At 44.8% G+C, this 72,089-nt stretch overlaps 1 long non-coding RNA gene across 1 annotated transcript; it reads left to right on the top strand.

Annotated features, from left to right (window-relative positions):
* The first annotated feature begins 34,739 nt into the window (after positions 1-34,739).
* LOC110285145 (uncharacterized) lies at positions 34,740-43,081 on the top strand. The gene is made up of 4 exons (XR_002377024.2): positions 34,740-34,800; positions 37,190-37,296; positions 41,839-42,192; positions 42,841-43,081. It is a non-coding gene; the product is annotated as an uncharacterized LOC110285145 (long non-coding RNA).
* Positions 43,082-72,089: the final 29,008 nt, after the last annotated feature.

Here is a 72,089-nt window from a genome sequence, read left to right as displayed (position 1 = left end):
AACAGCCAGGGATTATCTTTCAGGGTTTCAGTTGCCTAAGAGGTAAAATACGCTTGTTGATCTTGCAGAGGATCTTAGTTCAGTCCCTAGCACCCACATGAGGGCTCGCAATCATCGGCAGTTCCAGATTCGTGGGTTCTGGTGCCTTCTGGCACCCCTGGGATGCACCAAGCACTCATGTGCTGCACATACAAATAGTCATATGATAAAAATAAATACATCTCTGAAAAATTTTCACTGAAATAGATCACTGGAAATTTGCGGCTTATGAGTTGATATTTCTGTCTATTTGAAGGTAATTTAAAGTATTTGATAGCGATATAGAGGTAGAATCTATATTGTGGTTTGATTAACCAACTTCACCAAGCCAACTCCATGAATCAAACATGGGGTTTTTCTTTCAGTGCTGGGTCAGAAAAGAAATTTTCGTTGGCCAACCTGTATTCAGAAGAGATGCTTGGTCTGCGGGCATCATCAATCCATCCATTTTAAGATTGTTTTTAAATTTAATGTCATGTATCTTCTACTGCATGTATGTATGTATGCATGTATGTATGTATGCATGTATGTATATGCACCACTTAGAAACATTGGTCACAAGATCAGAAGAGAACGTCAGATCCTCTGGAACTGAACTTAGAGGTGGATGCTTGCCGTGAGGGTGGGACACACTAAATCCAGGTCTTCTTCAAGATACTCAAGCGCTGTTAGCCACTGGGCCAGCTCTACCAACGCAGTCTCACTGAAAGTATCCAGGAAATTTTGTTTCTGTCAAGTCCAAAGGAAATTCCGTTTCCCCAAATTCCAAATGGCAGAAGGGAGACATGGCTCTCTGTGGTGCCTCATAGCTCACAAAACTCGTGCTGACCTTCAGGTTCCCTCTGTGTCACATGGACCTGTTACACCTTTCAAAGTCCATGCTCACATCCTGGATCCTCTCACCTCCTTCCTTATCCTAAACTCCCTCCAGCTCCTGGGTTCCCCTCCCTGCAGCTACTCATTTTCCTTATAACCTTGCTATTCCAGCTACATTCATACTTCTTGTCTCTCCCTCTCCAGCTCTGCCTCCTCTCTGTCTTCCTCTCTCTGTCTCAGACAATGCCTGTTCTTCCATGCTTGCTCTCCTTCACTCTCCTGCCTCCCTCTCCTCCTCCTCCTCCTCTTCCTCTTCATCATCCTCATCCTTTTCCTCCTTGTCCTCTCCCTCCTCCCTCTCTGCCTCCAGCTCCCCCTCTCCCTCCTCCTCCTGCTCCTCTTCCTATTTCTCTCAAGGCTCAGTCCAGTCTGCTAGCCAGGCATATTGAGTCTTCTTTCTTCATGTTTTGCTCTGGACTCTTCCAGATGCCCCCGGCTTTTCTCTCTCATAACCACAGCAAAAATCTGATCCTTCACCAATACCATGAAATGGTCATATTGTTGGTTTGTACAGTTTCCAAGAATCCTGTTGTGTGCATTTGCCTTGCATAATCTGGAGAGCCAACTCTCTCAGTGTCTCTGTCTGTGATTCAGAGAGTATGAACACAGTAGGCATTCACAGATCTTATCTCCCTCCTTAGCCAAGATACTTAAAAGTAAACGTTTACACATGGGGAACCAGAGAAGAAGTACAAACATAATTGCATGGCTATATAAAATTGGATTAATTTCTAATCTATGATAAACAGCAAACATGCAGCGTTTCCATGTGTATTTGATAGCTTATACCATGCAGTCATTTAATATAAAGTATTCTCCATCAGTTTGATGTGTTTTAAAACATTATCATGCTGTGGCATAACTAGGTGAACTATAATCTCAGGGATAGATTGGAGCACTAGATGAGAAACCCAGATTTATATATAGTGTCTTAGCACAGACTGGTGAGACCTATGCTACCACACCCATGTGTAACATGAAACAGACATCTTACATCTGCACGGTGTGCTGGAGAGCCAGAGGTGGGTTTCATGGGGCCTCAGATTTTGCAGCACCTAGGAGCACACCATGAGCTGCCCTAGCCCTTTCTGTGCTGCAGGTGGTTGGCTCCTGGGGCTTGCCTGAAGGAGATCCTAGGAAGTGGATGCAAAGGAGAGAGCCACTTTCTCTGGAGCAGAAAGGAAACCAGGCAGGCTGAGCTCTTCTGAGGGTGAGCCTTAGCGGACCAGCACCTTTAGTCACTTACTGGGAACTGTGGTTTCTCTTCTCAACTGTGTGCCACAGTGAGAGAGAAACAGAACAACCCCTGCACATGTGTTGGCTACAAACAGTTTTCAAACTCTAGTTTTTAGATTTGAATTCTCTAAGTAAAGGACTAGTTTGGTAATCGGTAATAGACTACTTGGTATTTGTTCTTAAGTTTAGTTTTACAGAATAAGATTTCTCATTTCTCTCTGTCTCTGTCTCTGTCTCTCTGTCTCTCTGTCTGTCTGTCTGTCTGTCTGTCTCTCTTTCTCTCTCTCTCTCTCTCTCTCTCTCTCTGTCTCTCTCTCTCTCTGTATGTGTGTGTGTGCGATGTGTGTGTGGTATGTATGTATGTGTGTGTGGTGTGTATGTATGGGTGTGTGTATGTGTGTGTGTGTATTTGTGTGCAATGTGTGTGTGGTGTGTATGTATGTGTGTGTACGTGTGTATGTGTGTGTATGAGTGTGTGTTTGTATGTGTGTGTATGTGTGTGTGTATGTATTTGTATATATGTGTGTGTGATGTGTGTGTGGTGTCTATGTATGTGTGTGTGTATGTGTGTGTATGTATTTGTGTGCAATGTGTGTGTGATGTGTATGTATGTGTGTGTATGTGTATGTGTGTGTATGTATTTGTGTGCAACGTGTGTGTGGTGTGTATGTATATGTGTGTATGAGTGTGTATGAGTGTGTGTGTGTATGTGTGTATATGTGTGTGTGTATGCGTTTTGTTCCATGTCCTATCAAATGTCAAATCATGCAGATATCCACAACCAAACTAAAACCCTGGCAAGCAGGATGTGGTTACATATATCAGTCATATCAGCATCCAGGAGGCAGGAGGATATTGAAGCCCTCTCGGGTTACAGAGTGAACTTGAGGCCAGCCTAAGTGCAACAGCAGGACTATCTTCAGACCAGAATAAAGACAAGCAAACAAAAAGAGAGATGTTATAGGACATTTCTGTGCACTGCCCCCACCTGGTGAGTGATGGCTCCTTCCACCCGGGCCACACAACCACTAAGTGGATATGAGTCTTTGTAGAGTATCCCACACACAGGATCACACAGTGTGCGTGGCTGAGTTTTTCTCTCACTTAGCGTGGGAGCCACTTGAGGTCCCTCCCTGTTCCTTCCTGCATTCTTACCTCCCTTTTCTCTCTGAGTAGCATTCCTTTGTCTGACTATGCCCTGGTTTGTTCTGCATGCAGTCATTTACAGGCATCCGGATGTCTCTAGTTTGGTATGAAGATGAATATGGCAGCTATAAACATCTGAGTGCGCTTGTTTTGTGAGGACATAAATTTTCAGTTCTCTTGGGTAAACACTCAGAGGAAGCTGTCATATCCTATGGTAAATGTATGTTTAATACTTTGAAAAAACACAGCTTATTGTCCCATTGACGAGGACTAAGGATATATCACCTTCCGTGTAAATGCAAAGAACAGGATGCTTTTCCTCAGAGGGAGCCCCTCTTCATGGAAAGAACACATGAAACACTAGCTCGGAACTGAACGATTAATTCGGTCCAGACTCTGAATTTTTCAGAATAAAGAAGCCGAGGCTCTGAGATTGGGTAGGACATAGAAGTACGCGTAAAGAGCAATCGGTAAGGCTGGCGGGGGTCCTCAGCTCTATTGTGCTGGGCCTCCTCCCTGCTGCTGCTACATGTGGAGTCTCCTATGAATTGAGGAGCTAGGAGGAAAATCTATTTAAGGAAAGCATGCCCTATATTTTAAGGAATAAGTATGGTGTGGGAAGAGTAGTATGCAGATAAATTATTTACATTAATCAAATTCATTGAGAAATGACTCAATTCTCCATTTCCTTTGGCCCAATTACATATATATATCGAGACTTCTGTGGCTGAGTCCATCACTCCTTCTAAGGAATAGCTACTGCACTAATATAATCATTATTAAACTCCTACTAATAGAATAAGAAGCACATGACTAACTAAGTTCTCTCTAGGAGACTCTATGTCGAGCCATCACATCTTCTGAATACATGCCATTGACTTTGTTCTGGGTCCGTCTGCTGGATTCAAGTTCCTCGCACAAAGTCACAGCGAGCACAGAAATCCTCCAGTATGGAGACTGAAATGCTCTTGCTGACAGCAAAGTGATATTGTCATTCTGGGATGTGTTCAGTGTTGATTCTTCAGTGAAAGGAGAAATTGGGGTTGGGGGGTACCCAACAGGAGGTAGTCACCAAAGAAGAGTGAGGTCTTCTTCCAAAGTAATTCAAGTATTAATCCGATAATCCATTTCTAATTACCTTCATTATGATGATTTACAGGGCGATCATTCCAACCACAGATATCCAATCTTTTGGCCCAAAGTCATGGGGGCAATTGCTTTATAACTGGTTAAGAATATATCATATTTTGTCCCGCCTAGGCTCAGGGTGAGTATTTGTAAGTGGTACTTAGACCTGCATGTCTAGATGGGCTCAGTCAGCATGAGTGACTGCTACAAATTGTGCTTATTCTGTTTCCCTCTGAGACACACAGACACAAAATCACAAAGTGTTCGATCATGCCAGTGGCTGGTCTTTTCTTTCCTAGCCTTTTCCACTGGGTGTGTGGTTTGGAGGCAGTGCCCTGGCTGCAGTGGTCTCCTGTTTCTTCCAAGGTCCAAACATCAAATGGTATGGGTATCTTCTCTGCTACCCAGACCCACTCTTCACATGAGAGTGAGCCCAGGTCTCTCTGTTCCACCATCGACTTTCTTTCACCTTCATACATATGCCCTGCTGCCATCACTCTGTTCACCTCAGATGCTTTCCTGGTATTCTGGACTATTCCTGATATTTTAGAAGTCAGAAGCTCGGGTCTGAGTTCTTGCTTTCCCCCTGGCCCAGGTGAGATAGACTGGGCCTCCACGAGAGCCTCTTGATGTAGAATGGATGAGAGCAAAGAAGCAAGCTCAGCATGGCTGGAGACAGAAATGATTGACTGCTAATCCATTCCAGGCTTACTTCCTGGTCGGACTGGACATTTTGTGTCAGGAGTTTTTTAAAAGGGTAAAGGGTCCCACCTACCTCCTTGTCCTCCATGGGTCCTGGGAACTTCATATCCACAGAAACGGGTTATGAGGACAGCAGCTTGATCACAACCGGGGGATTACAAGACTCAGAATAACACCCTGTCCCTTCTAGGGGTGGAGCTGTGGATCAAGTCAGACCGTGCCCTTTCTTGTGACCTTTGGAGCTTTAAGTCCTCCCTTGCAGGACCAGCACACAGCCGAGAGGAACAAGCACCAGGCACTCTGCCAACAGATATTCCGCCTTTCGTAGCTGAAGGCTTTGGAAGTCGCTAGTGCACATGGCAGGCAACTTTGTCAGCTTTTGTTTGTTGTGCAGCCCATGCCAGCTGGTGTGCTGCTGCTGCCTTGCCTCCTGTCCTTCTGGGCCTGGATTCTCGGCTGGCTCACGTGTTTACACAAACAGAACACACCACCCCCAAGGAATGCCCTCTGTAGTCTCAGAATTTCCTCTTCTAAGGCTACACACAGAGGTCTTTGACAGACAACAGAGGATATAGCTCGCCCTGGTGCTTGGGCACTGGGCCTGCACTCCCGAGGAGGGGACACTGGAGCTGAAATTTTCCAGGGTTAGGCAGCCCCAATACATGAGTTGAAAGCTCGTTTCTCTGCCCCAACTTTGGCCTCTGTGTATTTCTGATTTACAAAGACATTGAAAGGTAAACAGAAAGTCACAGGCTCATTCTCTTAAGTCTCATTCATGGTGACAGCGGTAGACAGACAGAACCTGGTGCCAGAAAGTCAAGGGCACTGTTCCCCCTGACACCAAGTTCAATGTCCCATCACAAAGCCAGATCCGATCCAGGAGCCTGCAAGACTCAGATGCCAAGCCACACCCCAGTGTACTTGGGATGATCTTGACTTCTGGAACAATGCAGGGCACTGATCCTCGTTGCAGTCACATGGCAGTACTCTTGGAAGCATCCTGGTGGCATGTCTCAGAATATACTATGGTTGTAGCCATGTGTCCTTTGTGATTACGCTAAGAATGAGCGTTTCCCAACTCTGGCGAGTATACCGTTCCGATACCCATTGGCTCACACATGATAATTCAAGCCTGATCACAATGAGCTACTTCCAAAGCGAAATAATGGAGCGGAACTCTCAGCCGGGGAACCTTCCCCTCCATATGGTTCACAAGTTCCCTGGGATGTGTAATCCTACTGGGAGCACCATCTGGGTAGACTAAACACAGGCTCCTTGATACTCACTCCGTCTTAGACTGCATTCTCCAGAAAACATGCTCAGACGGAGGACGACAGTCCACCTGTCTCCTCTGCCACTTGCTCTTTCAAGGTGTGGCTTTGACCTCTACAGAACATCTTTGTCATGGCAGATTCCCCAAGCTGGCAAATCCTTTGCCTCATCAAGGGCCCACTGCAAGCTTCCTTTCTGGGTCTGAGTAAGTTTTACAAATAACAAAATACACTTGAATGGCAGTCACCTTACTGTCCCCACTGAAGCAAAGACCTTTGGAACTGAAGCAGGTCCTCTCATCACGGGCCTCTGTAGTGATCATTACCATACACAGACAATTGGCAAACCAGAGGACGCCAGAGAAGGAATATTGAGATGATGTTTCAAGTAACATTTCCCAAGTGAGCTGCCTGCTTGCATTGAAACTGGACTCTAAGACTTGGCTGTAATAGCACAAGAGGCCAATGCATGTCAGAAACCAGCTGCCTTGTGCCTGGAGGGCTTTATGCAGACACCACCACCTTGCTTCCTTCTGTTGGACACTACTGAACCCTTGGCAGCTAGATCAAAGCTTATGAAGTGAAATTTGGATATTAGAAGGACACCGTTTCTGCCACACACATTATGCCTTATGTGTTGTCATCTACCTGTGTAAAATAGTGAGGAACATGTGTTTGAGGGTGATTAGAACAAGCCTGTGTGAATGAAGATAAACTCTGCTGAGCAACGTAGCTACCCAGCCTTGCTCCAGAGAACCTCTCAGGGATATCAGAGGCAAAGTGGCAGCAATTTCACAAGCGATCCAAGCAAATGCCTTTGGAAAGGATGCTAAGACACAAAACTGGTTGAGCAACAAACACAATGAAACAAAGCAGCAGACTGTCAGTAGCTTGTCAAGGAACTACCAAGCAGCCTGACAATATCTGGGAAGCAGGAGCAAAGGGCCCTCCCCCGGGCAACTTCCTCCATAGCTCTGGCTTCCCAGTCAAGAATCCATCGAAGATTCCATTTGATCTGAGACGTTCAGAACGGTGGGACATCAACTTCAACTGTCAAAGCATCCTCTGAGTTGGAAGCTATCCGCAGTCCCATCAGTCCCTCAATCCACCATTTCCACATGCTAAACCGAATGCAAGAACTCTTGTCCCTGTTTCCAGAAAAGGTCTTTGCAACCCTGGGACTGAATCACACCGGATCGCATGTGTGGAAGCCACAGGAAGACGAAAGCCATGCACACCAGCTAACTCTCCATTCTGACATTTTTGATACCTGAGGACAGGATTTTTGTTTTTTCAAGAAGGGAACAGGGGTTGCAGAGGTGGGGGACGGAGTGTGGGGAGAAAGTAATGATGGGGAAAAGAACAAAGCAAAATAAAGCAACAATGGGGAAACAAACCTCAGGTTCCCAGGGAGAGCCTAAAGGCCTCAGAGCTCTAGAGGAGTTCAGGTGATGCTCTCTGTGGGGTCCACCTCCTGTGCAGCAGGACTGAGTTTCCAGGCTCTTCCCTGAACGTCTCCTAATGATTGTGAGGAAGAAAAAGGAGAGGAGTCACGGCAGTCACAGGCAGAAGTCCCAGGGCCTATGCAGGAAGTTGAGAGCCAAAAGAGTCACTGAACAGTCAAGGTGGGCATCTACCTTCCAAGAAAGGACACGTGCCCACTTCCCTATTCCAGTGCCATTTGATGTCACCTTCCAACTTCCTAATGCCTATGCATTCCTCGAAACACAGGATGTGTAACTCTTTACAGGCAGTCTTTCTAGGCCACATGGCCTAGGAGGACTGCCTCTGCCTAGGCACCTGCCTGGTTTCCTGCAATGGAGGCCCCAGGTGCCTGTTCTATGGAATGACCAATGAACTTAAGTACAGAAATGAAGGTCACAGAGCCAACGTGCTGCCCTTCTGCCAAGGACACACAGTCCTTCAGTAACATACAGTTCTGCAAAGGAAAACCGAAGACCGAAGAAAAACAGTCCTACCAGGTCAAGCTCTGATGCAGAGCTCTGCTCTAAGGAACACCACAGCCCAAAAGTATGAAATGGAAGATTCCAGAAATCACAATGTCTTTTTAAATAACGTTTATTATACTAGATTATTTAAGTTACTCTATTTTATTAAGCTATGATCGCTAACTTTTTACCGTGCCCGATTTGCATCGCATCGATAGGTAGGCATATGTAGTAGCTACTATTGTTGCAGCAACCACGTGTTTGCAAGGAACAATTTAAGGAAAGAAGAACTTTATGATATCATTTGGTTAACAGTTGGAGAGGATATAGTTTGCTGAGGGCAACCCACGCACAAGTACTCCTACATACGTGCAAATACACATGTACAAACATATGCATACCATATATGCACACATACACACACATACATAGAGAATTGGAAAAAATAAAAATAGCAAATAGATATGATATAGATACACATGTGAATGATATACATAGAGATATAGTTGTAGATGCAGATTTTATACAATGTATTCATATGTGTTATATATGCATACATAATACATATACACGTAGAGCAAGGCCTTGAGCCTCTGTATCACCATAGGGGCTGCAGTGTGCTCTGGGGTCTTGGACTATATCCCATGAATAATGGTAAAATGTTGTGTGCATCTCATTTACCTCCATGAAATAGACACCCTGGAGTCACTGGCATGGCAGCCCCTCCCAAGACGAGGAAGCCAGCAAGGACAAGGTTCACCAGCGTGCAGAGTCCCAGAGTTTTCCAGGGTAGCAACACACATGCACATGGCCTGCAGAAACAATAATTTGAAGATGAGGTGCTGGGTAAGGTTAAATACGATCCCTGCTTTTGGAAAGCACTCTTGGAGGTTAGCATTGTGGCATGTTTAGGTGAAGCCTGTCGAAACGCAGCTTAGGAGTTGAAACAAACGGAATGCAACCTTCGCGTGGCCACAGACCCAGAGAGCTTTGCGTGCACTGGATTGGTTTGCCCCAGTATCAGAAAGGAACACGATGAATTTCTCACAATATTGTTTCATCCATATGTCTGGATTTAAAAGAATAATCCCGGGAGATTTTCCCGGGGTACAATTTTTACAACTGAATCAACAATAGAAAACATCAACGAGTCTATGTCCTGCTCTCTCTCGTAGGGAAACGTTTCCTCAAAGAATCTCTCCCACCCACTCCTGCTCCAGCAGCTGTTGTGACTTTGTGGCTTAGAACCACCATGTCACTTGTGTAAAGGAGGACAGACTGAAGTGCGCTCCGATTGCTGCCCCACTCCCTTTGTGTTGTGTGCCCAGGCAAGGACCCCTCTAAGCAGCAGTGTGCTTGAACTGCCCTTGATGGTAAAGTGGAGGTGTGACACGCTTACCATTTGCAGGGAGGCTGGAGTGCAATACACAGCATAGTTTTGTACTTATCCCAGGCCCTGGCGCCTGAGAGGGCTCAGTGATACTGAGCATGAATTCAGTCTACTTCCGTTCAAACACTCTGTGCGTGAGTGACTGCCATCTCATGCGTCCTGCTACGTAGAACCCCTTGCTACAGCTTCACTCAGAAACGTTGTTGGTTTTATACTGATTAGGTTTAGAAGTCTCAGCCTACGGTCTGCAAGCTATCAGGGAACTTCAGTTCCCCAGACCCCACATGATCAAAGGAAAGAACTGACCCACACACAGACTCTTCGAGCCACACTTGGGCTATGGTGTGCATGTGCACATACCTGCACACACGCAATAAGTAAAACGGAATTAAAAGTTAAAGTAAATACATATAAATAAAGCTTAATGAAAGAAATCCGTCTAAAACTTAAGACCTGGTTTCTTTGGCTTTCATGCACACTACAGTCCAGTGAAAGGAGCAAGCTGCACTCTTCCAATCCTGGTTTGGGCCTTGCCTCTGCCCCCCTTTGATCTCACATATTTGCTGCTCGAAATGCTCAGCTTTGCATCTTTCAAGCTGCAGCTTAGACACAATTCTATACCATTTTTTGTGTGAATTCACATCTTGTTTCTCCATTTCTCTGGGAGAGAATAGCCACCTTCTTAAGAGCCCCTGGCACAGGTAAGGCTGATGAGTGCTTGAAGCCTCGTAGGAGTTGATGTCTCCTTTCTAGTGTGATCAAAGAATAGTGCATGCACATATGATCACCATTAAATAGACTCCAAAGTGTGTGTGTGTATGTGAGAGGGGGGGAGGGAGATGGAGAGGGAGAGAGGGGGAGGGAGAGGGAAGAGGAGAGAGAGAAGGAAAAGGAGGGAGAGAAAGAAAATGTGAGAAGAGAATATACAAGAGAGTGTACACTTGAGGAATGTGGGAACATTGGAGTTGGAGCAGGAGAGGGGAGATTGAACATAGTGTAAATACAAGTGTATAAAAGTCTCAAAAAATTAAATTAAGTAAAGATTTCAAGGGTCACTTCCTAGATCAGCTGGCATTATTGATTTGCTTGGTTCTAGACAAGAGCCTATTAGCATGAAGCTCTCGGGACCTACCCACACAGGGCTAACCAGTTGCTTGTCAATTTAACACAATAACAGTTATCTGAGGAGAACAACTCAGCTGGGAAATGCCTTAACCTATCAGAACGGCCTATAGGCAAGTTTGGGGGGGGGGGCATTTTCTTGATTAGTGATGAACAGGGGAGGGCCCAGCCCATCGTGAGTGGTGCCATCCCTGGGTGGGTGTGTGGGTGGGTGCAGAGTAATACAAACCGAGGAAGCCATGGGGGGGGCATGTCAGAGCAGCATTCCTCTGTGGCCTCTGCCTGGGTGCCTGCCTGGGTTCCTGCCCTGGTCTCCTTTAGTGATGGAGCATAACAAGAGCGGAAGCTGAAATCAACCCTTTCCTCCAAAAGCTGTTTCTGGTCATGATATTCATCACAACAATAAAAAACAAAATCCAATTAAGATACACATCTGTGTGAAAGGGAGTATAGTCTATTCTTAATCCAGATCCCTTCATTGCAGATACATTCAGATCGCTGGAGAAGTTTTCATCGTGAACGTCCGTGGTCCCTGGCGAGAAGCGTGGAGTCTGTTTACTGGGCTGAGGTGTTAGTGTGAGCAGCTGCAGAATCCCTGATCACTGGTCCTTCGGATCGGGACTGCTCGATCTCACGTTTATACCTGAGTATGTAGTAGGCATCCCATCTAATGCCTTTTCCAGTTGGGTTTGTACTGCTGTGATGAAGCACCGTGTCCCAAAGTGCGTTGGCAGGAATAAGTTTATTCCACTTTAAAACTCTAAGGACACATTCGGTCGTGGAGGGAGGCCGGAGCTCGTGCAGGAACAGGAACGTGGAGGCGGGAACTGAAGCGGAGATCATGGAGGAATTCTGTTTACTACCTTGTTCCCCGCTTCTTTCTCAGTTCAATTTTTTGTACAGCCCAGGATCACCCGCCCTGGGGTGGCACTTCCCACAGTGGGTTGGGCACTCCCACATCAGGTATTAATTTAGAAAAGTACCTCTCAGGCTTGCTCACAGACCAGTCTGATGGAGCACGGGCCCATCAGACTGCTGGGCTAGGTGCTGGGCTAGATGAATATGGACTCTTCGCAGAGGTGGTAGAGTATAGACCCAGTAAAACATACTGCTTAATTTCACGACACTTTCACGACACTTCCCCTGGTCTTCTCCGAGGGTTAATTTCTACTTCAGCTAAACTTTACAAATCTTTGGAATCACTGCAGTTTCCCAGCATGACAGAACATTGACAATTTGTATGAAGGGTTCTGCACCTAAATCCACGGGAACATTTTTACATGGAGACTGCTGAACGAAGTGGATGAATTTAGATTTGGCATGTTGGCAACCTTGCAGAGCCCCCCACCCCCACTCCTCCCCCTGTTTCCCTCTTCCCACAATGCTTCCTGTATTTTCCTCCTGGTCCCATGAATTATTCAAAAGAATAACATCCAGCATTCATATAGAATGCATATGTTGCCATGATTTTTGTTTGTTTGCCTGTGCAAAGGCTGATGGAGGGCAAGGAGGCGCACGTTCCAGAGAGTAGGTGAGGCCTCTTGTCGTCCCTTCCTTAATCTTCCTTCTACCTCACTGCAGTGGCCCAGAGAGTATGCACGGAGGCACTTTGAGACATTTTGTGCCACCTGGTGGAATTTCATTGAAAGAAAATTGTCTGGGGTCTGAATTAACAGGCAGCAGGGTACACACCTAAGGTATTTTCTCTCGGTGCTTAATATTACCAGCATAAGTGCAGGGTTCCCCACTGTGCCCAGCAATTTAACAGCACCAGGCCCATAATATAGGGTTTTTTTTTTTAATGTGAAAATTAGTCTTTAGTGAAAGAGACCTATTTTGTTAGCTGCTGAGTAAATTCAGGTAAAGCAATGACATCCACAGGTTAGGTCAGTCCCTCTCCTCTCGTTAATACCTGGAGATTATAGCCCAACCCTTCAGGAAGGCAGCACAGGGGCATGTTAATGTTCTTTTCCATTAGTGAGAGACGAAGGGAGTTGTAATTAAGTCCTTTCCTGTCCCCTCACCCCCAGGAAGTACAGTCTGATAATGTCATATTTAGCAATTAGTGATGCAACTGTTTGCTCAAGCAGAGACTTTCAGCAAAAATAAAAGCACACGACTAAAGCTCTCACAATCCTCGGGGCTGGTCCCGGCTGAGCCACCCCCAGCAGAACCAGCTGTGCCAAAGCTGCACCATAGCCTCACGTCTGCACAGCTTGTCCAATGTGTTAGCTAGGCTCCTTCCCACAGAAACTGTTAGGCACCCGCTCTGTCCCAGTGTGCCAGTAGCTTCACACAACACCCTGGCTCTCACAAGTTCATAATCTCCTCTGTGTCACGAGACGTCCCACAGAGAAATGAAAGGTTCTCTTCAGGCCCAGATTGGGCTGAGCAGAGGAGGATTGATCATGCGGTATGGAGCAACTCAGGCAACAAAGCAATGTACGAGTCCAGGAAGCCCCGGTCCTCCAGTCCAGGTGCTCTTTGGAGCAATGTGTGGACAGTTCTGAGACATTGAGCTGTGTGTTCTGTGCATCAGCTAAACAGTGAGTCTCTAAAGAGGCAGGTGTCCAGGCCAGTGGTAACTCCTAGGGTGAGAGTCCTTACCCCGCATGCCCACTGCAGTGCTTCTCAGGGTATGTTGCTGCCGTTGCACCTCAAAGTTGATCTTCTTTGTTGCAGTGTGCACACACACACACACACACACACACTTGCACTCGCGCACACACACACATGCATGCATGTGCCCCACATGCACTAGTGAGCATGCGCGCGTGTGTGTGTGTGTGTGTGTGTGTGTGTGTGTGTGTGTGTGTGTGTATGTATGTTATTGTATGTGTAGAAGTGTTTTGCCTTCATGTATGAATGTGTACTATGTCAATGCCTGGTGTCTGCACTGTTCCGAAGGGGGCACCTGATCCTCTGGAACTGGAGTTACAGATGGTTGTGAGCCACATGGTGAATGCTGGAAGCTGAACTTAGATGCTCTGTGAGTCCTCTTAACCACTGAGCCATCTCTCCAGCCCGTAGCTGCTGGTGACTTTTGATGTTTCTATCTCTTAGATTCCTGTTTGTCAGCATCCTCTCTACTGAAGAACCACCCGCTTCTGATTGTTCTGTGCCAGGCTGATCACAGCAATGCTCCCCGACAGGAGAAACTGCTCTCAGCAGTCCCAAAGAATGCTTCCACCCCTCCCTGTCTGTGGCTGTCCCCTTAAGCCTCATCACGCAGAGCTGCTTAGGTGTCCTATTGCAATCTAATATCTACTTTCCATAAATATCCATGGCAACCGTATCACTTCACTGTTTGTGGATGGGCTGTATTCCCTGGCTGAGGTTTCTAGATGTAGAAAGGTAGGAATAAGAACCTAGGAGCTGAGCTCAGGGCCACCACTCTGCCTTCCTCAGTAGCTGCTACAGCTGATCCACCCGAGGAGTCGGGTCTGATGAGGGACAGAAGTGTGTGGAGTTCCCAACTTAAAGGGATATTATGTAATCTCAGTCAGAAAGGAAGTTCTCTGAAGAACAAAAAGAGGAAGAGAGGAGGAGGGACAAATGAGGAAGGAGAAGGAAGATGAGAAAGAAAGAAAGGGATGGAGGGAGAGGGGAGAGGAGGAAATTGCTGAACTTCAGTATTCCGATGGGGGACAAGAATAAGCTAACTGAACCTACCTTGCAGGATGACTGCAAGAAGTGGCGACAGCTGTGCAGAGGAAGTGGACCAAAGCCCAACACAGCACAAAGGTTCAAAGCAAATGCCACAGATATACTACAGTTAAATAATTACTATATGTTATAAAACAAAGGAACCCATAACAGTCTTCCCAAACTGGAAGTTACACAAAGGGTTACAGATGAAGGGATGAGAGAACGAGTAGAAGATATGAAGACATCGTAATGAAGCAAACGGTCCTTTGTTCTTCCTTAGATGCTTTCAGAAAGGGCATGAGGCAGGCTGAGAGCATGGGTGTAGTGGCTCTCCCCAGGCCCCCGCCATCTTGGCTGAGCTCATGGGTATTAGGGCTCTCCCCAGGCCCCCTGCCATCTTGCTTTTCCATTCTATCACTATGGACAAAGGAGAGCTCCTCTTGTGCTCAGCTGACTTTTCAATTGATAGGACTTGAAATTTCTTGAAGCTTTATGTATCTAGAAAGTGAGTGGTATCAGGGAAAGTCTACTCCTTTTTCTGGGTATTTGAAAGAACATCTATTGATTTGAACTATTGAAGACTTTAAGAGCTGTGTCAGAGCCATAGAATCCACAGCCTAGAATTTGTCCGATCCGATCCTTCACGGGAAGGGTTTGCTGGCCCCTTGGCTGAAGCAATAATGAAATGGATTAATTCACAGCCTGCCCCATCTTCAACCCTGTGTAGAACTGTTTCTTACTGCACTCGGTCATTCTTGTTCATTCCTCTGCAAAGAGTTGCTTGCCAGGATGCAGACGGTCAAGAGTGATCGTGAGAAATTTAATTCAGAACGTAAAAGGGATATTAGTAGAGAATAGGAGAATATATTCCAAAGGAGGACATTTCAATGGGTTTAAAGAGTAGCTGAGAGTATTTGATTGGAACCAAGCCTTAGATACTTGTATGTATTAGCAACGGCACTCTTTAGCAGTTCTCAACCTGTCATTTACCACATTGTTGTGGGGGGTGAACAACCCTTTCCCAAGGGTCATCTAAGACCATAAGAAAACACAGATATTTACATTATGATTCATCGCACTTATGAATACTGAAGTTCAGCAAAATTACAGTTATGAAGTAGCAACAAATGCAATTCTATGGTTGGGGGTCACCACAACACAAGGAACTGTACTAAAGTTGGTAGTGTTAAGAAACCTTTAGGTAGGAGAGCGAACATGGAAAGGTGGGTAAAAGTCCTGGGCATGCAAGGCGGATGATCTAAATGCAATCCCTGTGATCAACATGAAGCCAAGAGGAGAGAACAGCTACTAAAAGCTGTCCCTCTTGCATGTCTCTGCATGCAAGCTCGTGTGTCTTCCAAATGTTGAGGCTTTGGGAAAAATGGGTTTGTAGGGGTTTTCCCAGAAGTGAACTTCAGCTGAGAGTAAAGACCCCCCAAAGACAGAATTGTACAGGAGCAAATCAAAGAGGACCTTTTCATTAAAAGAGAAAACCATTTTCATGGCCATGGAATATACCAGAACTAAAGCACATCTACTAAAGGGGACTAGCTGTCCAGAGAAGGCAGGAGGAAGCACATTATGTTTTTTATAGAGAAATATTCAAAGGTGACATCATAGGACTGTACCACAGGGGCTGTGGCAGCATGCACAAGTACATGTGCACACATCCAAGCTGGATGAGGTCCCTGTGCTAAGTGGACACAGGTTCCCATCCCTAACCAAGACACTATCTCTAATTGGCAGCCACTCACAGAGGAAAAAAATAGTTTTTCCAATGGAGTCAAACTGGTATATAAATCACACTTAAGGCAGGCCCCAGGCCCAGCAGTGAATGGCCAGCACAAAGCAAACTCAATGGTATTCTGCAGGGTTTGGGTTGTTTTTTTTTGAGGTTCATTTGTTTTTGTTTTGTTTTGCTTTGTTTTGTTTTGTTTTGTTTTGTTTTTTGTCTCATAATGCTTTGTTTGGATAATCTTCTTAACCTTTCTTCTCTTTTGTTTGTATATAATTTTGTGCTTTTATGGGTTTTTCTTATGTGTATGTGTTTCTCCTACTTTTTCATGGTTGAGGATTTATGTGTTTATCTATTGCCATTTTCTGAAGAGAGAGAGAGAATGGAAGGACTTGGAGAGGTGGGGAGGACATGAGGGACCAGGGCTGTGATCAAAATACATTGCATGAAAAGTATTTATTTTCAATTAAAAAAAAACCACACCCTGTCAATCATGCCCTTTGCACCCTTCCCTCAATCCTTGAAGAGTTCTGCTTCTCTGCACTGTGAACCCTGCTGTCCCTTACACAAATGGGCCATGTCTTACTTCAGTCCAGAATGATACAAAGAGGATGTATGGCCACAGGGGTGATTGGGAAAGGGGGTGGAGCCGAGTTTGAAGGGTAAGAAATACAAGGAGCCTGAAGAAAGTCTGCCCAAGCAAACTACATATTCACTCTTTATGGATGGATGATGTCTTGACCACTCTTATCCTGGTCACTTTCCTTTCTGATCTTCCTTAGAAGTTAAACAAATACAAAAATGAACAGTAATAAGAGAAAAAGGAGGCAATATATTTTGTTCGTATTCAACATTGCTTACGAAAATTAACCGTGTGACTTGCCACTCTCCGGGTCTCTCCTGATGACGCTGCCCATGCTTGTCTGCTTAGAGCTCAGTGGCACAGGAGAGATAAAGGTGTCCAGCATCCTGGCACCCCAGAGCACACGCATTTAAGCTGAATTTCCTTTCTTCAAATTCCCATTCTGAGTCCCAACCCAGGTCTCAGAGCACCAGGATGTGGCACATTGATGTGGTGAGGGCCCCGGGGATGAAGTTCCCACAACTATGATTGTAAAGGGGGCCCAAGAAAGGTCTAACTCTTTTTAAAAAATAAATGCACTTATTTATTTATGGGATGAGTGCGTGTGTGCTCAAGAGCATTCATGTATGCTACAGCATGCCCGTGACAGCCAAAAGGCAGCTTTGAGGAAAAGGTTCTCGCCTTCTACCCTGTGGACCCACGATGGGACACAGGCCATCACACTTGGTGGACAATTCCCTCTTCTGCTGAGACATCTTGCTAGCCCTCGTTTATGACTATTTCTGCATATGCACATGTGTGCACATATGCAAGTTCACATGTGCAGGTGTGAGTGCGTGTGCAAATATCTGCATGTGGAGGCCAGAGGTTGGTATCTGCTGTGGTTACATATGACTCTCTCACCTGCCCAGCGTTTTTTGTGGGTTCTAAGGATCTGAGCGCTTGCCTTCAAGCTTGCACAGATAGACAGTCTCTACACGTCGAACCATCTCCCCATATTCTTCAGACTTTAATTTTTCTCTTTGATTCTATCTGCCAGGAAGGTGTCAGCAGCCTGAGGCTCAGAAAAGGACCTCAACAGAGCCAACCCTGCCAGCACAGCGATTTGGCACTTCTAGCCTAGGACTCGGGGAAGTTAAGTTTCTAAAGCAGAACAACAAGCCCATGTATACTTTGGAATCCCATATTTATTAATAATTCCTTGCCATAGGCTTATAGGCTGAAATTCGGAAAAGATGGAGAAGAAATATAAACACTTGGAATTAATAGAAGCAGAAAACTTTCCAAGGCAGAAAAAGGAATTCATTGAGTGAAGAAAGACTGAAGAGAGACGAGTGAGTTCTAGGGGGTGTGCTTGTTGCTTCTGTTCAGTGCGTTGCCATGGCATGGCAGACGCTTTGTGGAACCTGCATCTGAGCATCCTGTTTTCACAGTTTGGAGACTTCTCCACACTCAGGCTGGAATCTGGGCTCATTATATGTTTGAAGGCTAAAGGCCTGCTCCCTTCATTTGCATAGACCTGAGTGGAGAGCCAGCCTCAAGAACAGAACAAGGGGATCCAGGTTCACACATTGGGCTCTGTGCATACTCAGTGAGAGACCCCCTACTGTTCAGCTACCTGGGCTTCTGGGCCAAAGTGACCTGACATGTAAAACTCCACTATGACTGTCACTACTGTATACACTACAGCAGTCAATAATGTATCCATACTCCATGAATATCTAATTCTCTAGTTGTAAATGTATTGACTTCACCAATAACATTCGAGGCTCCCAGTAGGTTGGAAAAAAATCTTACATTTTACATTTGATTGAACTAACATATCTGAAATCTTGTTTTTTCCATTCTTTGCCTTAATAATAGCATTCTTTGATATATAAATTCGGCTGCTATGTATCTGAAAATAATCTTTCAGTTTTGTCAGTTATGATAATTTATTTTGCAATTCATCCTGTCTTTTAAAAAAATCCACTTGTGTACTTTAAAAATACAATAAAATGAAATAGAAGACAGCGAAGAAAACAAGCTGGGAGAGGGGTCTACAGGGCTCCCAGCTGCCCCCAGGAAGGCCCATGCCTGTCTTCTCCTGCCTCTCCAGGAGGCACCTTACATATTGCCTCTGGTGATGGTGTTTCCCATCTTTTCCTGTTACTGTGACCCGGTAGATAAAACCAAGAAGCACTTCTTCAATGGAGATCCTTTAGGGGGTCCCTGACAGTCTGGACATGTAGAAATAAGACTTAACATTCACAAGGTATTCCCTGTGGTACCAGAGGGAAGCTAGACCCACTGACATCAGCAAGAGGAACAGACCTGCAGGGGTTTAAACACCTGCTCTTCAGTGATGGTCAGAGGGGTGGCAAGTATCCCAGGGTCCCCATAAGAAGCCACAGAGACAAGAAAGGGGCATTGCAAACCAGAGTAGGAGAGAGAATATGGATTTATACATGCACATATCTACTGTCCATATTTGGCAATGCAGTGTGCAGGGTCAAGGGGTCAGGACAGAATCCAGGTCAATACACAGCATGCAGGATCTGAATGGAGCTGGAGGAGAAATGATGGAAGTAGCACTGTCAGCTTTGGGGCATCATCCTTGAGATGGTGGTCCCAGGACCAAGAGACATGCACACTGAGACACTTTGCAAACTGGAGCTGGCTTTACCCTGCCTTTAAGCCACTTCCCCTCCCATCAAAAAAAAAAAAAAAAGAAAAGAAAAGAAGTAGGAAGAAAGGAAGGGAGGGAGGGAGGGAGGGAGGGAGGGAGGGAGGGAGGGAGGGAGGGAGGGAGGGAGGGAGGGAGGGACAAAGAGAGGGGAAAGAGAGAGGAGAAGGGAAGGGGACGGGAAGAAAGAGGAGGGAAGAGGAGAAGAGAGGAGAGGAGAGGAGAGGAGAGGAGAGGAGAGGAGAGGAGAGGAGAGGAGAGGAGAGGAGAGGAGAGGAGAGGAGAGGAGAGGAGAGGAGAGGAGAGGAGAGGAGAGGAGAATGGGCACTGCAGGGGAGGGGAAGAAAAGAGAGGAAAGAGGAGGGGAGAGGAGAAGTGAAGAATGTTATGCCAATGAGGAACGAGCACTGCAAAGCCTGGTCACTATGGCAAGATCTCATCCTTGAGGAACCTTCTAGACATGGAAGGTCCCTCTGTCTCTTTTCTGAGGTTTGTGCAGAAGAGAACCAGCCAGTGAGGTGCTGGTCCTCCTGCACAAGCTGCAGATGTGCAAAGTTGCATTGCTTTCATGCAGAGCATGGCAGCGCCTGTGTCTACACTACTGCTCTGATTCCAGGAGAAAGTGAGTCCCAGGCATGTCACACCGAGGGCCTCAAGATGGAGGACATGAGAGCCACACCTGTACGGGGCTATGGTAGAAGGCAGGACAGATTTTGATATTAGATTCTAGAGCTGAGGCAGAGTGGGGACTTTACGGGGCCAGGGCTGGGTGTCCAGCATGATCCTGGGGGTGAGGGGGCCAGTGAGGCTCACACCTCATAGCTGGATATGTGTGGAAGTGTTTCCTGCTCACAGCTTCCCTCTGTGCAGCACAACCTTCCTCCTCCAGCTGATAAGTCAGGGTGGTACTTGTGACATCCACCTGTCAGTCACTGAGCAGAGAGGTCCAGTTGATAATTAACTGGACAGTGCATTAGGTGAGGATTCACAGAGGAAGTGTGTGTGTGTGTGTGTGCGCGTGTGTGTGTGTGTGTGTGTGTGTGTGTTTGAGAGAGAGAGAGAGAAAGAGAGGGAGAGAGAGAGAGGGGGAGAGGGAGAGGGAGAGGGGGGAGGGGGAGGGGGAGAGAGAGAGAGAGAGAGAGAGAGAGAGAGAGAGAGAGAGAGAGAGAGAGAGAGAGAGAGAGAGAGAGGAGAGAGAGAGAAACTTCTTAAACGGCCTTACATGATAGGTGATTGGTCCATTTCATGCTTTTCTCATTGCCATAACCAAATGCCTATCAAAAACAACATAAGCAAATAAGATTCTGGTTTTATCTCACACTTAAGACTACAGTTCCCTCCCAGGGAAGCCATGGGGTTGGTATGTGAGGCAGTTGGCCACACTGTATCCACAGTCTAGAAGAAGATAGACATGATGGATGCTGGCGCTCAGCAGGCTTTCTTTGGATGCAGTCTAGAAATTTGACACCATAGAAGAGTCTGTCAGAGTGCCTCTTTCCTCTTTGGTTAAACAATTCTGGAAACACAGCCAGAGGTGTGCTTCCACAGTGATTATGAACTCAGTCTAGTTGACAATGAGCACAGACCATCAAACTGACAACAGTCCTCGGCACACTAGTAAGACAGAGAGCTAGGTACCTACCCAGCCCAGGAAGCTCAAGAGTCCTGATCTGAGACTAAAGCTAGGTCTTCCCTGGAAGTCACTGTGATGGGTCCAGTTTGAAAAGCCAAAGAAGCTAAAGTGATATGGCAGCAAATAACCAAATTAACATAGATGTGCTCATTCAGGGGGATGTGGAGGTAGGCCAGTGAGAGCTGCCTTTTCTTTGGGCTTTTCTTTTTCATCCATCTGGTCCTCCAGGTGCTGGAGGCAATGTTAACATCAAAGGCAGATTTCCCCCCCACACACCAATGCTCACTTTCCCACTATCTATCCTGTCTAGAAATGCCCCCATGGACACACAAAGATGCCTTTCACCAGACTCAGATAATCCCTTCGTCAAGTCAAGTTGACACCAGGACTAACTTTCATCAGGTCATCTGGGTTCTTTCCAGCTTCTGGCTATTATAAATAAGGCTGCTATGAACATAGTGGAGTGTGTGTCCTTCTTACAAGTTGGAACATCTTCTGGGTATATGCCCAGGAGAAGTATTGCTGGATCCTCTGGTAGTACTATGTCCACTTTTCTGAGTAACCATCAAACTGATTTCTGGAATGGTTGTACCAGCTTGCAATCCCACCAACAATGGAGGAGTGTTCCTCTTTCTCTACATCCTTGCCAGCATCTGCTGTCACCTGAGTTTTTGATCTTAGCCATTCTGACTGGTGTGAGGTAGAGACTCAGGGTTGTTTTGATTTGCATTTCCCTGATGATTAAGGATGTTGAACATTTTTAGGTGCTTTTCAGCCATTTAGTATTCCTCAGTTGAGAATTCTTTGTTTAGCTCTGTACCCCATTTTTTAATAGGGTTATTTGGTTTTCTGGAGTCCAACTTCTTGGGTTCTTTATATATATTGGATATTAGTCCCCTATCAGATTTAGGATTGGTGAAGATCTTTTTCCCAATCTGTTGGTTGTCTTTTGGTCTTATTGACAGTGTCCTTTGCCTTATAGAAGCTTTGCAATTTTATGAGGTCCCATTTGTCGATTCTTGATCTTATAGCACAAGCCATTGCTGTTCTGTTCAGGAATCCTTCCCCTGTACCCATATCTTCGAGGTTCTTCCCCACTTTCTCCTCTATAAGTTTAAGTGTCTCTGGTTTTATATGGAGTTCTTTGATCCACTTAGACTTGAGCTTTGTACAGGAGATAAAAATGGATCAATTCGCATTCTTCTACATGCTAACTGCCAGTTGACCCAGCACCATTTGTTGAAGATGCTGTCTTTTTTCCACTGGATGGTTTTAGCTTTTTTGTCAAAGATCAAGTGACCATAGGTGTGTGGGTTCATTTCTGGGTCTTCAGTTCTGTTCCATTGGTCTAACTGTCTGTCGCTGCACCAGTACCATGCACTTTTTTATCACAACTGCTCTGCAGTACAGCTTGAGATTGGAGATGGTGATTCCAACAGAGGTTATTTTATTGTTGAGAATAGTTTTCTCTATCCTATGTTTTTTGTTATTCCAGATGAATTTACAAATTTCCCTTTCTAACTCAGTGAAGAATTGAGTTGGAATTTTGATGGGGATTGCATTGAATCTGTAGATTGCTTTCGGCAGGATAGCCATTTTTTTTTTTTACTATATTAATCCTGCCAATCCATGAGTATGGGAGATCTTTCCATCTTCTGAGATCTTCTTCGATTTCTTTCTTCAAAGACTTGAAGTTCCTATCATACAGATCTTTCATTTCCTTAGTTAGAATCACACCAAGGTATTTTATATTATTTGTGACTGTTTTAAAAAGACATTGTTTCCCTAATTTCTTTCTCAGCCTGTTTATCCTTTGTGTAGAGAAAGGCTGCTGATTTGTTTGAGTTAATTTTATATGCAGCTACTTCACTGAAGTTGTTTCTCAGGTTTAGGAGTTCTCTGGTGGAATTTTTGGGGTCACTTACATATACTATCATATCATCTGCAAATAGTGATATTTTGACTTCTTCCTTTCCAATTTGTATTCCTTTGATCTTTTTCTGTTGTCTAATTGCTCCGGCTAGGACTTCAAGTACTATATTGAATAGATAGGAAGAGAGTAGGCGGCCTTGTCTAGTCCCAAACCACATGCTCATCTCATTAGATGCTGAGAAAGCATTTGACAAAGTCCAACATCCCCTCATGATAAAAATCTTGGAAGGATCAGGAATCAAGGCACATACCTAAACATAATAAAAGCAATATACAGCAAACCAAGAGCCAACATCAAACTAAATGGTGAGAAACTGGAAGCAATCCCACTAAAATAATGGTGCGTTCTTATGAAATCAAAATGAGTCACTATTTTTTTTTTTTACCTCAGGAGGGAATAGCTGGGCACGATGATGATCAAATCAAAGCAAGCCTGGAACCCTCTCAGAACTATAAATGGTTCCATGGCTGCGTCCCGGGACTTCAGGTCTTCTGGACTCCCAAGGGTTTTGGCAGTTCTGCTTTTCTGCCTCTGCCCTCCACAGCACACAGTTCATCTTAATGACTTGGGCCAGCTCCACTGCACAGCACATGCTTCCCTCAGCAGTCATTGCATTACAATGGTTCCTTGAACAAGCTGGAGTATCTGCTGCTACTGAGGCTGTCTTCACCAATGGCCTTTCTTTGGGGGTCCAAGCCCTTCCACACAGGGCCAAGCCTCAGCTGCTTTCTTTGGCCACTTCATGTCTTTAAAACCAGTACTGCTGAGGACATTCTTAGACATTACCAAGTTCAGCTGCCAATACAAAGTACATCCTTGGACCCCTCTGGACCACACCTTCTTCCGTGCATTGACTCTGAGGAAACGCTCTCAGAAGATATCATATCCCCCAGTGCTGGTCTCTTCTTAATCACATTAATTTCTCAGCTCCAGCTAACCATCATCTCTGTGAAGTAACACTTTTCCTTGAGCGGTGGCAGGCTCTTGCTGGTCACATTGACACTTCACCCCCCAGCATCACTGAGGTGACATCTTCTGGGAAGTGTTTTCTGAGAGCACTCAGAAGCTGTGCTCCAGAGATAGTCAAGGTCGTACCTCATGCTGCAGCTATACTATGTAGTGTGTAGGAGTCACCCAGGTGGTACTGCTTTGGAAGGCATTAAGGCAACTGAGGAAAGGCCACTGGTGAAGATGCAGCCTCAGTTGCAGTTGATGGCTCAGAACTGAAGAGAATCATGCAAAGGATTTGAGGCTTGGCACCATGAAGAGAGCCTATGAGACGCTATCGGTGAAGCACAAGATCCCCGCATATTGAATAAACCAGTACCATGCAATGATCGCCAAGAACAACAGCAGTCCAGTCGTTGGAGTGGATCAATCTGAGCTTAGAGGGCAGAGATGGAGAAGTGACGCCAGCCCTTTGGAGGATCCCAGAAGATCATGTGTGGATCCCAGACACTGGAACAAGAAGTTGTGACATTGAAGTTGCCTTGGACACCCCAAGATATTCGAGACGCCTGAACCGTGGGATATATCTGAGGAAAGCTACTACAAGGAAGTGGAACCAGTCCAGGAAATGAAGTTTGTTGCTGTCAACAAAGATGAAAAAGGACTTAGAGATCTGAAGACCACTTTGACATCAGATACGGAGATGCAGAGTTTGGAGTTTGCCCAGATAATTTCCTGTCTTGATTTGGGGATTACAGTAGAAATTAGAAGAGACTTTGAATTTTGAACTTTTAACATTGTTGAGACTGCTATAGACTATGGGGACTTTGGAAGTTGGACTAAATGTACTTTTTATTATGCTATGGCTAGATATGGCCCCCATAGACATTGAACAAAGCTATTGCAGCCAGGGAGTGGAATGCCTGGCCCACTATTTGGAAGTGTGGCCTTGTAGGTGTGTCACTGTGGGTATGGGCTTTAAGACCCTTGTTCTAGCTGTCTGTAAGCCAGGCTTCTCCTAGCAGCCCTTCATGAAGATGTAGAATTCTTCGCTCTTCTAGCCGCATGTCTACCTGGATGCTGCCATGCTCCAGCCTTGATGATAATGGACTGAACCTCTGAACCTGTAAGCCAACCCTGATTAAATGCTGCCCTTATAAGAGTTGCCTTGGTCATGGTGTCTGTTCACAGCAGTAAACCCTGACTAAGGCAAATAACATGCTTTCTACAACTTGTGTCCCTAGGAAATCTCTAAGTCAGAATATTGTGTGGACTTTTAACGTCCTTATAATTTAATGAATACATCAAATTATGCTCAGTTTCAGTCCTTTGGTAGATGCAAATCATGTTCTCATGACCAAATTTACAGATTGCCCTTAAGGTGCCATATCAAGGCCCAGGAAGCATTGGTTTATAGGCGGTGCTCCCCAGAACACCTCTCCAGACTTATATTCTGTGATGTTCATCTCAAGTCTCCTTCTAAGCTGGTTGACTGTTCTACCTTGGAGATATGTTGATAACCTCTATGGCTCAATGAGAGATGTCTCTGATCAGAGAACCTAAGAAAGGAGATATATTCCAGGGGCAGAAGTTCCAAAACAGTGCTTTAAAACTATGCTATGGGGTGAAGGCTCAAGGGAAGTCCATGAACTTGGAGATTTAGAGTATGGCTGGCACTCCCCAAAGGCCTGAAGAAGGGCACACATATCTGATCCAATATGTAACATTTCACTGAAAAAAATCATGCTAGATTTTCCTTAGGGCACAAGTTGTGGAATATTAGGACCTACATGAGAGGAAAGTTAACTCTGAATTTCATTTTAATCATTTTTTAGTAGTTTGTTTGTTTTGGCACTCGGGACCTGCTGTTTTAGTAGGAACATTGTCTACCAGCAGGCTCTTAGCACTTCGAATGGCTTTTGATCATGTTGTACAAGGTGAGCTCAATTACATAGAATGGAACCTCACAGACATTAAAAAAATTGATGCAAGCATTAGAAGTGACACTTGTAATTGTAAGTAGATGAAGATATGCGTTGTGTATTATACTGTGACTAAGTAAGCAATGAAGTAGCATGAGAAGCGACCTCCTCTTTGCCTATGTCTACACACATGCATCTTTATTGATGCATCTTTATTGATGCATATGTATGTGTAGATATGTGTGTGATATGCACTGTGATTGACTTTTCATGAACTCTTAACCTACTTCGTGCCTCAGTTTCTTCAATGGAGAGGCTGGATGGTAAACATCATGGTAACCCAGAGAGTCAGGGATAAAGGTGAACACTCAGGAGACCGGCTGTCCAAACGTGGCCTGAAGTTACAATAACTAATGATTTTTAGCTCCAGTTTTGAAGCTGTGTTTTCTTAGTTGGATTTATGTTAATTTCTGGAAGAAAGCAGAGTAATATTTGACGTTGAAGAAAATGATTTCTGTTTGAAAGGCCAGAGGGTATCTTCCTCAGAGCCGGTATCATTAGGAATGGCGTGTTTGCTGGGTTTTGGGAAGTGTCAGGTAGTTGAGACAATAATCATTCTGAAACAGTGGTTACAGGATTTCTCCTGTGAACCTGACCCCATAGAAGTTCCCTCGTATCCTGCATAACTATTAGCAATTAACTTCTAGGTGTTTTCCTTTGTCGTAACTGAGATGTATTCACTCAAAATTACAAATCTTCAACAAGTTTGGAGGCCTCTCTCCCATAGTTTAAAATTATGTTTTTAAAATTCAAAACAGCAAGGTATAGTAGATCATGCCTATAATCCCAGAACCTGTGATGCCAAGGCAGGAGGATTGTTGTCTCTGTTAACTAATTATTAAAATTAGAATGTGGAATAGCTTTATTATTTCTGGTTGGTTGGTTTACAAACTATGCCCAGTGTGACTGAAGGATGTTTCTGTCTGAAAAGGTGCTGTTCATTGTTTTGCTTTCAAGACAATCCTGAGTTCGTAGGGCACTCAGCATGGTGTAGACACGTGGGCTTTCATTTAGAAACCCATCCCGGGACCACAGTAGTCCATGTGGCATGTTATGGCATCCTAGCCTGTTTCATTTAATGATGGAGAAGATATGAGGCTCTTTCTGAAGCCATGATCCAGTGTGTCTGTGAATGAATGCATGTTAATAACTGCAGTTTTAAGAGGGGAAGGATGCTCTAAGTGTGGATTGTTGCTCTGTGGAAACTCTTCAGAGTAGATGTGACGCACTCGCTGCTTGGGCTTAGGGTGCTCTGCAAGCCCTGTGAGTGACACCTGCCAAACTGCATGGCCTGTGGCCCACCTCCTGTGCGGAACCTCAAGCTAACCGTACAGCAGCAATGATGGTAACTTGTGTTTGGTGACTTTCAGGACCTCTCACACAGTGCCCATGCAGTAAGCACTTGCTGTGTCCCTGGGGTTTTCCAGATGAGGGTCAGGATTGAGGAAAACTGCATTCTGGGTGAGTTTTGCACCCCCGCCGCGCCCCCAGTGTCCTTTGGTTCTACTTACCAGTATATCAGGGAAGTCTTTTCAATAAAAGCTCTCGGGACCTACCTTACAGTCTGATGCTAGAAACCCAGTGCCCGTGGAGACAATAAGAAACTCCAAGAGACCACACACACACACACACACACAGAGGAATAAGGTAGGAGGAAGAGAAAATGAAAAAAAAGCAAACACATTAAATTTGTTGGATCCCTTCCTCCCAATTTTGTTTCTAGTTTTCTGTGGCCGTCGGTATGAAGTTACAATAACTAATGATTTTTAGCTCCACAGTGTCTCTCTGGTCCCTGAGTGAAAATGATTCCAGATGGATCAGGAAGTGAAGCCAACAGTCAAGTCCACTGCCTCAGAATCTGATCCTCATGCCTTGCCTTTATCCCCTGCACCAACGTGGTCACTTCCAACACCACTCTAAGTAATTCAGCCCACTCCGTCATTTCTTAGTAAGTTCTGTGGGTGACCTCTCTCAAGCATGCAGGTGGCTTACTATCAGCTTTATGTAGCACAATTAATACCTTTTCCATGCCCCTTCTTTATTTAGCAGGTACCACCGGCCAAAACCTAGCCATCCTTTAAAGGTAAACTTTGCCTAGTTACACACGGGAATGGAACCATGAGAGAGCTATGATTTCTCGGAACACAATATCTCCATTTGCATAAAACATTTTCCCTTTGACAGGGTGCCAGGAAGGAGCACCCCACTCAATTGCTCACAGTGCTCTTTCAAAGACGTTTAAAACAGGAGGGATTGCCACGGTGGCCTTAAAACAATTATTCTCTCCCCTGGAACCTTTCCGCCCCTTCCTGACTCAGGATGCCATGACTCTGTGAGGGGTTGGTCGCTCAAGGGCCCAGGATAATGGACAAAGGGGATCACCTACATGATGTAATTCCACACAAAGGAGACCGGGTCATTCGTGTAATAGTAGGGTCGAATGGCAGAGACCATAACCCTTAAGTTGGTTGAGAAATAATGGCTGGAGTCAGTTTTTAAATAAAATTGAACTCTGAGTGAGTCAAGAGATCTACACGCTTTAGAGACAAGTGGTCTAGCCAACCAACATCACACTTAAACACGGAGAACAAAAAAACCGATTTCTACTCCCAGGGGTGCCCTGTGATATTCGACAGAATACCAATGATTGGAAAACAAGCACCTTTCTTTAAAATACCAAAGGAATCTGCCTAAATGTAAGAGTCTGGAGTTACAGGGAAATAGAGAACTGAATGTTTTCAATTAAGGACATTGTTTGTCAATACAGAGATGTAGCAGTTACCTTGGTGTTGCCTAGACTGGCCCCGGTGCCTATATGACCACTGAAACATTTCTCTGTGAAAGACACTTCCTGAGGACATCAGTATCTGCCAGCTAGACTGAGTCCAACAGCACACTCTCCATCGAGGCTGGGTCTAATCCCATGAGTTGACAATCTGAATTGAAGCAAAGACCAGCTAGCTCCCACTGAGAAGGGTGTTCACTCCAACTGCCCTCCTGTTGAAACAACTATGTGTTCCTGCCTTTGTATCTGAGCTGAGACACAAGCTCTTCTAATCCTGGAGCCTGAGAACTAAACTATTTCTGTTGCAGACCTCCAGCTTCCCTCCCCCGCCCCCCGCCAGGGGCAAGTACACGCACATAGTCACATCCATTCCTACATACACCGACATGCGCGCGCAATGTATCCATTCTGCTTGGAGGATCCAGAATGGACATTCCAATTGAGTCCTTGCCTGATGGAGCAGAACCATAATGCTCACCTCAGTGTGGTGTGAGAAACTTTCTCATCTGGAGATCAGCACACCAGGGGGACCTGGGAGCATCCACCATGGCTGAATCCGTGGTACCATTTGGCAACAATCCATGGGATAGCAGAAAAGCTTAAAACCCCTTTACATTTCAGCACCTTTAAATTAACTTGGTAATGTTTCCAGTTTCCATTTATGTGCCTATACTTGGCACTTCCTGTTCTGAGGATGCTGGAGGAGGTTCTGGCAGGACAGCATCTCCAGTCCGAAGTCGATTTTGCACCCTTACTACATCTTTAGTTCAATTTTGGAGATTAAAACACTGAGCCAGTTGAGAAAATTGGTTTACTAATATAAAAATGATGATTTGGGGGCTGGGTACTAGATAGAGACTTGGCTAAGTTAGATGTTTGCTGCTCGATCATGGGGACATGAGTTAGGATCCCAGAATCTATTGGAAAGATAGCTATGGCGACAAGGGCCTGTAATCCAGAGCACTAGAAAATTGTTGGGGGCTAGTTGCCTGCTATGTTCTGCTTCAGTGACAGACTCTGTCTCAAGGGAATGAGCGGGAGAATTCCTGACATGGCTTCCACGTGGTTGTGGTGTCCGTACTCTGACAAAGAAATACACACACATACATATACCACATTCACACACATAGACCTACACACACACACACACACACACACACAGGTTAGTTATTCAAGTGTTATATTTCTATTTTTTCCTATGTATAGATCGTACTTTTACTCCTTCCTTCTTACTCCTCTATCATGTAACACAAGATATATTGACTTATTATCATATCTAAGTATGGTTCAATTTTACTATAACCCTTGTATTATGGGATATTAAAGGAAAAACTGAACAGAACTTGAGGGTTTCACCTTTTCTTCTAGGGAGAGGTTGGAGAATTCTGTCCTGGATGCTATTGTACTGAATGCTAGGTAATTCTGTCAACCCAGAAGACATTAGCCTCTTGTAACTGTGTCTTTTTCAGACTGTGGGCATCGTGTGAAAAAAATATATATGAGTGTCAAGGATATGGGTGGGTTTGCTGTAGTTAATATTACATATCAACTTGACCCAGCCATGGGTGGCCAGATTCCTGGTTAAGGGTTGTTCTGAGGAACAATTGCAGATGTGTTTCTAAAGTAGAGTACAGAGGTGGTGTGGCAGGCATCCTGATATTCAGAGAGGCACAGAGAGCAGAAGGCAGAAGGAAAGACTATTCTGTCTTTCTGTTTCATACCAGGCCATCCATCTCCCTCCCTCAAATCAGAACCCACATCATCCATTCTCCAAGTCATCCAACAGACACACAGACCTCCATTGCTGCATGGACATTTCCAGGTAACAGATCACTTCCCCTCATGTATGCGTGCATGCACGTGCGTCCCATGCGTAGACATCTATGTTTCTTGGTTTTGTTTCTCTGGAAGGTCCAAATGCACCAAACCTGATGATTTTAGAAATCTGAATAAGACAAATTCTAAGATAAAACCTGGTGGCTTCTGGACTTTGTCTGTGGTTCAAGTAGATAACGGTTTGAAAACAGGCAAGAGAGCCAGGTGCCTGTCAGTGCAACTTATTTTATTTTATTTTTATTGGTTATTTTATTTATTTACATTTCAAATGTTATCCCCCTTCCTGGTTTCCCCTCTGAAAATCCCCTATCTCATCCCCCCTCCACCCTGCTTCTATGAGGGTGCAGATCTACCCAACCACCCACTCCTGCCTCACTGCCCTAGCATTCCCATACGCTGGGGCATCAAGCCTCCACAGGACCGAGGGACTCCCCTCCCACTGATGCCCGATAAGGCCATCCTCTGACACATATGCATCTGGAGCCATGGGTCCCTCCATGTGTACTCTTTGGTTGGTGGTTTAGTCCTTGGGAGGGGAGCCAACGTATTTTAAATTCCAGTTCCCACATAGCCCTCCTGAGCTATATGAGTTTAGACAGTTTATACCAGCTCTCTAGGCATAGATTCTCCACCTATGCAATGGGAACCACATCAGCTTCCTGAGATGGCTACACAAAGCACCAGGTCCTCACCCCACAAACATCAGAAAGGCATTGATCTAACTCTGGAGGCCACAGCTACAGTGTCTGCAGGAAAGGGCTCCATTGTGCTCCTTCCAGGCAAATAGTCAGGTGTCTCTCCCATCCTTGGGCAACCCTTAGCTTACGGAGGCTTCTTCCCCTTGTCCGCGACTCTGCCTGTCACAAGCTGTCACCTGGATGCCTGTCCTGAGGCTCTCCATACGAGTCTCTTCCTCCTTCTCTTTATGAGGTGTTACAGTGAGCTTCACTTTTTAGGGTCAACCACCTGCTGAGTCTCAAGCCACCTAGGTCAGTTATTGCAGAATCCCCCAGTGACAAATGAAATTCCACCCCCATCCTTCCAACCTTCTCATTTTCCTTCAAAGCCCTTGGGACTGCCTGACCTGTTGTACGTTTGGTGTAAATAATTTATGGCTCTTTTCCCCCATGGCAAAATACAAGGTTCGGGAGGTCAGGATATCTTATAAGCTCTTCTCCTCCTCTATTCCACAGCTTCCTAAACTGTGGACTGACATACCATATGTGGCTGCATAGCTTAACATGGGGGTTGTGGAAAATTGCTGCCGCTGGTAAAAGATTGCTGAACACTCAAGGAGCAGAAGTTGATTCAAAGTCAAGTTTGCAATGAGTGGTGAGGCTCCATCCGCGCTCACTCGTGCCGTGCTGGCTGACTTCACGGAGGCCCTGCCTTGGTTCTGAACACTTGGCATTCAGTTAGTTTACATTGTTCATGCTGCCACACCGGCTGAAGACCTCTGCTCAGACTTAAGACTGTTCTGTGCTGCAAACCACAGTGTTTTCACTGCAAGTGCAAGTGATCCGCTCGCACAGAAACATAATAGTTTAACTACAGGAAACATAGACTGTTCACATTCATACCATCGTCCTCGGCGTGTGAGCATCAAACTGATGTATTTTAGGATTGCATAGCATTAAGATGCTAGATTTTTAAATTGGCTGTTTGAGCTGCTCACTGAAGTTTCATGAAAAAAAAAAGAAAGAAAGAGAGAGAGAGAGAGAGAGAGAGAGAGAGAGAGAGAGAGAAACCACTCCATGAATTTTGGCTTGGGATTAGGACAGAATTTCAGCCGTTTCTGAAATGGCCCTAAATATACTTCTACCATTTTGTACTACATATTTATGCAAAATGCCTTCCTCAGCACTAGTGATTATGAAATCAAAATAATGATCAACTCTGAAAAACACTAGAGATGTTCTGCATCCTGCAGGATCAAATCCTCAGCCAAGATTTAATTATTGATATAAAAATAAGCAAACATATCCATCTCATTACTGTGCAGATTCACTTTTGTCTTTAATAAATCGTAAGGTTATACTTATACCAAGAGTTTTATAAAAAAATTTCCTGATGAGTTATTGTCCAATAATGTTTGATTTGTGTACCTAGTTTATACATCTATAGACTTGGAATTACACACACACACACACACACACACACACACACCACAATTCTCCAGCAAAAAAAGAGGTTACAAGTAGACCAGGTTTGGAAAGCCTTGCTTTGTAGCTATTGCTTAGGACAGAGTGAACAAAACAGAAACAACCAAATGAGGAAACAGAGACACAAGAAATTATCTGAGTCAACGAACAATCTAAGATTCAAGTCACACTTTTCTGCTGAACGCCCCACACAATCCATCTGCGGTAAGGTCCAGCCTGTCCTAAGCTGTGGGGGACAGAACAGAGTTGTCTCAAAATATACAAGGTCTTAGCACTGGCATTTCCTTTGTTTGAATTCCCATATCCCCCAAATATCATGATAAATAAAAGTGACTAATTCAGGAGACTAATATTTCTAGTCTTCTAAAATGTCCAGTTGTCTGTGGCAGGAGCTGTTTGTCCCACCCACGTGAAACACTAAGAGTTGGGGATGGTGAGAGAGGATTTTGCCTCTAATCCTTCAGAGCCATCTGAATGAGCCATCCTTCTACCCAGAGTTTAAACACAGACATGTTGTACACATGTTCTTTTCTATTTTCTTTTATTGGGCTCACATGATGTTGTGTGGTGTTCCTTAAAAACCTGAAAAGGTCCTGTACACTAGCAGGCAGGCTACAATTCTTCTGTGTCCACAATAATTATTAAAATAAAGCACTATTGTTTCTTAATCATTAAGGCTTCAGAATTGTTTTTTCCTCAGATAGCTTGAATTCTTTATTGTTTTCCAGACTTTGAGAATAAGGACCCTTTTGCTGGGCTTCCTGGCCAATTATTTTGCTTTGAAAATAAGACAGCAGGAAGACGTCTGCCTTTGCCAAAGAAAAGCGCTTCCATGGAGAGTCGGTGCTGGGCACCAATCAACTGATCTTCAGCCACGTGGCTCAGAGGAGGTTGGGCCAGAGGGCCTAGAGCTATTTGGGTTTTCCTGGACACTGCTTGGAAAGGTCTCCTAGGGGAAACATTTAAGTTTTGTGTGTGTGTGTGTGTGTGTGTGTGTGTGTGCGCGCGCGCGCGCGCACACACGCATGTAACACAGTAGATATTTTGGGCTAATTCCCCATCTTAAGAAGAGCATCCTGTGGTATTTATGGAGAGATGTAGGTGACCCAGCATTTAACATCGCTGCATTCAGCACGCTGTGCGTAGGCGCCTGAGATGGAGAAAAGAGCACCTGCAGGCGTTTGTTTCCCACTGGGGAGTGAACTGGCATTCCTGGTGAATGTCTCCTCTTCACAGGCCTGCGCGTTTGCTCTAGCCTTAGGCCCAGGATGGTATCTGGGGAACAGAGAAAGGCCTATACTGGAGGAGGTCTGTCTGCTGAGCTGACACTTCCTGCTTTCCCCTGGCAGTCCTCTGGAGGGGACACCCTCAAACTGGATGAGGGCCTGCCTGTCAGCTCATGCCTGGAAAGGCCTGTTAGACCAAACTGCTTTGCCAAATTTCCTGTTAGTAACATTTAGATTCTATATTTACTGTCTAGAGCTCGCCAACCCTGCCGCCCCATGAACGCTAAAAATTAGAGATGCCAACAGACGGGAGGGTGGGACAGTCCCTTTCAAAAACCTGGCTGGTTTGGCTATAATCGCCTGGCAAGCCAAGCAGCTCCTGCAGCCAGGCCCCTGCGGGCCCTGCCTCCCGCCCACCGTGCTGCATGCCAGGGACGCAGAGTACCTCCCAGGAGCCAACTGCAGCCAGCGTGCCCAAAGCTTTTCAGTGGGAATTAAATTACCTGCTAACTACCTAAACAGCTCCTGTGTGGATAGGGGTCTTCATTCATTTTATTTCCTTGGGCCAGGGGAGAACAAAGGTAGCAGAAAGGGGCACCGGTGGAAATGAGGAAAGAGCACTGCCCAGGAAGAGCTCTCTGACTGGCCTGGCTCCTGGTGGCTGGTCCTGGCAGCAGCACCCGCGGGGCACAGCAGCTCTTGGGCGAGGCAACCTGGACCCGGTTACCGTGGCAACCTGTTTCCCTGGTTACCCGAGGCGGACGGTCCAAGAGGAGCAGCAGCACGGAGGATGAGCGGATGCATGGTAGTGTTTGCAGGGAGTTGATGCTGGGCTGGGGAGAGGCATCCTAGAGAAACTAGAGGGCGCTGCTCTGTCCCCAAACAGGAACTTAACCCCATAGCCAAGGCCAACATGCCCTCACTTGCTCTGCAAGACCTGCAAGTAGCCTCACAGGGCCCACATGCACAGCACTGCCATCTGCATTCTGGACCTAAGAGTAAACTTGTGTTCAAGAGCCAGGAGTCCGGAGAGCAGGGGATGGGAGGAGGGAAGAGGGAGGAGGAGGGGGAGGGGGAGGGGAGGAAAAGAGGAGAGGAGAGGGGAGGGGAAAGGCGGGGAGGGGGATAGGGAAGGGGAGGGGAGAAAAGAGGACAGGAGAGAGGAGAGGAGGGGAAGGGAGGGGAGAGGAGAGGAGGGGCATGACAGGGCAAGGCTAGGAGAGGTGAGGCAAGGGGAGGAGAGGAAGAGATCTAAACACAAGGGCTAGGGAGCACTGGAAGCGATGTGTCATGCAAACATAAGATTTAGGATTTAGGATTTTAGGGGGAGAATGGAATCATAGGGGTAAAATACGAAAAACAAAAGTATACTGATGTACACACACTAAGATGTCATAACGAAGCCCATCGTTCTGCACAGTAACTTACAAAATGACTTTTAAAAGGAAAAGAAATCTTTTTTTCAAGGCTATTTCCTTGGCACTGAGGGCAGGTCTTAAAACCTCCGGGCTAAGACTGTATTAGTGTGATTCAGAAAATCATCGGCCAGCAGGACATTTCAAAAAAAAAAAAAAGTCAGAAAACCCTTTCCCTAAAAGGTAGAATAAAATTGGTCCATTTAGGTAGGAAGATGAAGTGGAAGCCCTCCAGGGTTCCTTGCATCTCTGGTCCTACTTCCAGCGTTTCCCTGCGTCCTTTCATTACTGAAGAAAGCCAGGAAGATTTAACACAGACTCTGTTACTACTTTCAAATTTTGCCAACTTATTTCCTCAAATAAAGATAAATCAATCAATCCAAAACAAGCAAACCCAAAACCAACCAACCAAACAAACAAACAAATTAAAAAAAAATCTTGCTTGGTTCCAAAGCAAAACCCCGTGGTCTGCTGCTCCCTGGCTAGGTGGAGTCTCCCATAGTTTCTTGCCCCATACCTGTGAGTCCATCTTTTCTGGTAGGAGGGTGCCTTTCTTAGATGCATCTGCTTCTGTACAGCTCTTCCTCAGGAAGAGCAGCCATGGGAGCCCCAGAGGCACTGAGTTTCTGCACGGGTTTCCTGTGGAAAGCCCTTAGTTTGAATAGACCACTGCAGATGCTTATATTGGTCTCCTTAACTCCCGGAGCACATGATAGCTCAAGATTCCAGTGACCCGTGTCTCTGAAGTCTGCAATGGCCACATAACCTCCAGGTGGGCAAGGGCATGGTAGGGAATCAGAACCCTAAGTGCTGTGGCCACTGTGGGAACCCTTCCCCTGGGCTTGTTTGCCCAAGGAGTGGTGGCTTTCCACGCCTAGAGAGCAGGAGACAAATCACCTAAGCCTTTGGGTTTTGTCAGAGGCAGACAAAGAAGGTAGCAGGAAGGGAAGAAATGGGGGAAATATAGTCAAGTGGAATCTGTACCTCTTGTCCGCTGCTATCATCAAGGCCCTGGGTTGGATCTGATTATGCCTGGTAGGCTCATACCTGTGACCTAAATAATCAGAATCGGGCTGCTTCTGTTTTTTTTTGTTTTTTTTTTTTAAGATTTATTTATTTATTATATGTAAGTACACTGTAGCTGTCTTCAGACACTCCAGAAGAGGGCGCCAGAACTCGTTACAGATGGTTGTGAGCCACCATGTGGTTGCTGGGATTTGAACTCTGGACCTTCAGAAGAGCAGTCGGGTGCTCTTACCCACTGAGCCATCTCACCAGCCCCGGGCTGCTTCTGTATTGGCTGATGCCACCAACATGTTTCTTTGACAGAACTGGAATTGGGAGAAATCAGTTACTATTTGTAAGAGGATCTAGAGGAAGGAAGCCTTGTTCATAACTTCTAAGGATTTGGATAAAGCCACCATCATGGTGAATACAAAATACAGACGTCATGGGTGTATGCCTCAAAGACCATGGCCCTCCTCAGTCGGTGCTTCCGGCGCTACAGTGACGGGGTCAGTAAACCCTGGCTTTATAGCAGGGTCTTGAGAAAGAACCCGACACCTCTGAGTTTTCTTAGAAAGTTGTTAGAACTCTGACTTAGCTAGAAGTCTTGAATCTCACAGGAGAAAATCTTGCAAGTTGGCTGAAATTTTTATTTTATATTTAATATTGTATGTGTGTGTGTGCATGAATCTGTGTGCGTCTGTGTATCTGTGTGTATGCACACGCTATGACACATATATAGATGTAGGAGTAATAAACTGAGTGCTTTCACAGAATCTACTGAGGAGACATTGCTGGTGTTAAATGCAAGCAGCAGAGAATTAGACAGAGCTGGAAGGTTTTCAGAATTCTCACCAAAGGTAAATTGTCTCCAATGTCAGGTAAGCAAATATTTTTCTTTCTGTCTTGCTGATAAAGTGTCAGAAGAGCCAGGTTAGGAACTCACTTGTGTTAGAGCCGCCATGTCTGAACCCTGCACGCTAAAGTCCCCATGTGTAAAGGCTCATGACCCTTAGGGGAAAAACTCCTTGAGCCAACTGTAAAGTGAATATTCATAATAGAGAAGTGAGTTATCCGAACGTTCATCTGCTCAGGACAGAGATAACCTGGTTCTGAAGCAGAGGCTAGGGGGAAGGGCTGTTTTGTTTCTTTTGTTTGCTTGTTCTTTAGCTTATACTTAAATTACAACATTTCTCCTTCCAAATCCTCCCATATAACCCTCCCCACCTTCCTTCAACATTACTAATTGTTATTGCATGCTTATGTGTAGAAACATATATATTCCAAACTATAACTTTATAAGTCCATATAATGTTACTTGCATGTGTGGTTGGTTTTCAGGGCTGACCATTTGTCAATACACCACCAAGTGGTGTGTTCTTCTCAGGGGAGGACCACCTCTCCTGATCCAAGCTTTTCCAGTTGTTGGTAGTCCTTTGTGTAGGGTTAAGACCTCAAAGACTTTCCCTTATCCAATTTGCCATGTCAACCGATGACACCCTTATTAAGCTCACTTTTGAGCAGCCATGATGGTAAGACGTTACGGGTGTAGCTTCTGATGTTTCTAGGAGACACTGTCCCTAGATCATCTGGCTTTTACAGTCTTTCCACCCCCTTTCCACAACATTTCCTAAGCCTTAGGCGCGGGAGTGTTTTGTAGATGCATCCAGTGGGCCTTGGTCTCACAACTCTGAATTTTGCTTGGGTGTGGTTTTCTATAATGGTCTCCATCTAATTGGGTGTGGTTTTCTATAATGGTCTCCATCTAATTGGGTGTGGTTTTCTATAATGGTCTCCATCTAATTGGGTGTGGTTTTCTATAATGGCCTCCATCTAATTGGGTGTGGTTTTCTATAATGGCCTCCATCTAATTGGGTGTGGTTTTCTATAATGGCCTCCATCTAATTGGGTGTGGTTTTCTATAATGGTCTCCATCTAATTGGGTGTGGTTTTCTATAATGGTCTCCATCTAATTGGGTGTGGTTTTCTATAATGGTCTCCATCTAATTGGGTGTGGTTTTCTATAATGGTCTCCATCTAATTGGGTGTGGTTTTCTATAATGGTCTCCATCTAATTGGGTGTGGTTTTCTATAATGGTCTCCATCTAATTGGGTGTGGTTTTCTATAATGGTCTCCATCTAATTGGGTGTGGTTTTCTATAATGGTCTCCATCTAATTGGGTGTGGTTTTCTATAATGGTCTCCATCTAATTGGGTGTGGTTTTCTATAATGGCCTCCATCTAATTGGGTGTGGTTTTCTATAATGGCCTCCATCTAATTGGGTGTGGTTTTCTATAATGGTCTCCATCTAATTGGGTGTGGTTTTCTATAATGGCCTCCATCTAATTGGGTGCGGTTTTCTATAATGGCCTCCATCTAATTGGGTGCGGTTTTCTATAATGGTCTCCATCTAATTGGGTGCGGTTTTCTATAATGGTCTCCATCTAATTGGGTGTGGTTTTCTATAATGGTCTCCATCTAATTGGGTGTGGTTTTCTATAATGGTCTCCATCTAATTGGGTGTGGTTTTCTATAATGGTCTCCATCTAATTGGGTGTGGTTTTCTATAATGGTCTCCATCTAATTGGGTGTGGTTTTCTATAATGGCCTCCATCTAATTGGGTGTGGTTTTCTATAATGGTCTCCATCTAATTGGGTGTGGTTTTCTATAATGGTCTCCATCTAATTGGGTGTGGTTTTCTATAATGGCCTCCATCTAATTGGGTGTGGTTTTCTATAATGGTCTCCATCTAATTGGGTGTGGTTTTCTATAATGGTCTCCATCTAATTGGGTGTGGTTTTCTATAATGGTCTCCATCTAATTGGGTGTGGTTTTCTATAATGGTCTCCATCTAATTGGGTGTGGTTTTCTATAATGGTCTCCATCTAATTGGGTGTGGTTTTCTATAATGGTCTCCATCTAATTGGGTGTGGTTTTCTATAATGGCCTCCATCTAATTGGGTGTGGTTTTCTATAATGGTCTCCATCTAATTGCTCATAGAAATGTTCCTGATGAGGGGCAAATACTACACTTATCTGTGAGTATAAGGACACGTGTTTATTCATTGTTGTTAGGACTTGTGCTGGTTTAGTAGAGTGGTGGTTGCAGATTGTCCTCCAACAACCATGACTTCACTAGCACTGGGTGTTAGCTAGGTTCCCAGTACCAGGCACCGTTGGTTGAGCAGGTCTTAGGTCCTGTTAGGTTACTACCAACTTACACTTGACACCACTCTACCTCATCCTGTCATGCTGATCATTGATGTAGTTCACGGGTGCCATGGCTAAGTAGGACCTTTGGTCACCCACCTTCTTTGGAAGCTTTCGTGGCACCTTCTGGTATCATGAAAGCTAGTCCCAAGGGATCAAGCGTTCAGGTCAGTTCCAGTTCAGGGTTCTCGGGGCCCCACTTCTGAAGTGCATGGTGCCTTCAGTCATAGAAACTTACCTTTCACCTCTCAGGGGTAACCACGGAGGACAGCAATAAGCAGTATATTTGGGGATATCTTGGAGAGTCCTAGCTCAACTCACAAGAGGGCTTCCTGTCTTTGATACTGACAATTTTTTTAGGTGGCCTTTGGCTCTTGGAGGGAGCATCATCAGCCAAGATGAGAAAAGTTCATTAAAGCTATTTGTGTGTATTTATACACACAAGCAGTGCTATACAGACTTAATAAATGATTGTCAGAAATACATATGTTCATATGTGTGTATAAAAATACATACACGCACACAATAACAGTGGATGAAAAGGACCATGGATTTGAAGGAGAGCAGAGGGTGCTATTTAAGAGGGTTTTGAGAATGGAGAAAAAGAGAGAGGAGAGGGGGGGGGGAGAAATGTTGTTGTTAAAACAAAATCTCAAAAATAAGCAAAAACTTGTATAGACACACACATATGTATATGTGTGTGTCTGTGTGTGTGTATATATATATATATATATATATATATATATATATATGCACAATTGCATGTATTTTAGGTTTTTAAGGCTAGATAGTTAATAGTATGATTCCTGTTGGCTTTTCCAAATGCCCTCATTCATATTTTACACTCCCTTCTTCTGTATTTACCCCATTCCTCTTCCCTAAAGAGTCTCCCTCTCCCAGTCCCCTATATCACTTACATCTTGCTATCACACACACACATACATACACACACACACACACACCCCAAAAAGCCCAGCTGTGAACATTATCCCTGTGTGGAGCTGAGCTACAGGGTTTTCTAACTCAGTGAAAGCAGGAGAAGGCGTCACCTGTGCTGGGACCTTAAACCCTAGAAGACAATGACATTATCCTGGGGTGGTAAGGGGAAAGGGACCCTACACTAAGCCTGTGAAGTAGCAAGGGAGAGCAGGCAGGCAGAGAGGAAAGCGATCCTTCATCTTCTAAATCGACCACTTGAAAAGCAGCTCTATCCCCTAAGCACTCACGGGCCTCATTAAGACTTTTGAACCTGATCAAAACATTAATTACTTTGCACAAACCGGGAAAATGTATGGATGTCAAAGCCTGTGAATGTTTCTCTCAGTTGCTGTTCTGGGCAGATGTCTCTCTTCTCCAAGCAGTCCTGGGCATGGATTTCACCCACTCTTCTCCTTGCCTTATAGTCAACCTAGAGGGACCATTTACTATATACTGCGCCATTTACCACGAGTATACCAGTTACATATACCATAACACCATTTCCTGCTAGCTCCTGAACATCTGCTCTTATCCCTCCCTTTATCGCTGGTCCATTTAATCTGTCAAAGTAATGACAGGATCGTCTTTAGAATGATCGGACTGCATGCATTTACACTCAGAAAGACTAAGCCTTTCTCAACAATGGGGGTCCTGGACTGAACTGAATCCCATCGGACTCTGAGGACCGCTGACTGTCCCCTTCCCACACCACATTACCTGCTAGGTCAGAACCTGCCCTGAACATAGCTGGCTTACCTGTGAGCACAGAGCAACCTCTATTGTCTCCATTTAATCTACCATTGCTGTTATGAAGGGATGTTCCTGGAAAGAAACCACAACTTATACTGATCGTTTTTAGAAGACGATTAACTGATTCAAAGTTCGGTGATTGTGGGAAGTTTAGAAGGTTGCAGGTCCAGATCTCAATCACAATTTATCTTGGGCTCTCTTGAGCCACCTTCATAGCCATTCACCATCTTCTCTTCTGTCTGACCTGACATCTTTGGATCTTTCAGGTAAAGATCCTACCCGGAGTGTATTAACTGAATAGATCACTAGCTTCCCGAAAACAAAAGGCTTAAGAAGTTATCAGATCGGATCTGAAGCAGAGATTCCCCCTACTTAGCTGGACCCTGTCTACCTGGGGATTCCCAGAGTATTTTTTTAAAAACTGTCTTAATTTGTGATTTCCTTTGTCCTCTTGACTATAAAATGTCACCAAACTCTTACCAGGTTGCAACTCAGCATTTGCAGAAATCTATATCGATGTTTCCAGACCGCAGTCAATCCTGTATGGCTCCTGAGTAAACTCTCCTGCCCTCTGTAAAGTTAGAGTGGTGTCTTCATCTCCATGTCTTTCCTGTGGGTATTTACATACATTCAAGAGCTGCGAACGCATTGAATGTGATTTTACAGAGTCCTGGAGACAGGCAGGAAGGCGCTCACAGAAATGGATTCTGGCCTTCTGATCAAGAGCATCTTCCATGGCTATTAGTCCAGGACATTGTTCAGACATCGAGTGTGCTGCGCTCCTGCATGGGCCATCTCCACAGGCTGGGCAGGCCCATGGGCCCTCAGCCTTTATAGGTATGTAAATATTTTCTTTTTCCTCTTCCTAAGTGAGATTCTTTCCCCAGGAGCTTCTTGGGAAATGTAGGCTGCATGCAGGTCCCTTGTGGATTTCCTTATTCAGCACAGGGCACACCACAGGCTGAAAGCCTGGAATATTCAGAACCAGACAGGCATTCTCCGACCCAGGGATGCAGATATCGCAGAGAGCACAGGCCAGTCTCATGCCCTGTACTCACTGCCTAACAAAAAGTCCTAACAAACTTTAGACTATTTCTCTTGGCCTGCTATGTGAAAGACAAAGATGGAGGGGCCCGGACTTTCATTCTTGCATGGGACTGTGAAAAAGGAGTCTGAAAAGGCAAGAAGAGACAGAGAATGTAAAAAGAACCAAGAACCATTCCAAAGGCCTCTGGGGGAAACAGCAGGCATCTTTCTGCTGCACCCAGGGAGCAAGGCTCTGTGTGATCTGAGAATTAACATCCCTGAGGAGGAGCCAGGGGCTGGCTATGGGTTAGAGTTAGCTCTCTAATCTTTTGGAAGAGGGGAGTCCTCGATAGTTTAGGGGAAAGGGCAAGAGCTTCAAAGCCACGGCCCCCAGAATGATGTCGGTGGTATTCAAAAATAACTTGGGGGAAAATCCCTCATTACTTCATTTTTTCTCAGGGAAAGAAGCCACTTTGAAAATCCTTTCTCTTCTGACAGAAGGCAAGGACGGCAGAAACCCAGCCTCAGCAGCTCCTTCCACCCACGTTGGCTGCTAGTCCTTGGTAGCACTCATTAAGGAAAGAGAGCCATCTTCAGACACTTCAGTCAGAGCTGCTGGTTTGTGCTGCAGGCACTCTCAACCATCCATACATTATTTATGTGGCAAAAAAAAAAGATGACTTCCTCCTCACATGTAAATAATAAAAGAAACCGTAAAATCAGTATTTATGCCTAACAAAGCCTGGATCATTTATTCACAGTTGCTCTTTGTCTAATAGTGACACTGAAAATACCAACAGTCGGTAGCTGGCACATACCCATGCTGTGTACAGCGCATGCACATATATTATCTTTACTACAGTACAACCCTCAGAAGGCTCAGGCTACTGCCATTCCCATTCTACAGACGAGGAAGCTGAGGCTGGGAGACCCATGTAGGAAATACAAAGTCACACATCAGGAGACGGATCTTGTCTTCCACAACTGATAACAATCAGAATTTTCCTGGAGACTTAAAGCCACAAAGAGCCATAGTAGACTAAGTCATTTGTATGACACTGAAGGCCAGTGCCTATCGTTCATGGTTGGAGTCACACTCTGTAGACAGACAAGTCTCTCAAGAGTTAAATATATATCTAGGCTTGGTGGCGCACACCTTTAATCCCAGCACATGGGAGGCAGAGGCAGGCAGATTTCTGAGTTCAAAGCCAGCCTGGTCTACAAAGTGAGTTCCAGGAAAGCCAGGGCTACTCAGAGAAACCCTGTCTTGAAAAACCAATAAGAGTTAAATATATTCCTAAATCTAGACAACCTCAGGGAAGGTGGTTGTAACTGAGCAACATGCCTGCATTGTGACAAACATCAAGGACATGGACATGGTCCATGACACAGGAAGGTGGCAGCAGAGTTAAAGCAGGAGAAAAAGAAAAACCTGAACGTCAGGGAGAAGTAGGGAGAGTGAGGATATATGCACACAGTGCCAGGGAAACACAGAAAGATGCTGAGTGCAGCCTGGATGGCCAGGTAGCCTTCTTAGAAGAGAGGGAGATGGGTAAGCCCTAGCCACTAAGCATTGCCCCGATGGAGAAGGGACAGACAGATGGAGAAGGGACAGACAGATGGAGAAGGGACAGACAGATGGAGAAGGGACAGACAGGTAGAGGAAACATGACAAGTGGCACTACAGAAGGGAAAGATCTGTGGTTATCTTTAGAGTTAGGTGTGAGGGAAGACAAGCATCGTGCCAGGAGGGGAGAATGGAGGCAGGATGCGTCTCATACCCTTGTACAAGAAGCTTGGGTTTCACCCTTTGGCCCAGGGTTCCTCGGCTCCAACACTGTCAGAATCTGGGAACAGATAATTTAGACAACTCCTGACTGTGGGAGGTGGGCAGCCATGAGCATGTAGGCTACCAGGCACATCACTAGACTCTTCCCACTAAACCACGGTAGCAAGGGCTCTTCTCACCAGTAATACTGCTAAGTACCTAAGACCACTGAACTGTTATAGATGTAAAACATCTCCCACATGTTCATGTCCTTGATCAACTAGACCCCAGCTAGAGGTACTGTCTTAGTTAGGGTTTTACTGCTGTGAACAGACACGATGACCAAGGCAAGTCTTATAAAAACAACATTTAATTGGGACTGGCTAATAGGTTCAGAGGTTCAATCCATTATCATCAAGGTGGGAGCATAGCAGCATCAAGGCAGGCATGGTGCAGGAGGAGCTGAGAGTTCTATGTCTTCATGCAAAGGCTGCCAGTGGAAGACTGACTCCTAGGCAAGTAGGGTGAGGATCTTAAGCCCACATCCACAGAGGCACACCTACTCCAATCAGGTGCCACTCCCTGGCCCAAGAATACACAAACCATCACAGGTACTATTTGGGAAACTGTGGAAGTCTTGGGAGGTGGGGAGCTAGAGGAAGCAGAACTCGAGGAACAGGCCCTTGAGATTTAGAACCTAGCTTCACAGCCCAGCCTGTCTGTCCCCAGTCCTTCATCTTTTGAGATGCAAGAAAACATCCTCAAAATGCCACCACCACAGCTGTGAGCAGTCACCTTCACTATCCCATAAGGCTATGGTCCCATAAGGAATCGATCTAACGATGAGGTGAGAGTCCTCATGACCAGTGTTTCCTGTGGGCTCAGCTCTGAAAATGGATGGTCTGAAGACTGAGTTCACAAATGAGCTTTTAGGTAACTTTAAAATTCACTTTATAACAATGTCTTCCATCTAACAGGGCCTTCCCAACCCATGACCTTAACGGAACTTTAGAGAGGGTCTTGTTCTCTCACAGATATCTGTCATGTATCTGTGACTCTCCATCAATTCACTCACCGCAGTCCATGGAGGTAAGGCAATGACTCTTGTATTACAGCTCTACCCCAAGTGCCCAATTAGTGCCTGGAGTAGTGGGTACACAACTGACACGGTAATTATCTGACACTGCTAGTTGAGGAAATGAATAAAGGATTGATAACGTGTGTTATAATTAGAGCAGGAAATTGGAAACACTTTGACAGATGGTTTGTTTGGGGCTGAATTCGGACTGTACACAGCCAGAGAAACAGAGGTATTGGCTTAAATCTAACTGGGCTAAGTCTAGAATGGGGACCCAATGCCACCTGTGAGACTGGACTTCTTCATGATGAACAGAAACACAGAGTGATCCACGGATTTGAATCAAAGCTCGAGAGAGTCTAGCTCACACTTTACTGGCCTTTCCTGTTGTGCTGGGAACCCTGTGGAGTTTGAAAAATCTGGCCTTAGACCCCACTCAGGAGTCCCCTGAGAAGAAGCGCGTGTATTTTCATAGCAAATAGTTTTGAAAAGTGACATTTGGTTGGAAGTTGGAGAATTAAACAAGATGTGAAAATATGAATAAATGCATTGGCCTTATATGTAGTAATAGTTTTGGTACAGTTACAACTTTAAAACAGCTCCTAGAATAAATGGTTTTTGGAAAAGTGTGTGTGTGTGTGTGTGTGTGTGTGTGTGTGTGTGTGTGTGTGTGTGTGTGAAATTCTTTCAATGACTTAAAGGCTACTGTAACAGCCCGAAGGCTCAGTTTTGCTTCATGAACATAAGAATGTGCTTGCCGGCACACAGACTAGCTCATCATTTTCTCCAAAGATTCCCTTAGGTTAATTATTATTCACTTTCTGTCCAGCCCCCCTTTGACCACCGTATCACCATCCCCACAACCTTTCCCTGGGGTTAAAATAACAATGGTTCTCAGCCAAATACCTTTCACACATGTCACTGTACGGGATTTAGGTAATCCTCCAGTATGGCTTCTATTGATTTCTGGAAGTTCCGTGTATTCTGTAATATTTGTAATGTTTCTTTAAGAATTAGGTGCATTTTCTCCTCAGTGTCTGCCTAATCCTTATTCAGTCAAGAGTGAGCCACTGTTTGATGGCAAGCAAGCTGTAAGGGGGTCGGTTCATTAGCGAGAGCTTCCTGCTTGGATGTCTTGCTTCAGCTCCCTTGTGTCTCTAGGTTCAAGTGCAATGACCTCTGCATGCCGTGGTGTCAGACCTGTGAACTCCGTGTCCGTTTTCAGCCTCACTCCTCACGCCTTCTCTTGGCCTTTTCTACTTTGCTCCAGGAATGCCTTGTGGCAGATATTACTTCTTCCATGAGGCCTTGCCTAATCCACTGAGTGAATCAGGTTTAGGTTTGCTTCCGTGTTTTTACTCTTTTGTCTGTGTTCTCTGAAAGACCAAATCAGGCACAGAGCTTAACATGGTAAACAGAAGGTGCGCTTGTTCACCATGACTGGCCTCTCTCAACCTCTCTCTGATGCTTGATGCTCAGATGAAAGGAATCTGGAGCGGGAGGCAATGACTCGAGGATTAAAAGTGCACACAGCTCTTTCAGAGGACCAGAGTTCCGATCCAAGACCCCAGAGAGCTACCCAGTACCCTCTTCTGGTCTCTGTAGACACCTGTGCTGATGTGTAGATAGTTAGACACAGAAGCAGACAGACACACACCCACACTCGCATACATACTTTAAAGATGAGAGGAGTGTTTAAAATGTTTCATAAAGGAAGGTGTATTATTAGATATCCTCCAGAAAGTACTACACTTACCTCTGCGTTTTGCCCAATTCCAAGCTAATAGAGTCTGTGCTTTCCTGGGGAAACAGACACACAGACACGTGGACATACATACACATATAACCCCCACTACTTCTGTTTAACTTAAGCATAATTCACAGTCTTCTTCACGGGTTTTCACTTTAGAAAGTGTTTTGTGTTTTCTATCATGGTCCCTAAAATCCATTCCTCTCCTACCTGCTTCCTTGAACCTGCTACCTGAGCGCAAGGTAGTGACGTGGCTTATAGCTATTTGCTGAGTGATGGTCTCTATAACTAGGTTGAGACTTGCTGAAGGGAATACCAGGCTGTACTGTTCTTTACATGCCAAATGTCTGCTAGAGGGGGCTGTCACATAGCTCATCCTTACCAAGTACCAGCTCCACTGAGTAATCGCGCATTCTGGCTTTTGATCCTGGTTGTATCTACACAATCATACTAAGTCTCAGGGTCCTAAACAGCCCTCCTGCACTCAAATATTTTGTGGTCAGTCCTGTGTTCCAAAAGCACCACAAAGAGCTGCTCACTTTTCACCTCGCTATGTTTCTTAACTTAGTGAGTGAAGTGGAAACTTAAGGGTTCTTTGGGCAGTCAGTTGTGGAGGAAGGAGTTTTGCTGGGGCAAATAAGTGGAGAAGTGTTTTCCTGAAGTGGACACAGGTGAAAGGCGAAGGCAGACTCGTGAAGGAAGGTTTCGCTGAAGCAGACGCAGGAGAAAGGATGTTCTGCTAAAGCAAGTATGTGAAAGAACACATGATGAGGGGTTCTTTGCTAACCACATGCATGTATTGGTCCACCTTACATTACATAGTTGAGCTCCAATCCATAGAGAGAAACACACCAAAAAAATCTTCCGATGCTGTGCTACAGTTTCTTGCTGCTTCAGAGGACTCGGGCTGGTTGTCAGAGTGACGTCAGCACTTGCTAAGGCAAGATATATGATGAGGCAAGACCTATGGATGAGACATGATGTTTGGATAGAGTATAAAAAGGACTCGACAGGTTGCTCCTGTGGACTCTTGCCAGGGCTGACACCTGGCTGTCACTACTGGGTTGCTACCACTGCTGATTTGAGTTTGCTGTCCTGATCCCACTGAACTGCTGTGCATCCCTGAAGTGTCTGCGAGTGGATAGAGCTGCCACTGCTAACCTGTGAAATGAACTGCCCGTTTCCAGACAACACAGACTGGAGTTACTCCAAAGAAACTTTCTTTACCACTACCTCTGAAGGATGGTGGGCTACAAGGGAAGTTAAAGCAATTAAGATCCATGAGGAGTTACAGAGACAAAGTTTGGAGCTGAGACGAAAGAATGGACCATCTAGAGACTGCCGCACCCGGGGATCCATCCTATAATCAGCCTCCAAACGCAGACACCATCGCATATGCCAGCAAGATTTTGCTGAAAGGACCCTGATATAGCTGTCTCTTGTGAGGCGATGCCAGTGCCTGGCAAACACTGAAGTGGATGCTCACAGTCATCTATTGGATGGAACACAGGTCCCCCAATGGAGGAACTAGAGAAAGTACTCAAGAGCTAAAGGGGTCTGCAACCCTATAGGTGGAACAACACTATGAACTAACCAGTACCCCCAGAGCTCCTGTCTCTAGCTGCATATGTGGCAGAAGATGGGCTAGTCAGCCATCATTGGGAAGAAAGACCCCTTGGTATTGCAAACTTTATATGTCCCAGTACAGGGGAACACCAGGGCCAAGAAGTGGGAGTGGGTGGGTAGGGGAGTGGAGGGGCAGGGTATGGGGGACTTTTGGGATAGCACTTGAAATGTAAATGAAGAAAATACCTAATAAAAATATATATATTAAAAAAGAAAAGAAATAAAAATTACTGGAAAGTTAAAAAAATAGTTTTGTTTTGTTTTTAAATTAAAGTCACAACTGGGAGTATAGCACACTGGGAGTACAGTGCCTCCCATCATGCAAAAACGGAAAAGAAGAGAGTTGGCTTGTTAGTCCACAGAGACGTCTGCAAGTCAGTCACCCTGTAGTCTACCTTGCTTCCTATTCCTATAATTAAAATGGCTGACCAAAAGCAACGTGAGGAGGAAGGGGTTCATTTCCTCTTATGAGTTACCGTCTGACATCAAGAAAAGCCAGGGCAGGAGCTTCAAGCAAAAAAAACAACATAGGATCATTGCTTACTGATTTCCTCCCTGGCTCAGGTTCAGCGACTTTTATAAAGCCTGGATCCCTCTGCTAAGGAATGATGCCACCCACAGTGGGTTGGCACCTCCTATGCTATTTACCAATCAAAAAAAATTCCCAGGTTGTTGTAGGTTGCTGTTTGTTTTTCTGCTCCCTCAAGAAGGATGCCCGTACTCAGGTGAGGTCAGGGGAAAACTTAATCAGCAGATGAGGCTAGAGCCCATGATTGGGCCATGGAAGGAAAGGCAGAGCTGAAAGATTTAGAGAGACGAAAGGGAGAGACAGAGACGAGATGGAGGATGGAGAGAAGATGGAGGAGGAAGATGAACCAGAACCACATGGCTTGAAAGAGCCACGGGTAGCTATGGATATCATAGAAGAGCAATAGAGTAATGTAGGGCTATTTGTCCAATCTAGGAGTGCAGCTTGTATTTGTATCAGTTGAGTTTTGTATTCTTTGCACAGGCATTTTGGAGTTGGTGATTTACCATTGTACATCTCTATGGTTATTACAAGTCTCTGGTGTTATCATTTTACAGGGCTAAGGGCATCTGGGCAAGCAGTGGCCAGCTCTCTGCAGGCTAGCCATAGGGGGCAGATGGCCTCGGGAAATCAGAGCTATTTGTCAATAAAATAGCATATATGTTAAGTATTGGAGTAGACATTCATCAGGGGTAATCTGTCAATACGCAGCTTCCCTCCCCAGTATGGAATTTGATAGCTATTTGACTTCAGTGGCAAGCAAATCCACTCTCACTTACTGAGATTTGAAGCATATAGAGGGTAGTAGTTTACCTTGGACGCACTGGGCACTAGGATCTTACCCTTTCAAAGTATTTAACCTATTGTCCAAATTTTATTTCTGTTCTTGTGATAAAATGTCGGGACAAAAACCAACTTAGGGCAGGAAGGGTTTAGTCTAGCTCACCAACCTAGGAGATAGTCCATTACTGTGAGGAAGCCAAGGTCGGAAGGAAGTTGGAGCAGTTAGCCAGATCGCATCCCCAATTGTGAACAAGAGAGGCAGATGCCTGTGTGCTCGCACTTAGCTCACCTTTCCATTCACAACCAGTCCAGGGCCCCAAACAAGGCAACTGCACTGTTCACCTTCAGACTACGTTTTCTCACCTCAACAAAGGTGACTGAGATAACCCCTCACAGACATGCCCACAGTCAAGCCTGATCTACATGATCTGTCACTGTGACTCGCTTTTGAGTCGACTCTAGACTATGTCAAGTTACAAATTGAAACTATTATTACACTTTTTTCCCACACTGATTCCCTATAGTGTTTAAATATTGCGAAAATGTACACAATACCGTGGATTGTCACTGTGGAGAACTAAAGACCAGAGCCTTAGTTTCACCACAGAGGTAATGTAGAGTAGAAGCCTTCACAGGGCCAATAGTTCTGGCCATTTGTTCTTGTTAAAGGATAGAACCTGAGCAAACCACTTCCTTCTGTGTGTGCCTACTTCCAACGTGAGTTCCTTAAGAATAAGACACAGGACATATGTTAGTCTTAAAAGGCAGCTTGGTGTGTGTACTTCAACTGTGATGCAGCTGCCCCAGTGTGATAAAGAACAGAGTCACCTTCCTGCCAGTGTCTGGGAAGAAAAGCAGTGCCTGGGGGTTCAAGTTAGTGAACAAATTCAAGGTCGTTATTTGGTGAAAAGAATATAATTTTCGGGAAGTTAAACAAATCCACAAGTGAGAAATTTGACATTGTAAAAGAAGTGAGAAATTCTGCCTGCCAGGGGGACCGGAGAGAAGGGAAGGAGATGTATGTCTGAGCTGATGCACATTATCCAGCACGCTGGGGCCAAAGGCAATGTTGAAAAGGTCAGAGACTGGACTGATTCAAACACGGAGTGAAATGTGAGGCTGACTGCTGAAGAGTTAGACTCAGACCTGAGACAGACGCTCGCTCGCATTAGGAAGGAAATCTTCAGCACGGGCAGAGGATCTGTGCCAGGTGTTGAGAGCGGCGAACAAAACCAGCAAGCCTGACATTTGCTCTGATCTTCCACAGAGAACTGGATAAGACTGCGCTTCCTGAGGAGACGCAAAACAAGGAAGGAGCCAAAAAGTCAGAGATCCCACACTCTGAAGCAGAGCACTGTGCCCCATGCCCCTCTAAGAACCTTTGTAAAACACACTTGATTTAACTGGCACATTTGCTGATGCATGCTAGATATATAGAGTTATGTTCAGCATAGCTTATGTGGTAAAGATAAAAGACAGCACCCCCTTCTCCTACCATCTAGCACTCTGCCCCCACTCACTGTGCATGTGTGCAAATGATTGCGTGTGCATCCATGTTTGTGTTGTCTGTATATGTGTGTACATGTTCATGTGTGTGTGTGTGTGTGAACATGTGTTTGTAGAAGTATGTTCCTCGATTATTCTCCACTTTCTTTTTTAGGACAGGGTACAGCATTGAACTTCAGGCTCAATAATTCATCTTGATTGGCTGGCTGTTAAGCCATAGAGACCTTCCTGCCTCTATCTCCCTAGAGTTGAAATTATAGCTGTACAATGCTTTGTTGATGATGTTGTTGTTGTGTTTGTTTGTTAACATGGGTGTTAGGTCTTTAGTCATGCACAGTGAACGCAAATCCGGCACTCTCATGAGCTGCTTTTTTTTTTTTTTTTTTTTCCTAGAGAAATACTCCCTGGCCTCCTTCAAGGCTGTGAGGTTTCTGAGCTAATTTTCAGCTACAGGTTGGTTGTGTCGTCCTTCAGCTAATGTTCTCCATTTCTGCAGAGAACTGGGAGGATGCGGCTATGGGAGAATTCCTCGAAGGGACCCATCTAAAACCTCCAGCTGATGCCTCCCGACAGAACCGTGACAGTTGCTTCTTCTGAGATGAGCCACACCCATGGTAAACACGCCCTGCACATGTAAACATGTTCTTGCAGCATGGCACGTGGTCTCTCACACTGCATACATGCGTTTGTTCATAGAAAAAGCTCCCACGAACTGCCTACGTAGGTTTCTGCTAGGGCTAGATCGACTTAACCCTTTCGTCAGAAGCCAAGATTGCTTCCGTGTGCAGCAGTATTGCTGGATTCCAAGCCGACACTTCAGCTCGAACCTATAGGTTTGTTTATTTTACTATCCACATGAAGGAAACATTATAAAGAGCTTTTAAAGGAAAACAAATAACTCTGAGGATGAAGGAGCAGAAAGAATCCCAATTCATCATGAGGCCAGGTTCAACAAATACCGTACCACGAACCAGGGGCCGCCATTGAGGACGATCAGGAAATGCTAGAGAAATATGCCATTGTCATTAATTAACTTCAAAAGCAATCCTCCCATTTCCTGTTATGCAATGGGCCATTTATGGGTAGCAACGGTGTGTATATTGCTGATCAACAGGAGGAAAGAACTTCAATATTAAGACTATTGCATCTTATCACGTACAAAAGTGACTGCAGATCACCATCCTGATGAAACCTATGTTCATTCTGAGTCAGAAAAAGGGAGCCATTAAGACCATAAGATGTAGCCAGTCTGTATTTAGGAATATTTATTAATATGGAATGCATGAAGTGTATGGTGATCTGAATAAAAAATTACTAGATGTAGCCAAGAGGAAAGCACAAACTAGGAGGGAGAAGAGCAACCATATAATTTAGTGTGTTACATACTTTCAAATAAACTGTTGTTAACGCTATCAGGGTGGCGGTGAGGACCAAAGCACACCATCTGATTTATGATTTGTGAAGGATACCCTCATTATCCTGTGTTCAAATGACTACTTGAGGGACGCGAGCCTGCACAAGCAGGAAAGGCATTTAAAATTTAAAATCCCAGCAAACCAAGGACCTGTGTGGTAGTCTGAATAAATAATTGCTGTTCTATTGGGCTTAACTATGAATTATAATACCAGGGAACAGTGATATTAAAAGCTCTTTGTTTTATTTGTCTTCAAAAATGTAGCTGTGGTCATTTTAATACAGTAAATAATTGTCTTGTTTGGAAATGTATTATAATACAGCTTAAATACACACAGAAATAATTTTATGAAATTTAGACCCTACAGCTAGCCCTGGAAGTCATTTTTGTTAATTATTGTGTGTCTGAGGTTGCCTTAGATATTTGAGATTAGTTTTTGCTAGAGGTCAAATGAAAATTTGACTTACATAGAAATAAAAGCTATCACCCATAATAAATGGCTCAAGGATCATAAAATGCTGAACTTTAGCGAAATGAGTGGTTGGAGCTATTCATCAAACCTGTTTTGGTTAAGGAAGTGATGGGAGAAATCATTATATTTTATGGTAATAATGAGTTATTTGATAAAATTGCCAAAATTCACATATTTAAGTCATTGGAGATTATGGGATATTTTAAATTGGCAATGACCTTGGTGGATCTAGATGGACAGAAACTTGTAAATGAAGCATTCAACATGTGTGTCATCTGTAATCCCTTCTAACTGCCCTATTGGTGGTGTTCATGGAGGTGGGGGGAGGCAGATTGCGACCTTCGCAGTATCCATTTCGGGTACTTGTGGAGGATTATGGGTAAAAAAATATCTATTAAGGAAAAGTGAAACTTTATTTAGAGAGAAGAAAGTGGGTTTATCTCCTCCTACTTGGGAGGTATACCGTTACGGTTAGCACACAGGTCTTCACAAAGAAAAAATAACCTCTATTTAATCTCATACTAATAAAGGTGTTTTTTTTAGCTTTAAAGGAAAACCAGGTCTGGGATTCCCCAAAGGTCCTTGTATAAATACCTGCTACCGTTGAGAATTTCCATAGTCTTAGACCGAACAGCCACTGTTGTATTGGGAGGAGGACATGTTCTTACTGTGACATCCACTCTGCTTTTCACAAGTTATTTGGAAGAAATTGCTCCTTGATAGCACAGAGAAGGGAAACACCTCCCTTGATGGGCTGGTCAGAAAAGCTTAGTACCCTGGCAACTACAGCGGGCTGTGGGAGGTCCCACGACTCACCGTGTGGAGCACACTCCAGGCATGCTTATCCCAGGTGGAGCCTCATCTAGGTAGTAATTTAGCCGGAGTCTCTTACACTTTTAACTGCATTTACATACTCTGAGTATGGGGCTGTCTTCCTGCAGAAGGACTGCCTCTCAGCTGTATCCACCAGCTCCCAGGCCTGAGGCTGAAGGAGGCTGGCTCTGTGTCAGCCACCTATAAATCCAGTTGTGGTCCCTGCTGGTATAAAGTCACAATGAAGCTTAGGACAATTCACAGCGGACAGCTTGGAAGCAATTAGTATGCAGATGGGAAATTCAATAATATAAATAAGAACCAGAACCATGATTAGCCTTCATTCTGAAGACCAGCAGATTTCCAAGATAAGCTACACAATGTGGTAATCTATTGACTGTTGAAAATCTGCATGAAATATCTACCTTAATCTCAGCTGGGCATTTGATATCTGAATCTTTCATGGGAAATCTAAATAACTATTATAAAACCAGATCAACAGGCATCAACTATGCTATATTCACTACAGGCTCAAGTAGCTATGGACTTCTAAAATATCTTCTACTTTCTGGTCAGACACAGTTTTATTCTAATACATTAAGTATATTATCATTATTAATAATAAAATATTAATCATCATATCAATACCCTAATAATGACAATTTAGGAAGGGCTGTATTAGCAGAATAGACTCTTGCTTAAGAAAACCATTTTAACTTTAAACAGATCCTCACGGTTCAACTTTAAGTGGATATACACGAGTTACAGTTTGTAAATGAATTCTCTCAACTACCCAAGAAAATATTTTAAAATAAAACTATCCTTTTCATGACTGATTTCACAGAGCCCGCCTTCCATGTTTTTGAGTGATCACCGTCCCCTGCTTCTGATCTTTTTGTGACAGGAGGGTTCACACAATCACCTTGAGCCATGAGAGTTCCCCTGAGCTGTGCGTGTCACACCCTGGAGGGTGGTGAGGAGAGTTGTTCTTCACTTCTCTCTCTTCCCCCTTTTTCAGACTATCTGTTAGAGTAAAGAATGACATGGATCTCACTGACGAACCGTGGAACCGAGGCAGATGTCTGGGAGATGTCAAAGTCAACCAAATTCATTAGAGGTGAGAATAACGATGTGCCCAGGCCCAGGAACCATTCCATCCAAAAACTACAGCAGGCCATTAGCCAGAGAAAGGGGTGTGGAGGTTGAGCATACTGAACACTTCATTATTTAGATATAGAGCAGATTTTGCAAGGCAGTTAGGATCCAGGATCTTCATCTTACTCTAAGAAAACCCCAGCAGTTAACTCCGTGTTTAAGTTAAAATGCCTCAGTCAACAAACGTAGATTTTAGAATTTTAGAGTCACACGAAAGAGAGCTGAGAACAAGTTTATTTGCAGACCTTTGTTAACACAAATTCACACATCGCTTGCAATTCTGTCAAACAGATGCCCATTTTCATGAGGACACTGAGTTAGGTGGCTTTGTCCAGCACAATCGCATCAGCTTACAATGCATGCAACACTCCCCTACCAGTGAGAAAAATCAGACAGCACAGGCTAGGTCTACCATGAAGACATGGCAGCCAAAGCAGTCAGTTCATGCCAGAAGGAGCCCTGAGAGCAGCCTGTTCACACCCTGGCAGGTTAGGAAGCAGAGAGCACCAGACAAAACCCAAAACAGAAGTCACATGGAAGGTTCACCTCCACCAACCCAGTCAGCCAACTAGGTCACAGCCCCAGGGATTTTACCACCTCCTAAAACTACCACCGTCTGGAGATCACGTGTTCAAACCTGTGAGCCTGTGGGGGACATTCCTGTTCCAACCACAGCACTTGGGGATGGCTTTCCCAATGGTTGGAGTGAAGCCTGTGAAGTATGTAATGTCTCCTTCCCTGGATACTGAGCTCTGGGACAAAGATTGTTTGGGGGGGGGGGTGGAAATTGAAGGCTCTCTCTTACTCCTCATTGGAAAGCTGGCAATAGCTAATCTGCTTATAGTTTCCTTGTCTTTGAAAGGAGACAAGCCAAAAGTTTCCATTGGAAAACTTTTTGTGCAGATTATCCAGTCATTGCGATTATGGATGGTGGTCTAACTTGGTTCTCGTGCAAAATGCCAATTGCATGTCCAGGAACATAGTACTGTGGAAAGTTTGTTCAGCCTGGATGCATGCAGAGTCTCACCCTGAGGAGGCTTCTCCTGATAATTTCTCTCAGCAGTGGGGACCACCTTGCTAAACTCTAATACTATATGCAGACCTCGCACACGCAGTGTGCTAAGGCCAGGCTAATGGCAGCTGGGTTTTTACTCCCTTTCTAAGATGTAACACCATCTTAGTCTTTGTTTCTTTGTTTCCCATTTTATTTTTCAAATCCATACTAAATCATGGTGTGGGTCACCCTTCACAGTACCAAGTCATCCAAGGGAATATCTTGGGATCTTAATGGGAAGCAAAGCGATTGGTGAACCCTAACATCTCTTTCTGAATGATTGTCCTCCAAATGTTGGTTTTGCTTTGGAAAACGCATATGTTGGAAACCCAGTGTCTGAGAGTCCTGGTACAACACTGCAGCCATTCCCTGCAAAGAGCAGCTCTGCCAGCAAGTTCTGCGTGTTTCTGAAAACTGTTGAATGGACTCTCTTGGAGGGGAAGTGTGCACGTCAGCATTTCAGTACACAGATTTACAAGTAGAAAACATTCTACTTAGTCCACACTGAGGTTCAGTGTCCAAAGCCCTCCACCCAAGCAGGAAGAGCGCACCATGGTTGCTGGGACGGGAGTCAAGGCAGCCTGTATCACCCATCTGACCCCTTATGATCAACGTGAAATCTCTCCACTTGGAATCCTGCCCACTAAAAGATGCTGGTGCAGTTAAGTCAGCAAATCCTATTGTGGATAGAAGATGGGTGATTGTGATGGTTTGTATATGATTGGGCAGGGAGTGGCACTATTAGGAGGTGTGGCCTTGTTGAAGTAGGTGTGGCACTGTGGGTGTGGGCTTTAAGACCCTCATCCTAGCTACCTGAAATTCAGCGTTCTGCTAGCAGCCTTCAGATGAAGATGTAGAACTCTCAGCTCCTCCTGCACCATGCCTGTCTGGATGCTGTCCTGCTCCCGCCTTGAATGATACAGGACTGAACCAGTTAAATGTTGTCCTTATAAGAGTTGCCTTGGTCATGGTATCTGTTCACAGCAGTAAAACCCTGATGAAGACAGTGATACAAAGTCCTTACCTTCTACAAGCAAACTGAGGCAGAGGAGGCAAAGGGCAACGAAATAACCATTGTTTATTCAAGAGGAGGTGGCCTGGGACTGTGCTGGCAACCTCATAGCACAGGTTCACACTGGCTGAGTCTGTGGCCCACCAGGAGCTGCCACTCTCTTTGAAGGCTGTTTATTAATTTGTCTGGATTTTTGAGACAAAGCCTCACTCTGAAGCTCACGTTGGCTTTAAATCACTAATGTAACCAAGCTGGGTTTGAACTCATAGTAATCCCTCTGCCTCTGCCTCCTGAATGCTGGGACTGCATGCATGAGCTTCAGTGCATATACCAAGTATGTTCATTTGTAATCTCTTTGTTAGTCTTATAAAGAAGAGCTGTTGTCCTCCATTTGATGCTAACCGAGGCAAAGAATAGAAGTAGGTTTTTCAAAGTTGGCCAGTTCAAAGGAAGGCCAGTCATGAATGAAAGTGGTAGGAGAGAGTAGTGGTGGCTTCATGGGGAGGATTATGTATTGATGGGTGGACAGTGGTGTAAGATGACATTTTCTTTTTCCGTAGGTCAGTAATGGAAGAACTGCGGTGCTTCATGAGGGGCAGTCACTAGAAGACACCGCAGCTGGGTTCCCAAGTGAGTGAGGCCAAAGAGAAATAAGCAGCCAACAGCCACCCCCCTCTACAACGCAGCCAGTGAGTCACGTAGGAGCATCGCGTGAAGCTCACGTTGTGTTCATTGGAAGTGATTTGCCAAGTCCAGAGGGGAGTTAGGTTTTACCTTTGGAAAGGAAGAATGTCAACAATTTTGCAGGTATATATTAAACATACTACAGGGAGCAAGCATGAGCAAGGACGGAAGTCACCTTCAGGAGACTGTGTGTGGCAGGGGTGGCTGGAGTGTGGAAGGGGAAATGGAAGTCACCGCAGGAAACACAGAGGCCATCAGAGCGGTCAAACCCTGTACTCTGGGTTGAATGCCAAGCTTAGGAGAATGTAAAACATTTCCACAGAGATTTTAATATGGGAGATAATACACTTGAGACAATTACATAATAAATATAACCTAGTAGCTTCAACTGGCCTGTGTTAGGTGGCAGGGTGTTCTCATAATAATTTCAACAATACAGACTTCAGACTAGTTTGGGAGAGATTGGAGAAAGCTCTCCTTTGCTGTCTCTAATTCTGTGTTAGCCTGGTTCTCCAGACCAACTGTGGTCAAGGTTTCTTTCAAGCTAGGCAACAAATGTATTCAGATTCCTGAGCCATGGGGCCCCATCTAAATGACTTGATTCCCATGCTGTTGAAATGCAGAACAAGCACTGAGAAAGGTGTGGGCTGCATTTGGGCCTCCTGGAGGAGTTTGCCCAACCTCTCTCTAAGCTTCTGCATAACTGAGCAGGGCGGGAAGCCCTCCTTGGTCCTAGAGTCAGGATGGTTCCGCAGGTCCCCATGGAGCATTCAATGAGAAAGCACAAATAAAGGATGGGTTTGGTAAAACAGGAGAAACAAACCTTGAGTGGAAAGGGCCAATCAGAGACTATCACCCCACCCACAGAGGTGTGCTAGCCTCAAGTCTCTACACTTATAGACAGAGGCCTTGAGAGTTAGCATTTATGTAAGAGAAAGTTATTGTCAATAAAATCTGAAACAAAAGGGGCAGCCATAGAAACGCTTAATGTTGCAAGGGAGATAACGGGAGGTTGACATGTGCCCACAGGTGAACATTTGTCTGGAAAGTGCAAGGTCCTGTGGTGGGACCTCAGAAGCACACATGTACACACACACATACACACACACACACAAAAACATACACACACATACACACACACAGACATAGACACACAAACACACACACACATACACACACACAGACATAGACACACAAACACACACACATACACACATACACATACACACACAGACATAGACATACAAACACACACACATACACACACACACAAAGACATAGACACACAAACACACACACACACACAACTATAAGAAAGATGGTGCAGCATAGTGATACACGTGCATGAGAGACTTTAGCCACATGCCAAAGAAACATCAAGTATTTCCCAGCCGTCATTTTAAGCATTTCAGGAAACCATTGACCACTGCTACTTCAAAGTCATGGAGTTCAAGTCAGAGCAGGAACTACATGGAATTCACAGGTCTTTATCCCAGGCAACATAAGTCTTTGGGGTTGTTTGTTTGTTTGCTTGTTTAAGATCTTTCTCTAATTTCAAAATGTCCAAAATGAGCCAGACATGGAAGCACAGGCCTACAATCCCAGCTAGGCTGAGGCACAAGGGTTGTGAGTTTGAGGCAAGCTCAGGATACAGAGCGGGTTCAAGGCTGGTGTACGCAACCTGAAGAAATGTTGTCTCTATAAAATAAAAAGGCAGAAGAGAGTTGGCCATGTCGATCCATGGTGTAATACTAGCCTAGCATCTATAAAACCCTGTGGTCAAACTTCAGTTATAAATAAAGTCTGGACCAGAATTAAGAGCCATGACAAGCATATAACATTCTGTAACATTTGAAATTGACATGGATGGTCACAAATATTTATATCTTGATAAATGTTGATATGTATTTATATGTGAGTACATACATATATTTGACATTCTATGCATACTTAGTTAAAACCTATGTATATGTTTCTGGTGTAAATTGTCAACATAGTTACAGTGATTGGGATAAAATGGTACACTCATCAGAAACTTTGAAATGCAATTATTTTTAATTCCATGTCTGTAAAATTAAAGCATACTTGTAAATACTTGTGGGAGTCTCAATGCAAGCATACTAAAAGAAAATAGAAAGTTCTGAAAAATACATTCAGAGGGTTCAAATGTACATTCTTTAAGTTTTGTTTTTAGCCTCACTATGGTTTAGATAACCTTATGTTTTATTAAGAACAAATGTTTTTAAAAGTCAAATGTAAATTTATCCTGTGATCTTGGAATTGAGAATTTTGCCTAAGATTCAACTGCACTGGAAACTTTCTGTGTCCACGAGGACAACTCAGTGCAGGATAGAAGAGAACACACATCTGTCCAGATAGCCTGGTGCCATCCAGACTGCTGGTCCTGTCTTCATAGTCAACAAGAAGCTGGGGCTCATAGAGTCTAGTCTGCCATGGCTTCCCTCAAAGTTATCCTCCTGAGGTAGCAGGAGAGGAGGCTATCTCACAGCAGCATCCCGAGGTCTCAAGAGAAGAAGCTATCCCACAGCAGAGGAAAAGCAGCAGAGACACATGCTCTGGGCTTCTGGGGCTCCCTGTCAGCTTCATCTACTTGTAGGGACTTGTAATGTGCTTAGAAGCAGTAATGTAATGACTGCGACCTCTGTTCATGTCCTAAATAAACTCTTTCCATCGTGAGATGAATACCTTCATCCAGGGCCATGATGAATGGTCCAGAGGTCAGAAACACAAATCAAATGGGACAGGAAAATGAGTGCTAGGGATGGAAGGGTGCTCAGTGGGTGAGAACACTCTCTTTGCAGCCATGAGGAACTGGGTTTGGATCTCAGCCCCCAAGTACAAATGTCCTGGCATACTTATGAGTAAGCCAAGTGCTGGTTGTGGTGGTGGTAGGGTGAAAACAGGAGATTTGCTGAAGCATAGCTCTCGATTCAGTGAGTGACTCTAACTCAAGAGAATAAAGTGGAGAATGAAAGATCCAGACTCATGCATGTGCACACACACACACACACACACACACACACAGAGCACACACACAGACACACATACACACACAGCACACACAAACACACACACACACACACTCACGTACGCACACTGAAGAATCTGGAGGAGAGCTCAGGTGACTGCTTGCCTGGCTCTTTCTAAGCTGACTGCTGCCTCTCCAGAGGGCAAGGGCTCTCAGGGAACATCTCCCAACCCTCTTGGGGACACTGAGTGCTGAATGAAATCACCAATTCACACATTTTTAACTTCTAAAATATTTACTTCTAAATTTAAGAGATTATAAGACATGAGGACATTTAATTCTCCAGGTGTTTATTCCCTTGAAACCTGAAGTACTATTAGAAAATTGTTTACCTCAGACTATAGAAATATTGATAATAGAATTATATTTTTAAGTATCTTTGTTCTTAAATTGTCAGAGGGAAAACGCTGTTTTGTATATTTGGCTTATTTCCTTGAGAACTTTCTGACATAAGAAAACACGTCATGTTGTGTCTTAGGTGTCAAAGGTCAACTTGGCCCATTGGTGTGCTAGCCAGGACTCCCGCTGGGCTACAAACAGGTGTAAAAGGCTTGATATCCAGCAATTTTAATGCTAAGTGGCTTTGCACTGGAGAAATGCCCAGGGGTCATGTCTAACACAGCCACTTGCTAATGACTGATGGGAGATCGATAGGCACAGAATGGGGAAGCGCTTTGTCACCAGGATGCTCGTGTGCCGTCAGCCTGGACATGAACACCAAGCCTACAGCTTTGTTCCAGTTTGGAATGGAGGCTCCGGGCTGGGGGCAGTGACCAGACACTGCCTGCAAGGATAGAATACCTAGGATGCTCTCTGCCCCCATAGCAACTCATGAGCTCCAAAGCAGCAAAGACAAGCAGTTATCCTTTTCTACTTAACTCCTGAATCATTGTTTGCGAGTTTCATACATGTATATAATGTGTTTTGATCGAATCCACCCGGTTCCATCGCCGACAATCCTTCATGTATCCCTCCGCCATCCCGTTCCCCATCGAAAGCCCTTCCTGTATCCCTCCGCCATCCCCCTTTCCCTCCCATCTTCATGGCTTCTGTCTTTTTAAACCCACTGAGACCACTTGATGCTCTCTGTATATTCGGGGAGAGGATCCGTGTCCTTGCAGAAAACGGACTCTGCCCAACAGCCGTCACTTGACAATAACTCTTCAAATAGGAGCGTGATTTCCTGACAACCTCCCTCCTAAGTGTTGGGACTTTAGCTTGATCCGGCACAGGTCCCAGGCATACTGCTACAAATGCCACAAATTCATATGAAACAGCCACTCTGAGGTATCCAGAGAACAGTTCTGTTTTAGTATCCACTGTAAGTGTTCTTACAATCTTTCCAGTCCCTCTCCCATGAAGATTGTTAAGGCGTTGACGTCATATGTAGAGCTGAGCACCTGGATCAGATGTAATCTTTATGTTAATAGCCATCTGCAGCAAATAGAAGCGTCTCTAATAAAGGGGTGTGAGATGTCCTAATCTGTGGATATAGTACAGTCTTTAGGGGTCAGTTTAATACTATATCTATTTGGCAAAATAATAGTAGCAGTAGTAGCAGTAGTAGTAGTTGTAGTAGCCTCTTTCGTAGGCCTCTCAGCAAACTATCCACAGGATCTTCGTCTTATTATTGGTGACGGCGTGAGTTCCATCTTGGGGAGTGGTCCTTAATACCAATCCAAAAAAGATTAGCTACTCCCATAACACTAACACCACTATTGTACCGGTAGGCATATCTTGTCAGGCCAGTTGTTGCTGTAACTAGCAGGGTTCACAGCTGCATGGGATTATTGGTGAGTTTTGTCCTTCGATATTGTGGCATCTGTGTGGATGCTGGAGATCCAAATGCAGGGCCTCAGACTCACAGAACAAGCGCTTGGCTGAGCTATCACCTGGCTCCAACTCACTGTTTTAACTGCCAAGAAGTTCCCTCTGATCATGCTTATATAGTTCCCAGCAATCACCGGACCCTAAGACATTCTCATTCCTTTCTCAAGAAGGTATTTTAACAGGTTGTTCTTGAGCAAACGTGTAGCCTGTCCCCAGAATCATGGACTCCAAAGGCTTCTGGATGGCACCTCATGGGTGCACAGAAAACCCAGGGGACTCAGCGGTCCTGGCCTGTTGCTTAAGTCTAGAGTCTAGGTACAGTCTGGTCCCTGCTATGGCAAATGCAGCAGCTCCAGGTCACATGATTTCCGGTTTCCAAGCCCCGCCCAGCAACTTCCTTCATTCTCTTCTCTCCATCTGGAAATCATCGAGTCCTCCCGTTACCCGGGGCACTGGCCTCTCTTAATTATCTGTTTTGCTTCCAAATTTCTAGTCTCTGATTTGTTAAGCCATGCCCGTAATTAATCACTAGATGAGGACTGTGTCTTGATCTTAAGTGAGCATAAATTCCTTATGTACAGCAAGTAGGTCCATAGTCACATAGGATAATATGCGTTCACCCAGAAGGGGAGAGAAATTAGTAGTTTTTGATAATTATTATTTGTGCATGTGTGTGTGTGTGTGTGTGTGTGTGTGAGAGAGAGAGAGAGAGAGAGAGAGAGAGAGAGAGAGAGAGAGTGAGAGGAGGGAGGGGAGACAGAGAAAGAGAATACATGTGTATGGAGGTCAGTGGACACCTTGGGTCTGAGCCTTGCCTTCTATGTTCTTAGAGACAGGTTAGCAGGGCCCTCTACAGTCTGGAAATTCTCCTGTCTTCAGCTCCCACCTTGGGGCGGGAGTGAGAGGAGTAGACACCTGGACACCTAGAACTGTGTGTAGTTTTACATGGGTTCTGATGTGCACTCCCACACTTATTCGGCAAGCACTGTGCCCACTGAGCCCTTTCTCTAACCCTAGAGATCAGCCCTCTTGATCAAAACTCCCCCACAGCCACATGAGGAGCTGTGTTACAAGAGGGATACCCCAGGATGGAAACAGAAGGAACACAGGGCCCGCAAAGACCTGGATGTATGAAGTAGTGTGCATCAACAGGAGATGCTGTGCAGGTCTGAACCATAGAATGGAGGTTTCTTTTGCTTGTTTGTTTTTGTTTTGTTTCTTAAGATATAGAAAGTACAATCTTTAAAGAAGCAAAGATGGCATTTCATAAAATGTGCAGAAGGCTAATCTCCCTTTTGCCCCATCCCTGAGTGTGGTCCATTCTGAGTGACCTACTTCGCAAAAGCTGCGCAGCAGAAGAAACGTGCCCACTAAGTAGAATGCTCAAACTCCACCTGGCCATGTAGTCCAGAGCCACTTCTGTGGTAAGTGATGCTGATTGGCTTCTCCTAACTAGGCTCTAACTCCTAAGGATTTCAGAGCCTTCCTATCCAGTACCACCACCATGGAACATAAGCGTAATGGACTGTAATGGCTGATCGTGGCTGTCAGTTGGCACGTGCCTGGTAAGTGAAGAATTTCCTCCATCAGATGGGCCTGCGGTCATGTCTGTGAGGCATTTTCTTGATTGCTAATTGAGGTGGGAAGCTTTGCAGTGTGGAGAGTTCCATCCCTCAGCAGGTGGGCCTGGGATGTTTGAGAAAAGTGGCTGAATGCGCATGCGCGCCTAGAAGCACGTCAGTCAGAGGTACTACTCCATGGTTTCTGCTTCGGTTCACACCTTGAGTTCCTGCCCTGATTTTCTTCCGTCAGTGATGAATTGCTACCTGGAAGTGTGAGCTGAAATAAACCTTTCCCTCCCCATGCTGCTTTGGTTCATGGAAAAAAAAAAAAAAAACCCTTACTAGGTTAAGGAGAGGCTGCAACCACCAAGGGAAGCCTGAGAAACTATGACACCCAGGAGAAACCTACAGGCAGCTGAGGATGCCACAGGGCGGGGCACCCTGCCAGGGATCTAGAGCAGAGGATCAGGAGAAAAACTTAGGAAAGATGAGCAGGTATGGGTTTGCTGCTGACATGAATGTGTGGTCAGGATATTGCAGAATGAGAGACACTGAAGTTAGTGTGCTTGTCAGGGTTCTCTAAAGAAACAGAACGGATAGAATGCAGACACACACAAACACACAGATACACACACATTAAACATACACATACATTCTATTTACACACACATTTTATACACATACATTCAACACACAGACACATATATTCTACACACACATTCTATGCACATACACATTCTATATACACATACATTCTACACATACACAAAGACACACACAGACACACAGAAACACAGAAACACAGAAACACAGAAACACACACATTCTACACCCAGAGAGACACATGCACATATTCTATACACACACACTCTACATACACATACATTCTACACATACACAATTCTACACACACATACACACACACACTGGCTTACAGACTGCAGTCTGGATAGTCCAACAATGGCCATGTCAGGAATGGTACTTATTCAGTGTGTGAGGTTGAGGGAAGATGAATCCCAGCAGCCCGTTTGGTGCTGAAGTCCTGAGGGATTCCTGGAGACCTGATGGTCTTAGGTTCACAGTGGAATCCTGGAGAAGCTGTCTCTAACAGCAAAGAAATAACTCAGCCGTCGGGTAGACAAACTTGCCAGGGAGGGTGAGGGCAACCAGGCAAAAAGAAAAGTTCCCCCAAAGAAAAGTTCCCCCTTTGGTGTTCTTTGGTGTTAACTGCCACCAAAAGGTGTGACCCACATTTAGGGTGGGTCTTTCTTCTTCAAAAAAATCTGCTTAAGAAAATCCCTCACAAGAGTGCCAGGCCGTTTGGGTTTTAGTTGGTTCCAGATGTAGGTAAGTTGACAACCAAGATTAGTCATCACCGGAAGGCAAGGACACTGCGCTACCTTCAAAGCCTTCCTGTCACTCTGGAACTCCCCCAACAACTTAATTATTTTATTTAAAAAAATGTTACATAAAGTATATTCTGATCACATTCTTTTCCGTCTGGTTGCATCCCAGACTGTTCCTATCTTCCTGCCTGTCCAACGTGACATCTCTCTGTCTCTCTGTGTCTTTCGTTTAAAAAAAGACCCGTAATACAAAAACAAAACTATGATCTGAATAAACACAAAACAAAAAAGACCAAAATTAAAAAAAAATCACACATGTATCACACACTCACACTAAAAATCATGGAGTCTATTGTGTGTACATTCTTCAGTCCCAACTCCTCCAAAGTAAGTCACGCCCTTCCCTCAGCGTGCAGGGAAATTCACCCAATTGAGAATTCAGAGGAAGAGAGAGAGAGAGAGAGAGAGAGAGAGAGAGAGAGAGAGAGAGAGAGAGAGAGAGAGAGAACTTTCCTTAAATTTCTACACTCATGGCAAGAAAATAAATCCACGAAATGTAATTAGTTCTGAAGAATAACAGGAGTAATCTTTACGTGTCTTGTTAAGTATTACTTTCTGCTGTAGGCAAGGGCCCTCTTACCAAATGTGAGTAGTACGCCTTTAAAAGCCACACCTGGGCTCCTAAACTACAACCAGAGACAAGTAGTAGGTTTTCAGATAGGAGGAGAGGCACTTGACCCTTCCACCTTGACATTCCCACACGTTCCAGCAGCTTCCTACCTACCCACTAGACAAGAGAGGGAGGGGATTCTAGAACATTCAGAACAGTTAAAGAAGACACTAGCCCAGAGGGTAAGGAGCCTGATCTCAGAGACGTGACTGTCCTGTGTCACTTGGCTTGCCCTGGCTGTAGGAGTAATTTCAGAAGAGAAAGATAGACTTCTCCCAAAGGACAGAGGGACCGTTCCTGGTTGAGTGCTAGGACAAGGTATCTTGGTAGCAGGAGTGTGTGAGAAAGATGCTCTGCCTCCTGCTGAATGGAAGGCAAAATGAGAGAAGCAGGGGACAGGTGTCCCTGTCACATCCCCAGTGTCTCTCTAAGGAGACCCCATCTCTAAAGTTTCCAGAACTTCTCAGTCAACTGCAAGTAGCTGTAGATTCACATGTGGGGCAAAAGACCACCCTAGAGCCACAATAGCCTGCTCCTAGTGATGATGCATCTGGATCCAGAGGTTCCATTAATGAGTTCTTAAAAGTGCACACTTTCTAGTTAAGGCCCAAAGTCTCCTTTCTGACCCCTGGTTCAAAAGAGCGATGTTTAACAAGGACACTCCTGCCTGGGAGATGCAGAGAGAAGCTGCCTGCTCTGGGCTCATTTAGCACTGTGGGCCTTCCAGGCTTTAAGTAATAACTCTCTCTCTCTCTCTCTCTCTCTCTCTCGCTCTCTGTCTCTGTCTCTGTCTCTCTCTCTCTCTCTCTGTGTGTGTGTGTGTGTATGTGTGTGCACGTGCTCTGTGTGTGCGCACACACGCGCACACATGTGGTTATAAAAATTAAATATAGGAACCATATTTTGTGAGTACATTTTTTTAATAAAAAAAAGAGGGAGTTGCACAGCTTGGAATAAATACTGGAGGAAGGGAAGGGCTCTGCGCAAATCAATCTGCTGCTTTTATACACTCCCAAATTATACTCATAAAGAAGGAGCCTGCAGCAGCTCTGTCAGTCATGATAAGGCGATCAGTCTGAGATTTATTATGAGGCTCCTTTCATGTACTCAGTGGAAAGCATCCCACAGGTGTGTTTATATTACGGGAGATAGATGGAGATTAATTGTGTGCCCAGGCGCTGAAACACATTGACATCTTTTCTGAGATTTAAGTTGTGTTGGGTCTAATGATTTTTTTTTAAGGACTGTCCAGAATACGCACAAGGAGAAGGGATACACGATCCTCAGGGCCTGAAAGAAAAGGGCAAGCACACTGTCCTTTACCCTTGGGAAACAGAAGTCACCTTTCTGCCTCCTGCTCCCCAGGAGAGTGGAACACAGGTCCTAGAAGGGGAGAAAGTGTCCTGAGACCTCTTTGTGTTCATCTTCCCAATCCCATGTAACATACCTGCGTCTAAGCTGTATTTCAGTAAAAGCCTACATCGTTAATGTTGAACAGCAACTTCAAGAAAGTTGGGCAAGAATGCTTTCATCTTTACTCCTGCTGCAGCAGGATCAGTAGTAGCCAGAGGAAGAGGCTCAGCTTTCATAGGTGTTCCTGTTTGATGTCTTTAAACATGACAGACACAGACAACAGGGTTAGTTTACAGCCTACAAGACTTTGGTTTTATTGTTGTTTTTATTATTGTTTTGTTTTTTGTTGTTGGGTTTTTTGTTTTGTTCTGTTTTGTTTTGTTTTTTTGTCAGGGAGAGGCTTTGTGATTTGGGAGAATTTAGGTACACTATTAGCAATACAGAGCTTGCTTTTCTCTTCTCTGTACCTAAAACCTCTACTAAGAAGCAGCAGCTAAAAGGGAAAGCTGGTTTTGGCTCAGTCTGAGGGTAATGTCCATCGCTGTTTGGAAAGCAAGTCAGCAGAGGGGACTGCTCCTCTGTGGGAAGGCCAGGAAGCATGCTTAGCTGCCTTGCTCTCTTTTCTTTATATTTGGTCCATGGCCCGAGTTTGTTTGGATGGTGGTGCCAATATTCAAGGTATTTCTTCCTTCATCAGCTAAACTTCTCGAAATGTTCTCATAAGCACTAACGAATATGTCTCCTAGGGACTGGATCTAGCCAAGTTGGTGATACAATGAACCCCGCCTCTCCCACCACACCCCTAGCAAGGAGGCACACGGGAAAGTTGTGTGATGGGGGAGGAGTTTTACTGACCTCCAGTTTCAGTGGTCAGATGCAGAAAGTCTCTTCTCAGGGGCCAGCTATTAAGTCCTAAGAGAGCAGTGTGTATCTCCTTCAAGAGAGCAGAGACATGGGGAACCTTGCAGTCCTCGGTGCACACATCATGATTCCTGTTCTTTCATCGGGTGGTCCTGTGCCTCGTGGGGCACATAGCAACCCATGTGCTTTGCAGGCTCCTATGGCCTCGCAGCCCTGAAATAACAATGCACACAACAGTACCACTAACAGTTAGTGTTCACCCCTCATCAAGCACACCGAAGGCTGTACAAACAGGAAGGGGCCACGGAGGTCACGAGCTGTCCTCCTACTTCGAATGGTGAACTCAGCCATTCAAATGGGAAAGATGAATTTCCATAACACCAAATCCAAGACACCAAATCTCTATCTGTTGGTGATGCCCACCTGCGTTAGGAGGAAGACCAGAAGGACAGCAGTCATTTGGTACCAGGAGGTGTCCACATAGAAGGAAACACAGTTATGCTAAACATGGCTAACAAGATACCATCCCTTCCTTCGAGGCTGCACTCTGATACAGCTTGCCCAATACCTTCTTATGTAGGCCACCATGAAGGACTTTTGTCCTCTCCAGCAGATTCTTGCTCACTGATACAGTGTTACTTACAAACTGAAAGCACTGCTTATTTAAAATAACACATGTCCTTGTCGCTTCAAAGTAACTTTTGGTTTAAAATTATATAAGTGATTTCTCCCCTAAAAGGTTGCATTGTAACTCATAGCTGGATACTTTGAAAATTAGAAGCAGGGGCTAATGGATGGCTCTGTGGGTAAGACTGCTTACTGTTCAAGCCTGAGGACCTCCATTAAGCTCCTCAGTACCTCCTACAAAACTGGGGTGGCTGCACATGCCTGCAGGGGGTCAAAGGGTTGCCTGAGGGACAGATGCAGAGATTCACTGGGGCTAGCTGGCTCAGACAACTTAGCCAAAAAGTGATGGATTCCAGGTTCAGCGTGAGAGTCTTGCAGTAACAGGAATGACAAAGGAGGACACTGAACACCCTCTCCTGTGGTCCCACACATACCAACCACACACACAAATCAGAAGCAGCATTCTCTAAGCCGTATGCAGCCTCAACCCCAGCAGATGAATGGGATTGTTTGAAGGCCCCACGTTCTCTTGTTGATAGACAGAAGGAAGGTGGAAGAATTAGAGCCCAGCTCTGCAGAGTCATTTTTAAGAGTTAGAACCGCAACCGAAAGAGTTAAAACACTGTCAGCTATCTGTGCGTGGGATCTGATGCATGCCTCCGCGTCTCTCCCCTTTAGAAACTATTTGTTTATGCGTACTTACTGTTTGCTTCTTCACGTTATGACAGACATTGCCTCTAATAGGCAGAGTACCCTGAACTTACAGGGACACAAACCAGCCAATCACACACCCCAAATTTTCAAAAAGAATCAAACACAGGTCTCACTACATTTTATTGCTAGTGATAATGTCAGTCTGTCAGCATGCATGTAAGCATGACACTCTGCTGTCTTATCTCACATTTTAAGATTTCTTTTTTTTTTTGTAACTGTTTTAAGATAGCACATAACTTATTGCTAGCTTTTACATCAAGCAGACACTCTAAATGCTATCTGGGAGGAGGAGCCCTCATTGCACATTTTGGAATTTCTGTGGCTTGCTTATTATCGAAATGCATGATCCATGTTATTCAATTGGTCCTTGTGTCCCTGCACGCACCTGCCTTTCCCAGCAGAAGTTGAAACCCAGGGAAATTCTTACCCCAGCTTGTCACCCTGACACGATTGTTCCCTAATAATCTTCATTAATTTCTTTATTTTTCTTAATCAATCCTGTTTTAAAACTATTTGACATCTTCTTCAAGTGAGAAACAAAGTTGAAACTGTAGCAAGTAGTGACTAATTGGTTTATATCTGTATCGTCACTCTACTGTTTCTATGACATCACACTAATGGGAACCAAATCCCAAGACCTCACGTTAGATGCTGAATAGAAAGGTCCCATTGATCCTTCTCCTCCCTCCCCTTCCTCCCAAATAAGTGTGAACTCCATGAAAGGTTGCACAGAGAAGCAGATACTTCCAAGTGGAGCCAGGTTCTGAGATTTGAAACTGCCGTCAGCTGCCCCAAGCCACAAGATTTGTGATGGAGTATGCATTACAGGAATGCCCTCAGGCTGAGTGGAATGCCCTGTGCCTCCTAGGTACATACCCAGATCTTCTTTCTTAGTTATCCTGGGGCCTCAGGTATATTTATTTAGGAGGGATAGAGAAATAAGAAAACCCTTTGGGCTTGATGGGGATTCTGATGCAGACCACAGAAGGACTTCCAGCTCGGAGCCTGTGGATAGATAGTGGTTGCCAGGGCCAACCCTGGTACTCCGTAATAGACAGTGGAAAGGTGCCCAAGCTTTTTCAGGAACCCACTGTGGAGGCATCTCTAGGTGCTGATCCAGACACTGCCGTCCACGCAAGCAGCCTCAGAACATGCTTGCTTCTCTTACTATTGCAGGGGGATGGGTTATAAGAGTTTTTAATCTATAAGTATTCCCTTAGCATTCAAACTTAGCATCTACCATTTTAGGGGCAAGATAGAAACTTTAGGAACACATGTCTCCTTTCTCGCTTATGTCTTCCACAGGAAATAGTTGGTTTAGCAAACCATGAGTCAGTCAGGCCAGCACAGATGTGCTTGCACCTTCCTGCTGGCCAAATTCCCATGCATAAAGCAGGATTGAGTCTATAGTGTTATGGGCATCTCTCAATTCTGGTCTCCTTGAAAAGTAGAATTCAGGCATGTAACACAGACAGTACAAGCAGTTTATACACCAAAGCAACACATTCCAATGAGAGGTTGGAGTGGTTTGTCCTCAAGAGGCCATCACCCAGTGGTTTCTGCCTTGTGGAGTCACATGCCTTATGAATATTTATGAGGTGGGTGGTATATTCGTGGAGCAAAATTTCTCTCTCCCAAAATATGGTGGACCAAATCTCCCTTTAGGGCATTTCTTCCCACAATCCTCTAGAAAAGCTGATAAAGACAGGGGACGAAACCACAATGCAAATGTCTTGAAGACACAGTTCCTTCACCAACTGGCATGTGGGCATGTGTTCCTAGGCTTCTGATACGAGGGAAACAACCAAACTACAGTTAATCACAAGGGCGTTCTGACCCTCAGGAGATAGCTTTCCTCAAGGTTTCCTCACATGTGGCCCCTTCTTGAGTCTGCTCAAGTCCCCTTGCTTGCCACCACAACTATTTCAGTTAATACACATTATTATTGTTTAACTGGGAGTTTACATTGAAGGCTGGGGCTAGACTCCATCATCATGATGCCTGGGCAAGTCTGTGGAGGGGAGGGAATAGGAGAAGTGTCTCACAGGCCTC

This window comes from Mus caroli, unplaced genomic scaffold (genome assembly GCF_978045245.1).
Source record: "Mus caroli unplaced genomic scaffold, Mus_caroli_1 scaffold_19, whole genome shotgun sequence".
NCBI lineage: Eukaryota > Metazoa > Chordata > Mammalia > Rodentia > Muridae > Mus > Mus caroli.
The sequence above is the reverse complement of the archived record's forward strand: the minus strand, read 5'-3'. Positions and strand labels throughout refer to the sequence as shown.